Source organism: Stegostoma tigrinum, chromosome 15 (genome assembly GCF_030684315.1).
Source record: "Stegostoma tigrinum isolate sSteTig4 chromosome 15, sSteTig4.hap1, whole genome shotgun sequence".
Taxonomy (NCBI): Eukaryota; Metazoa; Chordata; class Chondrichthyes; order Orectolobiformes; family Stegostomatidae; genus Stegostoma; species Stegostoma tigrinum.
The window spans coordinates 35,838,191-35,910,279 of record NC_081368.1 but is presented as its reverse complement, the minus strand read 5'-3'; the positions used below and the strand labels follow the sequence as shown (position 1 = coordinate 35,910,279).

Sequence of the window (72,089 nt, the reverse complement as noted above, 5' to 3'; positions counted from 1 at the left end):
CGAGGGGACTGCGAAGTACTTGCGGCAGCTGTAGATTTTCTGTGAAAAACCAGAGCTACAAAAGAAGTGTATTGCGTGGTTGCTTGTCAAGTGATTGCATCAATTCCAACAGCGGTGATTTATTTTAATCGTGGTATTTACTGAAGCATTTCTTCTTCAACAAACGTCGTGAAATACACATTAAATATCCACTGAATGAGGAAACCTCCTGCTTAAAATCTATCATTATGTTCGGACGTCGCTGGAATCATGTGATGTAACACATCGTCAACCAATGAAATCGTTCTCAGCTATTTATTAGCTTAAATTAATACATTTTCTGCCGATAATATCCAAATATTTGATTCAATCCTGAAATAGTTTAAAATTTGCACTGTCATTAAATTGACGTGGCACTATTAAAGTGTCGCTCAAGTCACCCTAAACCTGAAGTGGTTCGCTTTATGTAGACGTTATATGGCTCTGGTTGGGCATAATCCTTTCCAGTTGTGGGGTGAAGCTCACTTTAGAGGTCACGTGCTGAGTGCATTATCACTCTTCTCATTCCCTTGGGGAAGGTCTGAGACAAGAGCCAATCGTTACCCTTGCAGGGTATCACCTGATTCAGGTGAGGAAGTCACCAGGCATCTGGTCTGGGTGGTAGCAGAAAGCAGGAGAAGCAGTTCCAAGACAAACTTGGAGGGTGTGGATGCAGCTTCTACCCAGAATGGGAAGGGCTTCTGGCTGGCCATGTGAGTTCAATGTGTGAGATGAGTCAAATAAGATTCACAACCCAATTCAGACTACTCTCACCCCACACAATTTTTATTCAACAGACAACAAAAAAAATTGTGCACTTATGAAAAAAGTCCTCTGTGTTGGAGGCAGAAAATGATGCCAAGTGAGATGATCGTGATACTGACTACTTTTCTGGCAGGTTCTTGTCTTGAACAGAGATTGCACTATGTCAAAGCTAAGTACTGATTTCAATGTGTAAATATGAAACATGTTTCAAGTGTATATTTGATACAATTTCTTGCCCTTATTGGTCCTTCATTTATTCTATTTTGTTTCCTTCCCTAGAAGGTAACATGGCTGGTAGGTGTAAGCATAGAAAGTCAGGAGATAGAACATTCAAGACATCTTATTTTGTGAAACAGTATGTAAATATAAATTGTTTTTGTTATTCTTCTACAAGTGTCCAGTCTAATTCTACGCTAGTATAAGATATGAGATGTTTGAGGACTTTTAAGCAAATGAAAGGCTCATCAAATTACTCCAGAGCTGCAAATTGAATTTCTTTATTCAAACCTCCTCTTAGCTAAGAATACCATGGATAAAAACCAAAAAAAAAAGGATGCTATAAATCAGGAACAAAAACAGAAGTTGCTGGAAAAGTTTAGCAGGTCTGGCAGCATCTGTGAAGAAAAATCAAAGTTAATGTTTTGTGTCCAGTGACCCATCCTCAGAAGATAATGTGTGTAGAAAATGTTGGAAATCATTTGAAAGAATATGAGCTTAGTTAGCTGGGCCAGCATTTACTGCACAAATCCAATTGGCCTTGAAGAGGTAGTGGTGAGCTGCCTTTTTGAACTACTGTAATTCATTGGTTAAGATCCATACATAATGCTACCAGGGAGTAGGTTCCAGGATTTTGCCCCTGTGGCACTGAAGAAACAGCAGTATATATTTTTAGTAAGGATCGTGAATGCCTTGGAGGACAACTTTGGTGTTCCCATGTATCCACCACTTTTGTCCTTCTAGACTGTAAAATAGTTGTCGATTTGGAAGGTGGTGTGATGAAGAACCTGAGTGAATTTCTGCAGTGCGTCTTGAAAGTGGTACACACTGCTCTGTCTGAGTGTCAGTGGTAAAGGGTGTGAATGTTTGTAGATGTGATGGTAATTAAGTGAGCTGCTTTGTCTTGGATTGTGTCAAGCATCTTCAGTGTCATTGGAGCTGCATTCATCCAGGCAATCGGAGACTATTCCATCACATTCCTGAGTTGCACCTTGAAGAGTGTTAGCAGGCTTTTGAGAGTCTGGGGTGAGATATTCACTGCTGGATTCCTATCCTCTTGTAGCCTCAGTATTTATATAGCTAGCTCAGTTCAATTTCTGATCAATGCAACCTTCATGTTGTTGATAGTGGAGGTTTTAATGCCATTGTACGTCAAGGGATAATGATAAATTCTCTCATTGGAGATAGTGATTGCCTAACATTTACTCAATATGTTGGAAAGGGAATAAGGCACCACAAGTCTCCGGCAGGAGCCCTGAGGAACAAAGGAAATATATCCACTTCCCGAAGAAGTGGCAGAGAAGGCCACACCATGAGACACTGGCAGACTGGTCTGAGGCCACCGCCTTGGCCAGTGCAGCCTGTGATCGTCTCTGTTCCACTCACACAAGTGACATATTCTTCTCTCTGTGATGTCGCATTCTATCTCTGCTCCTGCACCTACCTCTAACATTCTCACTATTGCTCACTCTGTGCCTCTCAACCTCTTATGCACCAACCCTCCATAACCTCCACATTGTCTACTCACTCCTCATTCCCATTTCCCTACCACACAAGCATCAACAGCCATGCCACCCATTTTCACTTCAATCAAGTCTCTCTTTCTCTCATTCTAGGAGCGCTGAGTCCACAATTGGGCAGATGGAGGGTTGGCTGACATTTGACCCCTCAGGCTTTAGGAATGAAAAGAGAATTTTGACCCTTGCATACAAAGATCGGGACTGCTCCTGCAGAGATGCTGAAATATCCATGTCTCACCAACTGAATAAGTCCACTCTTCATTCCACTGCAACTCTCACAGTAATTTCATTCATTGCACAGCAATTCTAAACAATGGATGTGATGTTTCTCTCCTGTGTCTTTCTGGTACAACTGGGACATCACGTGGTGAAAGGGCTGAGTCTACCAGAAGCTACATCCTCGATCTCTGAGGGTGCAAGTCCTGAGGTCTCAGAGGAAGTGTCAGCAAGGCTACCTCCTGTAACACGTACCAGCCCAGATATTTACACCTCATTAGCTTTAGAAAGTATAGGAGCACAGTGTGGTGATCACCTAACTGCAACAGCTTTGCAGCTCACAAGGAAAGAAATGTCGCAGGCTGCTAGCATTTAGAGGACTGCAGGAGCCCAGAAACGTGCTCAGCCCCAGGTAGATGAGGACCCAGTAGTATTAACAGTCAGGGACTTGAACTACATACACAGGGACAAACAGGAGTGGCAGGCAGTTATGTGGAATGCAATGGCCCTCATTGCTCTGAACCTGCAGTATATCTTTTTTTATTTTTCTGCGGTTTTGGTCGGGAATGAAATGGCAAGAGAACTGGCTTCAAAACCAATGATTGTGGAAGGATTGCTGTATTTTTTTCAAAGCAAGTTACTTGATAGTCAAGGTAAGTGTATTTAAACAGCTGTAGGTTCAAGCAGTGGGGAATGCCTAATTATAGACCACCTGGAGCCAGGGAACTGTATGAATGGAGCTTTGGCCAACAAAAAGTAGCTGAGTGATCTGTGGAATGGTGTCCTATTATTGATGTCAAAGGCCTCCTGCCTATTAACAACTATGGTTGGCTCCCAGTAGCTGAACAGTTTGGGGTTTGGACGTTCAGGGCAAAACTCATCATCTATCCAGAAGGGAAGCTCCTTATATCTGAAGATAGCTCATTTATTTCCCATCACCAGTTGATGTGAGCATGACTTATAAAGATCTCTGACTTGTTAATTAAAAGTAGGGCAAGTTACCCTGTGCCTCCTGCAAACAAGTGAAATACCTCAAAGGATGTTCAAAACAGCAGCATTCTAGCAACCCTATTGGCAGGAACCACTGAATTGTCTTCCTCATCTTTCCTTCTGGCCATAACCTCATGTTTTTTTGTATCTCAGTATATGCTTATGTGTGAAGAGGGTAAATTTTACAAAGAGGTTAGAGTTTTAATTACCAGAGATTCACAATTACGTACCTTCATCTGGAGTCTATTTATTTGAATACATAATAATTCTTGTAAAGTACAGAGATTTGGTTCTTGCTTTCTGTCAACCTAGGCCTGAAACAAAGGCAAATGGAGAAATTCTGCGTGCCTTTAAAAATCTCTAACTTTTGTGCCTGGCCTGGAAATAGCAGAATTTGTTTTCCAGCATGTCACTACAATAAGACATGACAGAGTGCAGCAACACCTGCAACCTTCTGGCTGCCTCCATTGACTGGTTAGTGGCTACCATGGAGAGCCAGGTTCAGCATCCTTAAGGTCAGTAAGGAAAGCGCACCCACACCATCGCCCAGCCATTAAACTACAGGACAAGGAATCTAGTGCACACTCTAGGTGCCCTTTCCTCACAGAGACAGGGCTGTAGCAGGATGCACCAGTCAGAGGAGGAACCACACACAAGCCCCTCATAGGACACTTAAAAAATGACCAGGCAATCTTCTCTTGCATGTTAAACCTGACAAAGGGTTCACTTGAGATAACCTGACCTGCTGTGTTCATCCAGCTCTACACCTTGTTATCTCAGACACCAGCACCAGCAGTTCCAACTATCTCTGAAGGTTCACTTGCCTCTGGAAAGAAGACACTCAGCATGTCTGGCATGTCCAGACACACATGATCCTTGGTCACCTGGTAAAATCATCTAGGACCAATGGGCTCCATTACCAAGCAGGCTCCCTGAACTCTAACTGCAAGACCATGGATTACACTGAGATATAATGGGAGGGGGAAAATATATCAAAGTCTACTGAAGGAATTTTGATAGCTTAGCTGACATTGCATTGTGTATGAAGTATCATATTTGCATAAATTTGATTGTAGAAGCAAAACATCAGTTTTTTTAAGTGTCTGTGTAGCCTGAATGTAACTGTGCCAGCATGATACCTAACATCACATCCACATGTCTGTGTTGAGGGCCTGCTGATTGTAATAGGCCATCATTCTCAACACCCCTATTCTTTCCATGGCCTCTGTGTCAAAAAGCATTGGTAGGACTGAGGTGGTCAGCAATGTCTGTGCCAAGGAGGTGCTTGCCAAGCAGGGAGTCAATGCATTTGAATTATCAAGGATGAGGAACTCTACTGATTGACCTATGTCCTATATACTGCATGGGCCTGTGGGTAATCTGACAGTCATAATTGTTTACCTCCAGCTAGAATTTATTTATTTATCTGTGAGTCCTGAAGCAATGCCACGTGTATTTGCACATTTTCTTTCCCATTGCCAAATAGTCACTTCTATGTCTGCAGCTGTAAAACAAGTTTTGCAAGTGCATTCACGGGCATACAAACCAATCCAGTGTGAAAAGGATATTATGCCTTAACAGAAACATTTTAAAAGTGAGATAAACTTACAACCAAGTGACTTATCGTTTAGACATTTCTGTGCCTCAAGAAACGGATGAGTGCCATAAATACAAGTTTATAGTTCCCACGTTTATAGCCTTACAAGACTGCCTGGGGGATGAATTTTCAGCAAGAATCCCACAGCCATTTCCACCAAAAGGGTGATAGAAGCTCACAGATGATAGATTAAGGCCTGAGCCATTTTCTATCCAGACAGCTTTTCCTGATCTGTTCCAGCCTGATCACCGGTTCCTAAAGATAGCAGCTGCTGTCAAACTGCAAGTAATTAATCCCAGATCTAGCCTTGCTATCTTCCCAACATTCCCAAAGAACCAAAGTGGACATGTATATGTGGAACCACAAGAGATGGGCAAGGTCCTCAATGAGTACTTCTCCTCTGTTTACCGTGGAAAAGACAGAGACTTGGGAACTTGGGGAAGTCAGTGGTGATATCTTAGGGACAGTCCATATCACAGTACGTGACATGTTGGAAGTATTAGAATGTACAAAGGTGGATAAATCTCCTGGTCCTGACCAGATATATCCAAGAACCCTGCATGAGGCAATGGAAGAAATTGCAGGGGCGCTGACTTATATATTTGCATCATGGTTAACCATGGGTGAAGTCTGAAAGACTTGAGGGTAGCAAAAGTTGTGCCCTTATTCAAGAAGGGTTGCAAAGAAAAACCTGGGAATTATAGACCAGTAAGTTTAACATCTGTAGTAGATAAGTTACTTGAGAATATTCTGAGGGATAAGATACATATCCTTTTGGAAAGACAGGGTTTGATTAGGAGTAGTCAGCATGGCTTTATGTGTGGGAGATTGTGCCTCACAAATTTGTTAGAATTCCTTGTAGAAGTGACCAGGAAAGTTGATGAGGGCAGGGCAGTAGACGTAGTTAATGTGGATTTCAGTGAGGCAACATGGAATACAGGGAGAGGTGGCAAATTGGATACGCAACTAGCTTGATGGTAGGAAGCAGAGAGAATACTGAAAGAATGCTTGTCTAACTGGGGTCCTGTGATTGGTGATGTGCCTCAGGGATCGGTGCTGGGCCCATTGCTGTTTGTTATCTATATCGATGATTTGGATGAAAACGTACAGAGGCAAGAATAGTAAGTTTGTAGATGACACTAAAATAGGCAGTATCGTGGACAGTGAGTCTACCAGAAATAGCAGCAGGATCTTGATCAGCTGGAGAAGAGGGCTGAGAAATGGTAAATGGAGTTTAATATAGATAAATGTGAGGTGTTGCATTTTGGAAAGTCAGATCAAGGTAGGATGGTAGGTCCTTAAGGAGTGCAGTGGAAGAGAGAGACCTTGGATTTCAGGTGCACGGTTCCCTGAAAGTGGAGTCACAGGTAGACGAAGCAGTGAAGAAGGCTTTAGGCACGCTGGCATTCATCAGTCAGGGTCTTCAGCAGAGAAGTTGGAAATTATGTTGAAGTTGTAGCACATTCATTTTTGTTTATTAACATCCTTCCTATAGCAAGGTAAACTGGAAAGTGTGCAGATGACACTAAAATAGGTGGTATCGTGGACAGTGAGACATTTACAAGGATACTGCCAGGACTCAAGGGACAAGATAGGACCTTTTTTCTTTAGAACATAAGAGACTGAGAGGGGATCCTTAGAAGTTGGGAAAACATTGAGGACTAGAGGGGATCAGTTTAAGTTAAGAAGGGAAAGAATACATAGGAACCTGATGGACAAATTTTTTTCCCAGAGGGAGTGGTACACATATGGAATGAGCTGCCAGCAGTAGAGGTTGAGGTGGGGACATTAACAACATTTAAAAGGCATTTGGACAAATACATGAGTAGGAAAAGTTTTGAGAAAGATGAGTCAAGTACAAGGAAATGGGCTTAGCATGGATGGACATTTTGTTTAGCATGGACCAGGTTTTGGATCAAAGGGCCCGGAATAACAAAGTGTGGAGCTGGATGAACACAGCAGGCCAAGCAGCATCTTAGGAGGTCAAAAGCTGATGTTTCGGGCCCAGACCCTTCATCAGAAAAGGGGGAGTGGTGACAGGGTTCTGAAATAAATAGGGAGAGAGGGGGAGGTGGATCAAAGATGGATAGAGGAGAAGATAGGTGGAGAGGAGACAGACAAGTTAAAGGGACAGGGACGGGGGCAGTAGAGGTGAGTGTAGCTGGTGAGGTAGGGAGGGGATAGGTCAGCCCAGGGAGGATGGACAGGTCAAGGTGGCAGATGAGGTTAGTAGGTAGGAAATGGGGGGTGTGGCTTGAGGTGGGAGGAGAGAATAGGTGGGAGGAAGACAAGGTTAGAGAGACGGGGACGAGCAGGGCTGGTTTTGGGATGAGTGGGCGTTGGGGAGATTTTGAAGTTTGTGAAATCCACATTGATACCATTGGGCTGCAAGGTTCCCAAGTGGAATATGAGTTGCTGTTCCTGCAACCTTTGGGTGGCATTGTTGTGGCACTGCAGGAGGCCCAGGATGGATATGTCTCCTAAGGAATAGGAGGGGTAGTTGAAATGATTCGCGACTGGGAGGTGCAGTTGTTTATTGTGAACCGAGTGTAGGTGTTCTGCAAAACGGTCCCCAAGCCTCCGCTTGGTTACCCCAATGTAGAGGAGGCCACAACAGGTACAGCGGATGCAGTATACCACATTGGCAGATGTGCAGGTGGCCATCTGCTTGATGTGGAAAGTCGTCTTGGGGCCTGGGATATGGGTGAGGAAGGAGGTGTGGGGGCAAGTGTAGCACTTCCTGCGTTTGCAGGGGAAAGTCCCACATGTGGTGGGGTTGGAGGGAACTGTGGAGCAGACAAGGGAGCCACAGAGAGAGTGGTCCCTCCGGAAAGCAGACAAGGGTGGGAATGGAAAAATGTCTTGGTATTTTGGGATTGCAAAAAGGTGGAAGTGTTGGAGGATGTTGCAATGGATCCAGTGGTTGGTGGGGTGCTATTGAGGACGAGGGGGATTCTCTTTAGCTGACGTTTTGGGCCTAGACCCTTCATCAGAAAAGGTGGTGATTGCAGGGACAGGGTGTGAGGGATGAGTTGCGGGAATGCAGGAGACATGGTCGAGGGCATTCTCGACCACTGCAGGGGGGATGTTGCAGTCCTCGAAAAAGGAGGACATCTGAGATGTACGGGAGTGGAATGCCTCATCCTGGGAACAGATGTGGCTGAGGCTAAGGAATTGGGGAATAGGGGATGGAATTTTTGCAGGAAGGTGGGTGGGAGAAGGTGTATTCTAGGTAGCTGAGGGAGTTGGTGGGCATGAAATGGATGTCAGTTTCTAGACGGTTGCCTGACATGGAGACAGAGAGGTCCAGGAAGGTTAGGGATGTGTTGGAGATGGTCCAGGTGAACTTGAGGTTGGGGTGGAAGGTGTTGGTGAAGTGGATGAACTGTTCAAGCTCCTCGTGGAAGCACGAGGCAGCACTGATACAATCATCAATGTAACGGAGGAAGAGGTGGGGTTTAGGGCCTGTGTAGATATGGAAGAGTGATTGTTCCATGTAACCTACAAAGAGACAGGCATAGCTTGGGCCACCCCCTTTGTCTGTAGGAAGTGGGAGGAACCGAAAGAGAAATTGTCAAGGGTGAGGACGAGTGGCTCAGCATATGAGTGTTGGCGAATCAAAGGGCCTATTTCCATGCTGTAGGAGTCTATGACATCTGTGGACAGGGGAACAGTGTTAATATTTTAGATGAAAGGAACTTTAACTTTATTTCTCTTGCCAGACTTTGAATACTTTTAAAAATTTTCTTCCTTTATTGCTAATTTTATAGTTACAAAGTAACCAAGGCGAGGAGTGTTTCCTTGAATTAAACATCCAGTAGAAAGTGAGCAATGCTTGTTTTTCAAATAATTTATTTTTCGACTTCTATAGTCATATTAAAAATTGTGGTAGTACTGAAGCGGGAATCACCTCTCTTGAATGTAGTTATCCACTTTTGAGAAGCTGTTCATCAACCTCTCCTCGATTTTAACTTGACAAGTATTAATTTGACATGGGACTGAATCACTTCTGTAGCTGCTAGCACAACACATCAGGGTAGGTACAATGTAATTGATTGTGTATTCCTACAGACAGAGCCAAATATTTTTTCACAGGTAAAACCAGGTTCAAGTTTGAATTGCACTGTTGGCAGTAAGTTTGTCTACTGATGAAGTGGTGTCTGAATGAATTCATTTACTCCCAGGCTCTGTGTATGTTCCCTGTTTTGTCTGCATTATAACATCTGATTTTAAGTTCAGTTGAGAACATACAGAACTGTATCATCAACAATGTGTTATCTTCTTTTGGAGAATACAATTTTTTTGTATTGTTATTGCAGTATTTACCATTTTCAATTGCATTGACATCTGTGCATGATCTTGGAACGCCTGTTAGGTATAGTATTGAATTATTCTTAATAAAATTATAATGGAATAACAAAGAAATCAAAGAATATGTGCATTATGACAGGATTTTTCAATCACAGCATATTACAAAGCACTGTAGAATTGTCTATTTTGTTAGAGTACTGTGATATATGCCTCTTACAATTGAGACTTGGATAAATATGCATTTTTTTTCCCCCAAGGACTATACTCATCTAAAAGGGCTACTGTGATGCTCTGATAAGCCCAGGAAACCCATATTATATGGCTGCATAGAATTATTTTTAATCAAGAAGTACTGAAACTCAATGAGGCATCAAGAAATTGGCATCTATTGAGTTACTCACACTTGCATGATAAATTCACATAGGAAGAGATGAATGATTGATTGTCTACAGCTACCCAGCTCAGAACTAAATTATGACACAGACATTAAGTCAGCAAGGGAGTAGTATGTCAACAGCAGTCTTTGAGCAGCAAAGCTGAGAGAAGGCAATATCGATTAATAAAAGAGGATATCAAAAGCTCATTTCTCCCTCTCTCAATCTCAAAACCAACTTGGAAAACCCACTCACCAAGTTATCTGCATGCTACATCTCCCTCAAGGAAGCAGGAGAACAGCTGAACTGCTGACACTTAGGTTTCATTCTCAACTCAAGAACTCTAAAACTTTTAAACTGCAATTGCTTCTGTATTCGTCTCTATGCAGACATTTCCCTACATCATCTTTTTTATTAAGCTTATTACGTGTATTATATGTTATATTATCTTTTTCCTTGGGTTAAATAGAAAATAAAACTCCACTCTTGTTCACTCAAGGGAACGTTGAAATTCGTTCTTCATTCTTGATCCGAATAACCAAGTTTTATTGAAGTGTGCCAGCTACAAAGTAGAAATATTTGTTGCATCTAATGAAGACAGAGTTGAAAAGAGGAAAGTGAATTGCCCTGTTTAACTAGTCAAAACAACACAACTTGTATGTCATATACTTAAGTATACTGGTTAAAATTGTACCCCATGTAACAACCATAAAAGCGTGATGGATAATGTCAGTTGGATGTGAGCAAAAGTTCTGTACTTTATTTTCAAAAATACACTTTATTCATAAATTATCTATTAGTAAATACAAGAAGTACAAACAGGTCTCTATAGGCTTTTTGGAAAATACAGTGGAATTTTGACATTCCTAAGCAGAATTTCAATCCAGTTCTAACAAAAAGGCATTTCCCTAATCATGAAAGGAAACTACTTACTTCGCATTGAGGCTACAAGGCCTTAAGAGACCCTCAGATCCTCATTATATTTTGATGGAGAGAACTTAAACTGTGGTCTTTTCCACAACACCTAACAGCAGCTGCCCAAAGCCTTAGTGTGTCCCTCAGCACACAGTGCCTGCCTGCAATACTCAGTTGAGGTCAATTCTTTGTTGACCAACAAATTCTCTACAAGTCTCATTTTCCAATACAGTTCTTCCAACTGAAAAAACTGGGAAAGCTTCATCCTGTCTGAAGGTGAGATGAATGATAATGAATGAGGAAAGTCCCTGCCTTTTGGCATTCAGTTCCACTGTTTTCAATTTACTGCTCCTAGTCATTGAACTTTGGATCTTTTTGTTGGTAGAATATCTCGATCAGTCATAAATTTACCTTCTTCTGATTTCAACCTGTCTTGCAGCTAGTTTAATTTGAAAGAATATTAGGCACCCCTTTCCTCTCTTACTTGTGCTCGACAAGTTTTTAGATATTTCTAGTTCTTCTACCTCATTGACCAGTGTTGGATACAGAGGGTGGTTGTAGAAGGTTGCTTTTCGGATTGCAGGCCTGTGACTTGGGGTGTGACACAAGGATCGGTGCAGGATCCACTGCTTTTTGTCATTTATACAAATGATTTGGATGTGAATATGCAAGTTTTAGTTAGTAAGTTTGCAAATGACACCAAAATAGATGGTGTAGTGGACAGTGAAGAAGGTCATCTGAGTACAACAGAATGCTGATCAGATGGGCCAATGGGCCAAGGAATGGCAGATGGACTTTAATTTAGAGACAAATGTGAGGTTTTGCATTTTGGTAAGGCAAACTAGGACAGGATTTACACAGTTAATGGTAGGGCCTAGGGAGTGTCGCCAAACAAAAAGACCAAGGGGTGCAGATGCATAGTTCCTTGAAAGTGGAATCACAGGCACGATGGTGAAGAAGGCATTAGGCATGCTTGCCTTCAGATTAGAATAGAATATCCTTTATTTAAATAAGTACAGTGAAAAGTTTTTACAATGGCTGCCTCTAATGGCACCAAAAACTGAGGTACAAATCTTCGATACAAAGTGGAATAAAAGGAAAAGTAGTAGCATTAGTTAGTTTCCAAAAAATAAGAAAGAAATAAAAGTTATAACATAGTTAAAGGATCGACATTAAGTCCAGTAAAGAATTTCACACAAACATTATGTTTCAGCACCTCAGAGTATGTGGTCTGACTGCCCGCACCCTGACTGCCCCCGCCAGGCCCCAGTCAAATAATTGTTCCACGCTGCTCCAAGCCTTCAGTCCACTCCACACTGGCACTCAGCTGCACCAAGGTACATTGCACTGCTTCAGGACCTGCTTCCTGTCACGCTGATCGAGGACTTCTAAAAAGAGAGAGAAAGAAAGAAAAAGAACAAGTAGAGCAGAGGAGCTATGAGTGGAGCATCCTACTCTGCTGCCATCTTGCCAGAAGTGGGAGAACATCGAGTATCGGAGTTGGGATATCACTGTTAGGGCTATACAGGACATTGGTTAGGCCATTTTTAGAACACTGTACAATTCTGATCACCTTTCAATAGGAAGGATTTTGTTAAACATGAGAGGGTGCAGAAAATATATACAAGGATATTGCAGGGAATGAAGGGTTTGAGCTAAAGGGAGAGGCTGAATAGGCTGGGGCTTATTTATCCCCCTGGAGCATTGCAGGATGTCGGGTGACCTAGAAGTTTATAAAATCATGAGGGGCATGGATAAGCTAAATAGCCAAAGTCTTTTCCTAAGGTTGGGGAGTCCAAAACTAGGGGGCATAGGTTTAGGGGAGAAGGACTGAAGGGCAGCTTTTTCATGCAGAGGGTTGAGTGTATGGAATGAACTGCCAGAGGAAGTGGTGGAGGCAGGGACAATTACAGTATTTAAAAGGCATCGGGATGGGTACCTGAGTAGGAAGGGTCCAGAGGGATATGGGTCAAATGCTGGCAAATTGGACTAGATTTTCTTAAGGTATCTGGTCGGCATGGACGAGTTGGATTAATGGGTCTGTTTCTGTGCTGTACAAGTTAAGTTGAACAAAGAATATCTCTCTGTTTAAAAGTAATTAGAACGTGAATAATCCAACCAGTAATTATTGTAAATATATCTAGCAAAATAGCTGTGAAATGGGACAAATGTATATTAATCTCATTAAGTGGTTATTCTGGATGAACAAACGATCAGGAGTTGGAGCCCACCTGAAAGGCAATGACCTAAACCAGGTTCAAGGTATCACAATGCAGAGACAGTTAGGTAATGACTGATCATTCAGACAGGCAGAAAACAGAGTTGATGTAATGTCATTTTCCAACCAGTAAAATAAAGGTTTGTAATTTCTTTTCATTTCAAAAATATACTTTATTCATAAATGTATCTTTATATACACACAGGCACTAAGTTCTGTACAGACTTAGCATATTGCAAACAAACATTGGAATCTGACTTCCTCGAAAGTTCCAACAACCAAAATTTTTTATATTATTTGTATATATTTGAGGCACTAGGAGGGTCTTCTAACTAAATAGACACCCATTTTTTTTTTGGCAGAAAGCCCTCAGACAGTGGTCTTTTCCAACTGCTTCTTGGCAGCAGCTACCCAAGTTACAGTACGTCCCTCAGCACATAGCTCTGGACTTTGAAATATGCCAGTCTGCAACATCCAGTCAAAGTCAACTCCTTGCTCTGGAAGGCCAAGAAATTTCAGACCAACCAAACAGCATCTTTCACTGAGTTGATGGTCCTTTGGGCGTAGCCAATGTTTGTCTCTGTGTAGTCTGGGGAACAAACTGTAGAGCACAGAGTCCTGCTTTGGAGCTGCTCAGGATGAACCTCGACAAAAACCACTGCATCTTTCTAGAGATTTCTTTTGCAAAGGCACATTCCAGAAAGAGAAGTGTGACAGTCTCTACTCCCTCACAGCTGCTTCAAGGACAGCGTGCAATGGCGCAAAGAGTCCGGGGTACTTGAAGGATCTCACCACCAGCCAAGCGATGTCTTGGTGCTCATGACTTCAACACCAGAATGTTTCATTCTGCCTCAGGAAACAGGATCCACCCTATCCTTTTCCCACAGGGTCTTGAGTACAAAGATTAGTAAGAAAATTTATCATGAAAAAAATGATCGACCTCAATCAATGGACAAGACACTAAGTCAACTGGAGGATAAGGACTGGCCACGTGAATGTGATTGCTGACCTCTGCTCTTTGCTTTACATCACAATTTTTGTGCTCATTTTCAAAAACTTAAAATTTATGAAGGTTATGAAAACAGTGTCAAATCCATGTTGTTTTGCAGCTAATCTGATTTAGAAGACACTTTTCATTAGCTGTCCCAATTCAGCCTGTAATTGTAATTGACCAAAGACTTCCAACTGAATTAAAGCAAGTCCCATATCTTTGCAGTCAATTACAAACCATTCGAACGTAGAAAACAGCAGCCACACAGCAATGATCCACAAAAGCAATGTGATACTCAATGGATAATCTGCTTACAGTAATAGAAATTGCTGGAGAAATTCAGCAGGTCTGGCAGTATTTATGGACAGAAATCAGAGTCAATGTTTTGAGTCTAATGACCCTTCTTCATAACTACTCTGAATCAAAGATGTTTTTTTAAAAATCTGTTTTACAGTGTTGACTGAGGGATAAAGATTTCTCAGAACACCAGGGAGAATTTTCACACTTCACTGAAATTGTGCTACAGAATAATTTGAATTTTGGAATGGTTGCATGATTCAGGCCATTCCACTCATTATGTTCATGCCAACTGTGAAAACAGCTCAGCTAATCACATACCCTTTTTCGCTCACAGGTATTAAGTTTTTTTTTTGTTTTTTTTTCAGGTAACATAGACAAAGACACCCAAGCTGTATGCTCTGTAATTCTCACTCTACATTAAAGCTGTCCTAAAATACTGCTTCTTGAGATGCAGTGATCGTGTCCTTACCTCTGAATCAGACAGCCTGGGTTCAAATATCAGAGGTGTATTATGTTATGTCTGAACAGTTTGATTTAAAAACCCACTACTTTGATAAAGTAGTCACACAGAATGCCTGGATATATTAATGCACTTATCCCACAAATAGCATGCAATGAAATATATAATTGTTCTACGTGTGTGTATGTTTATATATAAAATTCTTCATTTCTATGAAATAAATGAGAATGCACCTTAATTTATAAATGCTTCAAAAGTATTTTAACTGTATGAAAGCTTTACATATGCAACCCAATTAGATAGCACCCATAATAAAAACGCTTCCTCACATACTTACTATTAAAACTCCAGTTTCTCCATTTCATCTGTTCTGATGATATTACATAGCATGCCAATGCTTTTGACGTCTTCTTTTCTCCTCCAATAAAGAATTGCCACTGAGCTGAGCATGGTTAATAAGGTCTTCCACTTCATGTACCTGTTCTCACCTCTTACTCTTCCTCCTAGAACCATAAGGTTCCTGTCCTTACCTTCCACATAACTAACCTTGATATTCATCTTCTGTTATTTTTCCCCATACCCAATGAAATTCATCACCAAATACCTTTCCCACCATTCCCTTTTCCCTATCTCTAGGGATCGTTCTTAGGTGACATGAGAGTGACAGCCCTTGACAGCAAGGTGACATTCAACCGAGTGTGACATAAAGGTACCCCAGCAAAACTGGAATCAGTGGCAATCAGGAGGAAAACTCTCCACTGGTTGGAGTTATATCTAGCACATATCTGGTTGTTGGAGATCTGTCATCTCAGCTCCAAGACATCTCTACAGGAGTTCATCAGGGAAGTGTCCCAGGTCCAACCATCTTCAGCTGTTTCATCAAATGACCTTCCCTCCATCCTAAGGTCAGAGGTGGGAATGTTCACTAATGATCGCACAATGTTCAATACCATTCAGGACTCTTCAGGTACTGAAGCAGTCTAAGTTCAAATGCAACAAGATCTGGACAATATCTAGGCTTGGGATGACAAATGACAAATAACGTGCACACCACACAAAAGCAGGGCAATGGTCATCATCAATAAGACACTATCTAAACACTATCCCTTGATATTCATTGGTGTTACTATCACTGGATTCTCTACTATCAACATTTAGGCCTTATCATTGACCAGAAACTCAACTGGTTGAGTGGCTACAAGAGCAAGTCAGAGTCTAGGAATACTGCAGCCAATAACTCACCTCCTGACTCCCCAAAGCCTGTTCGTCGTCTAAAAGGCATAAGTTGGGAGTGTCATGGAATACTCTCCATTTGCAGGATGGGTGCAGCTCCAAACACACTTGTTTGACACTATCCAGGACAAAATAGCCAGCTTTATTGGCACCACATCCACAAACATCATTCCCTTCACCTCCATCACTCAGTAGTACTAACTGCTGCTATCTACAAGATGCACTGCAAAAATCAGACAGCACTTTCCAAACCCACAACCATTTCTATCTAATAGGACAAGGGCAGCAGATGCACAGGAAAACCACCACCTACAAGTTTTCCTCCAATTCACTGTTCTGACTTGGAAATATTTTAACATCATTCCCTCACTTGCTAGGTCAAAATCCTGGAAATCCGTCCCTAAGGGCATTGTTGGTCAACCCACAGCACATAGATTGTAGTGATTCAAAAAGGCATTATCATAGAGGGCAACTAGGTACAGGCAGTAAATGGTGGCTAGCCAGTGATGCTCATCTCCCATGAGTGAATTTTTAAAAATTCCTTCCACAACACCATCCACCGATCCTCAGTCACCCCTTCCCATGGCACCAATCTGTGCAAATGTCGGTAATGCACCTTTCACCTCCTCCCCTCTCATTAATTTACTTGTACTTCTTTAAATTTAGTACATTATGTTCTCTGCTGATCATGTGGTCACTTCTATACTGAGGAGACCATAACAGAGTGAATTACAAAACGCTTCCATTCTGTCTGCAAGAACAATCCTGAACTTCTAGTTATGTGTCAATTTAATTCTCCACCTTGCTTCCACGCTGGCCCCTCTGTCCAAGGCCTTCAATGATGTTCCAGTCAAACTCACAAGCTGAAAGAACAATGCCTCATCTTTTAACTCAGCACTCTACAGCTTTTTGGATTTAACATTAAGTCCAAGAACTTTAGACCATAACCTCCATCTCCATTTTGTTCTGTTATTCTTTTGTTTTGATGGTTGGGTCCTTGCTTTCTTAAAATAAATTCAAACGGATTTTATGCATCAATTATGTTTTCACAAAACATCTTTTTCTTTACTGTATCCATTACTGCTCTTTTTGGCTGTTGCATCTTTTGTAATTTAACCTCCCCTGGTTTCCATCTTTACGTAAGTCTTTTTCTTTGTTTTTCATGCCCATTCTTGCTTCACTGGGTTAAAAAATCTTTCATATTTCTCTTCAGTTCTAATTAAAGGGCATTGATTAGAAATGTTGAGGAAAAAACAAAAATAACTTATACAGATCTGAATGATGTGAGCTATGGTGAGATTGTAGCAGGATTAGGTGAGAGGACTGGTGAGGGCAATCAGTGTCTTTACTGACCAGCAAAGTACATTTTTTCACTAGGCAGGGGTGAGTTGCCAATTAAGCAGATATATAGCTTGCTAAACACCTTACTAATACAACTTGCTTCATTAATATTCCTACCTTACCAAATGTATTGAACAAGCTAGATAGCAAAAATTCTCAACATGAACGTCAAAGAAGACACCAGGCAACTTCAGTTCAATGCTTGTTCCTAAGGACCTTCATGTTGGACATTAGTGTCCAATGTCTCAGGGCAGCTCCAAGGGCATAGATCACATGTTCATGGATCTTGGCATGCAACATTTGCCATGAAACCGCCACATCTCTTAACCACTGACATGATGCTTCTGCACTTTAATGCTGTATCTCAGCATCTATCATTGTAATATTGCAGCAAGGACACTGTGCTGTCAAGGATACATGCCCAGCTCATGAGCTGAGCTAGGCTGCATCTCCAGCAAGTTATTTTGTGGTAATTGCACTCACTCACTCTAAGACTACTTGGATCATCACAGTATCCCTGCCTTGCCTTGTCTTTTTGCACATTGTTTCCCCCATCCAGAGATATCATGTTCACAAGACTGCTGCATTTCCTTGCTGTTTAGCACAGATATGCAAGAAGTAAGCTTTTCATAATTGACAGCATTCAACTGTCATGTCAAAGGACATAGCCTTCATTCAGGTCCTGGCACAGTAAGTCAAGGATAATGTCTAATACCTGTCCCAGAACTTGGATATGGTCAGTCAGCCACTCCAATTGGTCAGAGAGAGGATCCTCTCCACACAAACCTAAAGACTAACATTCTTCATAACTTTGCGTTGAGTTGTGGGAACGTCATATAGTCAAGAAATCAAAAAAACTCACCAGCCCAGGAAATTAATCCATCAAAAGACTCAATGCAACTTACACTGAGCAAAGATATGTAAAATTCAACCAATTAACTGTTTTTCTCCACAAAAGCTACCTTATCTGTTTTATTTCAGGTATTTTAAAAAGAGTTAAATATCTTTTGCTGTACTTCATTTTTAAATTCTTAGGTACAGTATTGTATTGAAATTGCCACTTTTATATTGAAGTATTACAGGCTATACCCCTGTCCCAGCCAATATTTGTCCATCAATCAACATTATGAAAGCCGTTTAACTGGACTGGGGAGCTTGCCACATCCTAATTAGCTTCTGAATTTCTTCAGTTTACAGCAGTGACTATGTTCAAAAAAGAACTTTGTTGACTGTAAGCAGTTTTCATTTGGTGAAAACCACCAACTGACTGCAAGTGAAAACAGAAAATGTTGGAGAATGTCACCAGGCCTGGCAGTGTCTACAATTAATGTTTTGAATCTAATGTGGCTGTTTCTCTCTTTCTCCAAAGATGCTGCCAGACCTGCAGAGTTTCACCTGTACCTTTTTGCCTTTATTTCAGATTTCGAGCATCCAAAGTATTTTGTGTTTATATGACTCCAAGTCTTGTTATTTCTTGTCTCAGTTAAAGATGTGAATAGGTGGCTGTATAAGACATTAGTTAGGCTACTTTTGGAACATTGTATTCAATTTTGGAATACTGTGTCCAGTTTTGATCTTCCTGCTATAGGAAAGATGTTAAAAGGGTTCAGAAAAGATTAACAAGGATGCTGCTGGGGTTGGAGAGTTTGAGCTGTAGGGAAAGGCTGAATAGACTGGGGCTATTTTCCCTGGAGCATGTGAAGCTGAAAGGTGAACTGACTGAGGTTTATAAAATCATGAGAGGCACGGATAGGGTGAATAGCCAAGGTGTTTTCCCCCAGTGGAGGACAAAACTAAGGTGATAGGGGAAATATTTAAAAGAAACCTGAGGAACAACTTTTTCAAGCAGTGTGTGGTGTGTGTGTGCCAGAGGAATTGTTCGAGGCTGATAGAATTACAACATTTAAAAGGCATCCGGATGGTAAATGAATAAGTAGGGTTTAGAAGGATATGGGCCAAATGCTAACAAATGGAATGAGGTTCATTTAGGGTATTTGATTGGCATGGCAGAGCTTTCTAACAAGCACCAAGACATTGCTTGGCTGGTGTTTAGAGGGGCTCTGCCAGTGAGATCATTTATGCACGCCCAGGCTCTGTGCCACTGCACGCTGCCTTCGAAATGGTTGTGGGGGAGGAACGAGACTGTCAATCACCTCCTTCTGGAGAGCGCCTATGCACAGGCAGCCTTTCCCTACAGCTCAGTGGTTTTTGTCAAGATTTGTTTTGTGCTCCTGAGATGCTGCTTGGCCTGCTGTGTTCATCCAGCCTCACATTTTATTATCCGTACTCTATGGGCTGTTTCCTGGGACGCACACCGCGACCAACCTCAACTGCTCCTGGGGGACCATCAATGTTGTGAAAGACACTCTTTGGTCTGCCCGCAACTTGCTGGTCTTCCAGCTGAAAGAACTAACCCCAACCAAGTGTTGCAGATTGGCGCACTCCAAGGTCCAGGACTACGTGCTGAGGGATGCGCTAAAGCTTGGGGCAGCCGCCACCAAGGCGCGGTGGGGAAAAACCAACGTGAAACCCCTCGGCCGGAATGTAATAGGGACCTTATGGTCTTATGGATCCTATTCGGTAACTGGGCCCAGCTGGCGCCTTCCCCAACTGGTCAGGGGGGCCAACTGGGACTGTGCGGGGAGACAACCGCCGGAGTTTTTCTCTTGTTTTTGCTTTTTTCTTTTAGTTGGTGTATGTACCCCCAGGGCAACCCGGAGTAGCTAGCATGACCGGGTAGGTGTGTAAATATGTTTAATTTTTGTATTTTCTACGAATAAAGTATATTTTTTAAATTTAAAAAAATTGGTTGGCATGGACAAGTCGGACCTAAGGGTCTGTTTCCATGCTGTACATCTCTTTGACTTTAAGGACTTGAAAAGTCAATGTGTGCGTCAGTGGGATGGCGATAGCCGTGACGTGCTTTCTTCACTCGGCGGGAGGGTGCTCAGTGTTCACAGAGAGACAGGACAAGGCGGATTCGAGTCTACTCCGGAGATTGTCCCTGGCTACTTCAACCTAGGAAACCCAGTGAGTTACTTACCGGCCGCCGAAATGCGTATTATTCCATGTTAATTTTTGTCTTGACGCTGGAGTCATGTTAACCAAAGCCATAGTTAGTTAGTTATAATACATTGTTATTTTATCAAACTTGATGAGACGTGGTTTACCGGCTACTTGTAAATAGGTAACACACTACTTAAAACCGGACACCGATTAGAGATCGACCCGGGAGCAGAAACGCGCGGTTTGAACTCTTAAAAATCTGAGGATCTTCCCGTTTTCGGGGATCGCCGTGTATTTGGCGCCGAAATGTACTTTTGTTGTTTCGGTAAACGTGTTTCTACATTGTTCCATCGGTTCGAGGATTCCGGTTTACATTTTTTTAAAAAAATTGGATGACCCGGGAGACTTTAAAAAAAGGTTTCAACTTAAGACGCACTTTCAATCAAATTTAAAAGAAAGTAGGTGGCGAGACCGGAGTGGAATTGAAATTCACACTCTGCGCCGGCTGGCCGTGTAGTACTAACATTTTACACGTAACAGACATATAAAAATCTAATTTGGGTCACATTTACCAACACGAAGAACGACAATTCCCCGGTCCGGAGAAGGGATTGTAAACCGTGTGAGAGGTTTGTTGATGGTGTGTGGCAGGAGAAGGGGGGGGGGGAGGGGCAGAGTCGGCCATCGATGTGAGCGTTGCATCAGCCACCAGCTCAAACTTCGGCCGACTTTCCGCGTTGCCAGGAGCAACCAACCGTCAGTCCATGTGGTCTCGCGCAAACCCCACCGCCCGCCTCCACTCCTCATAATCTCCCGGGGGGGCGGGGAACACCTAATTTAATTCTTCTTTTCCTCCGGCTTCAAACTAAAACCCGAACATGCGTGCCGTGTGTGTTTTACAGTATGTGGGGGAGGGGCAGGACGCGACCGTTCTAGGACATGGGCCACTAGAAGGAAACCAAACCCAAAAAAATCCCTTAACAATAAACAACTGTGGTTGCTGAAAATCAGAAATTGTTGGAAAAACTTCACATCTGTGTGGAAAGAGAAAGAGCAGAGTTCGCGTTTCAATGACACTTCACGTTTAGCTTTCCAATGAAATGATTCTTTAAACCAGGCGGATGCCAAAAATATGACTAGAATGGCAAACGTCGCATAGTTCATTCTGTTTCAACTTCTTTAAAACAAAAAGTAGTCCGGAGGAAAACCGTTCAGAAACAACATGCGGATGATGTCGCTTGTGCAAATTTGGTCCGAGTTTCCTGTTCCGAGCGTGCACTTTTTTTTGAAAATGTTCTCTGCAAACCGCAACAGAAACTTACTGGTTTGTGCGACCGGATAACAGCGTTTATGACAAGTTACGCTTTCAGCAAATGTCACCCTATTAGAATTATTTAGTCTTTGTAAAAACTGGCATAAGTCGAGCAGAATTCAGAGTAAGCAACTAGACCGGTTAGTGTGTATACCAGTGTTTCTTATGTATCAAATTTAAAGTTTAAAGTCTTGCACATTAGGCATGACGTCTTCAAGACAAAAAAAGTTGTGGAAACTTTCCGTATTCCAATATAAAGGTACAAGTGAAAATACATTAAAAGTATCTCGAGTCTCAATGACGAGGTTTTATTTTAAAAGCCCATGACGAAATAAAAATGACTTCTATTCTGCTACATTGTTACCGGAGGATGGAAACAATTTAATGTTTTACAGAATCAATTCAAAGGGCTTAAAGAAATCGGAGTGTGAACAGGCATAACGTGCCTGTATCTTCCGAGATAGTGGGAACTGCCGATGCCGTAGAATCTAAGATTACAAGGTGTGGAGCTGGATGAACACAGCAGGCTAAGCAGCATCAGAAGAGCAGGAAAGCTGACGTTTCGGTCCTGGACCCTTCCACACCTGAAACGTCAGTTTTCCTGCTCTTCTGATGCTGCTTGGCCTGATGTGTTCATCCAGCTCTACACCTTGTAATCTCTTTCCCAGCAGGTTTTGACGTATAAATGCTGTTGCTATGTCATAGGTTTTCAGGAATTTCCAGGCCTCTATTCTCCCTATGTTTATAAAGGTAAAGATAGCAAATGGTTTATGGAGAGTTTTCACAGTTCCGTTGATATGAATGTATGGCTTAGAGTCTGGGGTGTAGCAAACCACAGACAGGAGGAGAGTTAAGAATTTGAGCAGTTTGCTCAATGACGTATTTCACTAGGGTAGCGCATTGAAATAAAGATCGCTGTTAAAATAGCATATGCTATTATACCATGCTTATCTAAACTTTGCTTATTGTGTTGCTTCTCCAACTAAGCTAACAATTTTTTAAACATCTTAATGGATTGTTTAAGGATGAATTTTTTTGAAAGCCATTAAATTTAAATCACTGTTCCCATTAAGTTGCACACATTTCAAGCTGCTGATCTTGGTATTCTCGGATACAATTTATCCCATTAATAAAGCAACAATGTAAGAACAATCTGTTCTGAGCCTTCAAGTGAACAAATTTGTCAAAAGAAAAATAGCATGTACCTTGAGATCTTTTAGATATGTACAGCTTGCTATAATCTAAAAACTTTTAAATTCTGCCTGGAGAATAAGTTTGGTATTTAATTTGGCTTGCTTTTGCACAAAACATTTAAATTAAATCCAACACTAATTTGATTTGAGATAGGTGAGATTATGCATCTGTCATTTGATTCGAGTAAATATTTGATCAGTTTATTGCATGAGTACTATGGGTTACTGTTACGTGTCAGATTAGAAACTCCCTAGAAAATTTCTATGCTTATCACCATTGATAACAATGTTGGACAAAAATCCATATTTTTCTGCCCCTGCCTCATAATGCTGTCAAGACCTTAGATCCATAGTGAAGTTCCAGCTCAAAGAGGCCATTTAGACCATGTCTGAACCAGCTGAATAAACTAGCAACCCACTAATCTCACTTTCCAGGACATGTCCATAGTCTTACAAGTTATAGCCCTTCAGGTGCGAATCCAAATCCCAACTAAACAATTGGAGGCTTTCCACCTCAGCCAACAAACTGTGCCACACATTCTAGTCAGCTGCTACCCTCTGGATAAAAAAAATCCCTTAAATTGTTCTACCCATCACCTCAAATCTGCATCCCGTTGTAATTGTCTGCTGTCCACGAGGGGAAACAAGTCTTCCCTGTCCCCTCCATTCAAGCTCCTCATTATTTCGTACATCTTAATTAAATCACCCCTCTGCCTCCTTTGTTTTAAGGAAAATAACCCATGTCTATCCAATCCGTCCTCATAGCTGCAACTTTCAAGCCCTGACAACATTCATGTAACTTTTCTAACTTTTTCTCAAGCTGTTGCTTTCTTCCTGTAGTTTGCTGACCAAATTTGTTTTGTACACACAACTCTTGTTGACTAACCAATATCTTTATACAGTACTGATATTACCTCTCCTGCTTTTGATTACATCACCCAATAAAGGGAGATATTCCATATTCTGCTTTACCACCTTATATACCTGTCCAGCTGTCTTCAGAGACCTGTGAATATTCACTCAAAAAGGTTGCATTTCCTCAGTTCAAACCCATGATAAATTCCCACACTATCTTGAAATCCATAACCATGCACTTCTCCAAATTTTATTTCATTTTGCATTTTAATACTCTCACAACCAAACCATTGATGCCATCCTGCAGCTGACAACTATCCTCATCACCATTAACTACCCAACTGAATTGTGTTTCATCCAGTTTTCTAATCCAGTTTTCCATATTTAATTTAAATTGTTAATGCACACCACAAACAGCAAGAGACTGATAACGAGCCCCTATAGAACACCACTGGAAATTACTGCAACTAGTCAACCATTATCCTACAATATAGTTAGCATAGTAGAAATACTTACCAGTTGTCACCAATCAGCTTTTCTCCCTCTGCCAACTGCAGGAGGCTAAAAGCAGTATGAGAAGGACCACTTCCTCCTGTTCTTTTTTTGAACGCCCTGATACACACAGACCTCCTACATCACAGTCTTGTGCAACCAGAGCAGCAATCAATGCACAGAAGGTAGCCCCGATGGAAGCCTCTTGTATTTCCAGAAAATAATTGATTGACTATCTATAGCTCCTCTCAGAGCTTGTAATCCCCAAATTAAGACTGCAACACACTTTAACTTATAGTGCTTAATTCATTGCAAATTAGCAGAAAAGCTAGACTTCAAATTTAATGAAATCTTTAAACTGTCACACTCACCATCTTCCAATACCAACAAGACACCTTGAAGGGAGACCTCAACTTACACCTGAAAATGATGAACTCCAGCTTCATAAACCAGGCATTAACCAGCTATAGCTCCTCTGACTTTGTATATCCCTGAATTAAGGCTACAATAAAGCTCAACTTCTCTGAACTTAAAAGGCTACTGTTTAATTAATTGCTAAATTAAAGGAAAAACTAGACTTCTTTTTTTTAAACCACCTAAGACACATAATCAGCTTACAGCCTTTATTACCTCTAGACTTGACTATTGCAATTTAGCCCAGTTGCCTCCCACATTCTAGCCTCTGATGTTGAGTTTGTCAGAAACTCTGTTGCATGTGACTCAGCTCATGGTTGGCCCCATTCACTGATCAGCTTTTGCTTGCTAACCTAGGTTGGCTTTCCCAGTTAAGGAATGTCCTCAATGTCCCTTTGACTGGCTTCTTGAGCAACCCTGATTTGAATTCTTTCCCCACCCCCACATGATAATTTAGTCATAAAGGTCCCAAACTCTGAAATTCACTCCTCTCTGCCTCTTCTTAAGGCACAGTTTAAAAAAATACTTTATTGACCAAATGATTGGTTATCTGCCCTGATGTTGCCTTTGTGACATTCAAGAGTCCTGTGAAGCTTCCTGGGACATTTTACTACACAATGTTGTAGCTGCAGATTTTCTTAAGTTTAATCCAGTAAAATACTTATCACAGTTCTTCAATCTATTTAAGGATTTTTTTTTCTATTAATGCAACTGTTGACCTTGGTGCCACTGGGACAGCAAAAGGAAAATATCAGACATGATTTCTGTTGCTGATGGCTATAGAGTGACTTCCAGTGAAAAGCACACAAACGAGTGCTGACTGAGTAGAGACTCGGATTTGGCTATGACACTTTCTAATCGAATAGATGTCTTAACAGGAAGGAATCTTGTACCTTTTCTGTGATGGGTCTTTATTCAGATGGAAGAAAAGCGGATATGTACCCAATGCTTTTTCATCTTCATCTTATTTAACTCTGTGGTAGGAAAGGTGATGGGCAGTTTTCTTACCACCATTGACACCTATAATGCTCATTTAAGGTCGTCATTGCTGACTCCACTAGAATTAACCAAGCAGTAGGTAGAAGCTCACAATGGCATGTTTAATTGTTGGCTCCCAGGGTGTATCATAATAAAAAGCAATAGAAATTCTCTAGTCATCCACACAACGATGTCATATCTCGGTGACCAGCTGATCTGCAATACCACTCTCAGGCTCTGAGCTGGAAATATTTTAAACCTGAAAGAGGAATAATGATGTGTTGAATACACAAAAACAAATGTATTTGGGAATAAGGATATAGAAACATGAAATATTAGGAAATCTGAAAAAAGTGGACCTTTTTTCAGCATCTGAAAGGGAAAAAACAAATTCTCATTATTTTGGGTGTGAGCACTCAAACTGTTGATATTTGGATTAAGCAAGGAAAGTGCTTTGGTCCAACAAAATTCCTTTTTGGGACTAGCTATCAATTCTATTTTTCCATCCATTTTCTCTCCTTTCGAAGCCTTTTGCCCTGGTAGTGCTGATTCATATTAGAGTTCTCTGATACTTCAGCTTTGTAAGCATTTATTGAATTTCAAGTTTTAAACAGGTTACGACAGTAATGTCAGCATGAAGTTTAACCTGGAGATGTTTTGTTTTTTTCTTGTGTGTGTGGGTTATGCGATTGAGTTCAGCACACCCATAAGTATAAGTTTCCAAAATTTCCTGAAGTGTATAACAGCAAAACCTCTAAATGTGGTTCCTGCTGCCAGGGAGCCTAGTTAATATTTTGGTGGGAAGTGTGCTTTTTTGGGCTGGAACCTCCAAGAACACTTGATGGATTCGGGCAGTTGAAGAGACCTTCAGCAGGACACATGGTGGCCTACTGCCCCAATCACGGGGAAAGGATCAGATGGTGTTTGGAGGTTCTGATTGTCTGGGTAATGTTGAATGATGGTCCTGGTTTTGCCAACAGATAAATTGGATGTGTGAGGCCAAAATGTGAGGTTATTGTTTTATGGTTAGTTGTTTGTGTCCGAAGGAAACATTGCTCCTCTTGGCCCCATGCATTATTATAAAGGCAGTTAACTTCATGGATTCCTCTTTAGACCACCGTATTTCCTGAAATCTGGATATGGTTAAAAATATGATTGTTGAACTGAAAGCTCAAAACTTAATTGTAATGTTTAAATTATCTATTCATCTTCTTCTTGTCCTGCCTTTGTTAAAACCAGAATTAGATGGGTTTAGTTCCCATCCCAGAATTGAGCTTATTTACTAAATTGACCCAAGCAAACCATTTTTGAGATTTAAGCCCATTACCTCAGAAGATGATTTTCATTTGCACTGACTGAACCATGACTTTAATATGGTTCATGCTGATATTGCTGTGGTAATCTTTTTAAAACTTGAAATTCAATAAATGCTTACAAAGCTGATAAAACAACTCAGTGAAGTTACCATAGTAAACAGTGTGACTAACATTTCAATCCTACATAAGACACTGCTTGAGTAAATTTACAAGGAATTAGGCAGCATTCTTGTATTAGGTCAGGTCAGATTTAGACTGAGCATCCATTTGATTTACAGTATATTGCATTATGTGAACTTGCAAATTTAAGTACAACAAAATAACTCCTCAGTCAAAATACTACACTGTTGCATAGACTTTTGGAAGTGTGAATGCCTCTATCCTGAAAAGAATAATTGCACAGAATCTGCTTGTTTTAAGTGCATATAAATTTTAATTTTAAAAAAATCTTTTAACTTGCCGCGTGATACATGAACATGAGAATACAGAAAAAAGGGAGCAGGAGTAGAACGTACTGCCCATCTGACCTGTTCTGCTGTTCTACATGATCATGGTCAATCCTCTGCTTCAAACCCACTCTCCATGTCTCTAATTCCCCGAAAGACTAAAAGTCTATCTGTCTTAAATGTATTCACTGGTGCATCCACAACCCTCTGGGGGAGAGGGATTCCAATGATTCACTGTTCTTTCAGTGAAATAATTTCTCCTAACCTTAGTCTTATAGCATCAAGCCCTCTTGAAACTCTGCCCTGATTTGTGGATTCCCCAATCAACTGAAACAATTTTTATTATTTCTCTGTTGAGCTCTTTCATGATTCAATGAGATCAACACTCATTCCATTAGGCTCCAAAGAATATATCCCAAACTAGCTAATATGATACCTAATCAGCCTCTCATCATAGGATAACTTCCATATCCCAGAAACCAATTTAGTGAACCCTTGCTGGACTGCTTTAATCCACATTGTCCTTTCTTACATACGGAATCCAAATTACACACAATATTCCTATTGTGATCTCACCAAACCCTCCTGTAGCAATACTTCTTAACAGGAGTCACACCAGCTGTACTTCCGGAAGTGAACTGTCAAATTAAAGAAATTTTAATCAATAGATTCTTTTCTAAAACATACCTTTTGACCAACTTTTGTTCTGCAGTATGCTCCTTCAGTGAAAGAAGTCAATCACTGATGAAGTATTTGTTGTACAAATGTCAACACTGGCAGCCACTTTTTGCAGATCTTTATTCAAAATGTTAAATTGCTATTGGCATTATGAAGTTTGACAAACTGCGAAACAGTTGGTGTTGCTCAGTAACTTCCTTAAAGGAAATCTTTCTGCCTTTCATAGAATGTGCCTTAAGTTTGTTATTCCATTATTGACAGATAACTTGGGAATAACCCCTCCTATTCTTTATCCAGTAATTTAACATAGACATTTCCAAGATTACACAATTTTTGTAGGACAAAATGTCTTTTTTTGTCTGCTTTTTCCCCGAGGCGAGAAACAGTGTAAAAGGTTAATACCTTAGCTACTGACTTTTAAGTTTAATGCACCACCTAATACATTAATGAACTGTAAAGACTAGAAGGCCCCAGTCAATGTTAGATGATAATGAAATGTGAGGCTGGATGAACACAGCAGGCCCAGCAGCATCTCAGGAGCACAAAAGCTGACGTTTCGGGCCTAGACCCTTCATCAGAGAGGTGGATGGGGTGAGGGTTCTGGTATAAATAGGGAGAGAGGGGGAGGCAGACCGAAGATGGAGAGAAAAGAAGATAGGTGGAGAGGAGAGTATAGGTGGGGAGGTAGGGAGGGGATAGGTCAGTCCAGGGAAGATGGACAGGTCAAGGAGGTGGGATGAGGTTAGTAGGTAGGAAATGGAGGTGTGGCTTGGGTGGCAGGAAGGGATGGGTGAGAGGAAGAACAGGTTAGGGAGGCAGAGACAGGTTGGACTGGTTTTGCGATGCAGTGGGTGGAGGGGAAGAGCTGGGCTGGTTGTGTGGTGCAGTGGGGGGAGGGGACGAACTGGGCTGGTTTTGGGATGTGGTGGGGGAAGGGGAGATTTTGAAGCTGGTGAAGTCCACATTGATACCATTGGGCTGCAGGGTTCCCAAGCGGAATATGAGTTGCTGTTCCTGCAACCTTCGGGTGGCATCATTGTGGCACTGCAGGAGGCCCATGATGGACATGTCATCTAAAGAATGGGAGGGGGAGTTGTTTATTGCGAACCGAGCGGAGGTGTTCTGCAAAGCGGTCCCCAAGCCAGCTTTAGATGACATGTCCATCATGGGCCTCCTGCAGTGCCACAATGATGCCACCCGAAGGTTGCAGGAACAGCAACTCATATTCCGCTTGGGAACCCTGCAGCCCAATGGTATCAATGTGGACTTCACCAGCTTCAAAATCTCCCCTTCCCCCACCGCATCCCAAAACCAGCCCAGTTCGTCCCCTCCCCCCACTGCATCCCAAAACCAGTCCAACCTGTCTCTGCCTCCCTAACCTGTTCTTCCTCTTTTGTGCTCCTGAGATGCTGCTGGGCCTGCTGTGTTCATCCAGCTCACATTTCATTATCTTGGATTCTCCAGCATCTGCAGTTCCCATTATCACTGATACAATGTTAGATGATCTTTGGTTTCAGAATCTAAATGGAGGTGCCAAAAATAGGAGCCAGTGTTTTTATTCCTGATTGGTTCCCAGTACTTTGTAATGATATTGAAAAAGAATAGAATCATGCCAAATGTTACCTATGGACAATTTATCTACCAGTGGACAAATGAAAAGGACCACCAGAGGAAACTTGTGATGAGAGAGAGAATGTTCTTTCTCTCTCTGGGTTAATAAGGCCTTTGGTATGCTAGGCTTCATTAATTGAGGCGTACAGATCAGAAGCAAGGAAGTTGTGAACTATTATAGTGTCAGTTTAGGGATTGAGAGTCTTTGGAACTCTTTGCCACAGAAAACTAAGGGGCAGAGCCCTTACATATATTTAATGCTGAGATAGATCCTTGATCAATAAGGGAAATGGGTTCTGGAGAGAAGGCAGGAAAGTGGACAAGGGGAATGTCAGATCAGCAGTGATCCTATTGTGTGGCAGAGCAGATGTGAGGAATCAAACAGTCTACTCCTTTCCTATTTTTTATGGTTATATTGAAAACAGTGCTTCTGTTTCACTTGGAACATTGTACTCTATTCTGGGTACACGTTTTAGGAAGGAAGTGGTGGCATTGCAGAAAAGAATCGCAAGATGGCTCTATGCCTAAGAGACTTGTAGATTGTAAACTGAGGCTTTTCTCTGGAGAAAAGAAGGATGAGCAGGTAAATGATAGTAATGTTCAAAATCATCAAGAGTCTGGAGATTGCAGATTGAGAGAGACTTCCCATGAGTGAGTGGTTTGAGAACCAGAAGGTATTGGGGATATATGCAGCAAGTAACTGCAACATGGAATGCATTGGCTGCGAGGATGGTGGAGGCAAACTCAATTGACAATCACATAATTATGTAAGAGAAGAGATTTAAAGGGCTATAGGGAGGAAGCAGAGGAGTGGGCCTAACTGAGAGGCTATCAGAGCTGATAAGGAAATGTCAGGCTGGATGACCTTCTTCTCTGTTGTAACCATTGATATGATAGAATTTTTTTGGCTTTTTTTATACAAAATATTATGGTTCAAGATTGTATTAGCATGACAACAACAACTTATATGATCATATGGATCAGGAGCAGGAATGACCATTCTGCCTCTTGAGCCCACTTTGCCATTTAAGAAGTTCATACCTAATATGATAACATGCTCAATCCACATAACCACCTAGCCCAATAATCTTTCACCCCCTTGCTTAAACCTATCTACATTAAAACGGAAAGAACTGCGGATGCTGTAAAGAAATCTACCTCCGCTTTAAAATTATTCAAGGACTCTGTTTCCTCCACCTTTTTCAAATTGAGAGGTTGAAAGACGCATAACCTGTGAAAGAGTGCCATCACTTCCTTCCTAATCTCTGTTTTAAATGGGCGACCCCTGATTTTTTTTTGTGACCCCTAGTTCTAGGCACTCACACAAGAGAAAACTGTTGTCTCCATGCCTACCCTGCCAAGACCCCTTGGGATCTTGAATGTTCCAATCAAGTTGCTTTCCACTGTTCTAAACACCAGTGGAAGCAAGCCTAGCCTGTCCAATCTTCCATCTTAAAGACAACCCTCTCATTCCATGAATTAGATTAGTAATCCTCTCTGAGCTTATATTTATACAGCACTTTATAAAATGTTAAAACATTCCAGGCATTTCAGAGAAGCATAACACGGATAAAATAACACCAAGCTAAAGGAAGAGACATTAGGGCAAGTAACCAATAGCTGTGTATCCTAGTGACTGTTTGAGTTTTTATTTACAGAACAGCAAATTAGTGTTTGCAGCTAGCAAATTGTTTATTTTCAGTCCCCACTAGGGCGGCCTGGCTTGGAGGTGGCCAGCTGCTGTCACTAGAGCTACTGGCTGGTGCACTGGTTCCCCAGTTCCAGATTGTGCCCTAGCCATTTTTTGCAGAGGGGGAGTAGGTGTGGTGGTGGTGGTGGGGTGTGGAGGTGGTAGTAGGCTACAGACAAAACTACACAGATATACTAGCTGACATGTTTATTAAGAACCAACTGAGGCCAGTCAAAGAAGGCTCATTGAGGTTGCCAAGTCCATCTCCAAGTTCCTGCCAGTCACTGGGACCTGTTTAGGTGCCTGAAAATGGCAAACCAGATTGGCAGGATACGGCACATGAATTATGTTTTGAGGCCCTCCTACCTGGATGTTCTCGCAATTGTGGGCCACTTTGCCAAAGGGTTACCTATCCATCCCACAAGCGTTCTGAGGAAGGGTCACCGGACTCAAACCGTTAACTGATGTTTCCTCCACAGATGCTGCCAGACCTGCTGAGCTTTTCCAGCAACTTTGTTTTTGCATCCCACAACAGTGATGGCCATGCTGCAATTTTTTTTTGGTTTAAGTTGAAAAAGTTTTTTGGAAATAGTCTGGTCATTTAAAGCTGGAAGCCTCTGATCCTCTAGCTTTTGAAAGACTGTCTTGGTATCCTAAACTGAATAGTAAACCTGCCCTCCAGCCATTTGTTGGCTGTCCAGGAAATATCAGAATGTGTGACTGTCATGCACAGTGTGGGTTTTGACCCAGATTTTAACTTGGTTTTTCTTTTTTAATCTTTATTTCCAGTTTTTCTTGGTTCCTTTTTAAGCAATTGTACAATCACAGCCTCCGATATTTCCATGATTTCTTAACCATGTTGCGTATGTCTAAGTAATGTGAAAATCTGGACACCAGCTTTTCCAGTTTTTCCTTTGACGAGATATTTCATTGCAATTTTTTATTATTAATTCTAATAACTGATTAACGTTAACAAAGTTTGAAGTGCCATCTTTATTTTAGTGGTTGCTTTTCAATCTTAAACTTTTGAGAATGGTTACTTGGGCCAAGTAAATTAGTATGTCAGCATGATTCAACATCTCTGGGTGAGAAAAAAAGAAGAAAAGATTAGATGACTAATCTTTCCTGGAATTGAATGAGTTTGTTGTTCAAGTGCAATTCTAATTGAACTCCTCATGACTAAATAACAAAAGTGCTTCCTGTGCTGGAAATCTTTCAGCATCAGTAAATTAGTTCTGCAAATGTAGGAAGGGAACTGATTTCATTCACTGACAAACTTCAAAATATGTCCTTAAGCTGTGCATTGTCCAGGAAATGAATGGCATGCAGACAGAGAGGATGTATGGGAAGTACACCATTTGAAATTGATACTTATAATTCTCTGAGTGTGTTTAGTACCACATTAGTGTTGCATGTAAAAAAGCCTCTGTATTTGTGTTTCAGATTTGGAATTAATCAGTTTTCTTTCCACTTCTTTCCAATTGTAGAATTACTGTATTTGTATTGCAGTCAAATTACTTTATTTGCTTACAAATTACTTATTAAATGACATTCTACAGACTTGTCATGGAATCATAGTAATACAGCATGGAAACAGACCCTGCGTTCCAGCTTGACCATGCCAACCAAATATCCTAAATTCACGTAGTCCCATTTGCCAGCATTTAGCCAGTATCCTTCTTATTCATGTGCCCGTCCAAGTGCCTTTTAAATGTTGTAATTATACCAGCCTCCATCACTTCCTCTGTTCTCTAGTTTTGGACTCACCCACCCCAGGGAACAGACCTTGACTGTTCACCCTATCCATGCTCCTTATGATTTTATAAACTTACAAAAGGACACCCTTCAGCCTCCGATGCTCCAGAGAAAATAGCCCCAGCTTATTCAGCCTCTCCATATAGCTGAAATCCTCCAACCATGGCAACATCCTTGTAAATCTTTTCTGAACCCTTTCAAGTATCACAACATCCTTCCTATAGCATGGAGACAAGAATTGAATGCGGCATTCCAAAGTAGCCTGATCAATGTCCTGTATGCCCTCAACATGACCTCCCGACTCTTGTACTCACTCTACTGACCAATAAAGGCAAGCAGACCAAACACCACCTTCACTATCCAGTCTACCTGCGACTCCACTTTCAAGGAACTATGAACCTGCACTCCAAGGTCTCTGTTCAGCAACACTGTCCAGGACCTTACCATCAAGTGTATAAGTCCTGCCCTGATTTGCCTTACCAAAATGCAGCACTTCATGTTTATCTATATTAAATGTCTTCTGCCACTTGTTGACCCATCTGATCAAGGTCCTGTGTAACTCCCAATGTACTACGCTTTCTTTGCTGTCCACTACACCTTCAATTTCAGTGTCATCTGCAATCCTACTAACGATGAACTGTGTTCATGTCCATATCACTCTATATAAATGACAAAAAGCAGTGGATCCAGCACCGATCCTTGTGCACACTGCTGGTCACAGGCCTTCAAATCTGAGAAGCAACCCTCTACCACCACGGTCTGTCTTCTAGTGTCGAGCCAGGTCTGTTTCCAAATGGCTAGTTCTCCCTATATTGTGATCTAACCTTGTTAACCAGTCTATCATGAGGAATGAATATAAAAACGAAAGCTAATTTTAAGATGGGTCAGAAAATGGGACACACAGTTTTAGATTCATAGGTCAGAATCTTCCAGGCCCATTCAGACCTCCTAGAAGGGTAGCGTAGGAACTTGACTGGATGGGAGACAAAAATTCAATTTCCCATTGTCTGGTTTAGGGTTTATTTTTGAATGCTCAAACTTTTTGGTGAGTGGGTGGGTCAAGGTTCAGGAATACGTTTCGCACTCATTCGCATTCTGACTGCAATCTTGTTAGTCAGTATGAAACATGTGTTCACAAATCAGACTCCATAAATAAAGTGCATACCTACCTGGATACGTATATTTTTCCTTTAAGCTTCAGTGACTATAAACTTCTTCAACTTGTCTCCTTCATAACAAAGCTGTTTCTTTATGCAAATACTCAGAAGTATTATGAGTTAAGCCTCAATGGATCATTCAGCTCATGACAATGTCCTGTCTTGCTTGTGGTTCTTAAATGCTCACAGTGTAAAAGGTAAAGCCTGGCAAAGCGAGGCACCCACCCTATCTGATTCAAGCAAATGTGTCTAAGGCGGACAAAGGAGTACTGAACTGGAAAGGAGGTTTTACTTAGGAGGATCAACAGTAAATATACACAGGAAACGTGGACCGCAATTATAGTGAATACATTTAAAAGATATTGTTATTGGGGACACAGAAGTATTCAAGGGAATGAAATGAGCAAAGCAGGTTATCAATGAACAGGTTCATTAAAAATATTTATCAATGACATGTAGATAGGTGATGGACATTGACTCCAGAAGAATAAACAATTAGCTTAGCTTTCCACTTTCTCGAGGTAAGGATAGCAGTGAATGAGAGACTCCATACTGTTTACATTACTACATATGATCACAAATTGTCTGCATTGATCATCCTCACCTCAAGCTAATCCAGAAGGAAAATTTTCATAGTCAGAAGTCTTAACGGGTTGTACTGTTGTATGAAGTGCTGTATTTGTTTCAGGCCTACTGCTGTACAAAAGTTTAACACCAGTGTGCTGAAAGTGACTTCCGTGCTCTTTAGTCTCAACTTTCCCAGTGCTAATCTCCAGTTATCTCCAATTTTCCAGGAATCCTGCACATTGTTTCTATTTAAATAATGATTATCCTGATAAGGTAATTTCTTTTTCCTGTATTTTTTTTTGTTTGGCACCATAGAAGCTCTGCACCATCAAAGGAGTAACTGTTTTAAGGATTGATTTGATAACCAACAGATCCATAACCTATTTACTGTGGTTGTAATATGCACAGTCTGTAGTAGAGGTTCAATGTTCCCTCTCAGCTATATGAGCATGTAGCAGCTCTGATGTTTCTCGCGTGGCGATCAATGTCAGCACCTCAACTGTGGGTTTGACTTCTGGTTCTAGAAGTCGCAGCCATGCATAGATCCCAGAGGCTGCGCAGCCAGTAAGAAAATTAGAGGGAACACTACGTTACTTCCCAACCTTTTCAGTATCATGACATACTTCAATTAGACACAGTTCTACAGCACGTCCACTCTTTTTAGCCAAATTCATTGCTTATAAATGTTGCATTTTATTTGCATTTACTGTGATTTAGAGAAGTTTGTGACTTTGTGCATACGATAGGCTAAAGATGGATCAAAAGCCTTAAAGCTTCCAATCCACCGACAAAAGTACCATGCTGTTTGTGCCCTTTTCTTGAAAGTCAATCTCATGGAACTCCCATTGCCTTCATCAGGAGAGTAGCATGAAGAAACATTAACGACAGGAACAAAAACAAAGTTTGCTGGGAAAGCTCAGCAGGTTTGGCAGCATCTGTGAAGAAAAAATCAGATTTAACGTTTTGGGTCTGGTGACCCTTCCTTTCAGTTAAGAAACATTTAACATGGCTACATGTGTACTTTTGATGGACACAAATAGAGATGTTAATCCCCAGAACCATGATTAAGATGAATGAGGTACAAGGAATTTAGCAGCTAAAATGGTGGTTGAAAGGTGGCTCTGTTTTGATAAAGAGATTGAGTTGATGCAACAATAAAGCATTATGTAATTTGTGTGCCTGAGATGTTCATCCTAAAAACAGTCTTTTGTGATGTTGTCCTTCGCCCAAACAAGCCTTTGAAGAGCTATCAGGCATGCATGCTCTTCTAGTTGTGAGGAAAGCTACTGCTGCATGAGCTTCTGGGTGTTGTAGCTCCTTTTTATTGATTGCTGCAATGAAGTGACACACGTTTGATTGTATCTGAAAATATTTTTAAAAGCAAATCTGTATAACGTGGATGATTGTAAGTTAAAAGTTCTGAGTATATTGCCGCTTGGATTTCTGTTCTTAACATTATCTATTTGTTAATTTCCCCGAAATCAGCTGTACTGTTCTATGTTCCGTGTTCCATGTTCCACGTTCTAAGGCAGGTACAACAGCAACATTTAAAAAAACACATTTGGATAGGCACATGGATAAAAAGGGTTGAGGGGGATACAGACCAAAAGCAGGTAATTGGAACTAGCTCAGTGAGCACCACGGGCAGCATGGACTAGTTTGGGCCGAAGGGCCTGTTTCTATGCTGTATTACTGTATGAATCTATGAATCATTTGCCAAAGAAATGACCATTGCACAGTTGATGGGGCAGGTGATTATCTCAAGTTAGTTTTCTTCCAGAGTTGCAAAACAGTTGTGTAAACCTCTGATGACTTTTATGACTCATGGATGAATTTTGCTGCAGAAAACCAGAGGAAATCACAGCTTGTTGCAGACACTGTTTTTGATTTGAAACTAATGATCGTGCTCGTAAATCTTGAGGCATTATTTTCCTGTCGGTGATGTTGCATGCTGGAGAGATATTCTATCATACATAGACTGCCATTAGCACAAACAAACCAAACCTTTGTTTTTAAAGCAACGATGCACCCCTAATCCTATTTCAGTGATCCAAAATGATGAACATTTGATGTGACTTAGAAGTTTTCACTTCCACCTCATCGTGCTTTTGCTACCCGGTCTATGTATCTGAATCCATGTTGCAATGAGCTAATTTGAGACAGCTCTCTAGTAGCTTTAGCAATGTACAGTTGTCCAATCAGAAGAGCACCTGCAGTCACTTTGAATCTGTTTCACAAACCATCTCGCTTTCTCACTCAGAACAATTTAGATTTTTACCACTTGCACTCGGTTTTTCATCCTCTACTTCCTCGCACTTCATTCTCTATTTTAAAGCTCTTTCGTTTTTATGTTTTATTTTGCCTCATTTGAACTTTAAATGTTATTTCAGATTTATAATTTTGATTTAACTTTGTACAATGCAGCTATATAACACAGCAAGGCACGCAGTGAATATTAATTATATGAGGAAGATACAGTAGCACTGAGTGACCCCACATTTCTGCAGTTTAAGAAGGCAGCTCACCACCCTCTCTGGGACAATTAATAGGCAATAAGTGCTGACCTAGCCTGTGATTTCGATATCTCATCAACAAATAAAATAAATGGTGCAATAACTCCTTTAATTTCAGGATGTGATGCATCAGAAGTTGGTTGTAGTTCTTATTCTTCCATTCAAAATAGTTAAATAATTTGTATAATAAATAACTGGAAGGTTCGCATACACAAGTTACCCACCAGTTATATACTGATATTTAAAGTCTACAGCTTCCAGTTTTTCTAACTCTTCTTCATATAACTTGCAGTGATCTGATTCTTGACTGTTCAGATGAGCTTTTGCTGGCAAATAAAAACCTGCTTCTGCAGCACAAACTTTCACACTGCATTTTTGTTTGGTTGGAGTTCTTGAATACATTCTCTGGTTGCCATCACAACATTATGATAACTGTCTTTCGCAAAGCCGTAAATACATTCATTTAGAATAACTTATGATTTCAGTAAAAATAATCGATTTTAAGAAGCCTTGCAATTATATTTGACATCTAACCAACACACAGTAACCAGATTATCTTTTCCTTCCAATCCCATTGAGACAAATTTGTCACTGACAGACAACATCCCTGACTTCCGAGCCTCTGCAACCCAGTCTCACCAAAGGAGCAGTCATTTACTATTTGTTGAAGACTGTTCAGTCACAGGGCAAAAACACTTTACCAGCAAGATCTCTGTGGAGATTTATGAATTGTATTTGTTTACTAATGTGTTGCCTGACCATGGCAGATGTCAAGAAATCACACTGCCCATGCTATACTATTGTTGATTTTTCTAATGTGTGTTGTAAGCTGGCAATCAAGGAAGGCATCCTGTGCTATGGAAAGCATTAGTTAGTATTGTTGTTGATGGAAAAAAAATTAATAATTTGGCTGATTCCTGTTGGGATAAAGATAGAAACAATAGCCTCGTTCCTTCCCAAAATAAATCCTTCCAGTATTAATGGCATGCTGGTTCAGGTCAGTTTTAATAAGTGAATAAATCTTGTCTAGCATAGCAGGTTTCGTTACAGTGATGAGTTTAACTCAAAATGGAACTGTTTCTCTTTCTGTCTTGTCATGTGTTTACAATATTTTTTTAAAGTGAAAGTGTCAACCTTGTAGAAAAGACCAATAGCCGAAGCAGTTTCTGTGTAATTGGATCTAACCAATTATTAGTACGCTGTTAGAGGATTATGAAATCTGTGGAAGATTTTTGAATGAATTCATTGTTCTTTTGCATATTTAGGCCAGTATTGTAGAAGGATTTGAATGAGTCAGTACTTCCTTCTCTGTGTAAGTATAAACGGATGGCTGGTGTTACACATTACAGTTAATTTGGAATGTGAAGGTAAGAACAAGGACAGCAGTACTTAGCCCGTATTTCATATTGCTTTCTGTGAGATGATAGAGAAGTAAATGTAATAATTATTTGAATACTAAAGTGATGGTCTTATTTGTATAGGGAAACAGCAACTGGTCTGTACAGGGCTATAGTAATAGGCTCCTCATTTTGAATTTAAACTTGATGGGGAGGTACTGCACATTTCCTGTGGATCAAATTGACAGTTGAAGATTTTTGTTCAAATTGTGAACAGAATTAAGAGACTGAGAATGTCAGCAGTCAAGATCATATTTTTAAATGCATGAGAGACAACTTAAAACTAGCAAAGACCAGCGGAAGGTGTTGTCAGTGGCAGCTTTTCACCTAGTGAAAGATCATTGGTGGACTGAAAGAAGTGGTATGAAAAAGCTGAAAATTCTTAGAGAAATACATCTGAAATAGCTAACTGTCAGTTTCATGTGCTACAATGTAATTTTCCTCACAGGAACTACTGGACTACTGTTTACAGTGCATATGGGGGTTGTTTTTATCGAATGGATTTCCGCCTCCACCCCACCCCCCCCCCCCCTCCCCCTAGTCAAGTAGTGAGAGCTGAGTTGTGCAAAATTATTATTGGTATGATTGCAAACTGATTTTCTTTTTTGCTTCTTAAAAGATGTTTGGAGTTAGGCAGGATTCAAAAAGCTGTGATCAAAAAGTTTTGAATGGCAGAAGATTTGTTATTATAGTACCTTTGGCTTTATCAATTCTAATAAAGAAACCACAAGGTTACTATTTCTCTGCTTTTCACTGTCTTGTTATGGTATCCTCCTTCTGCCCTTTTATTAATGATTAATCAGAAGTTCTGCAGTCTGTCAATTGTTCTGTAATTTGAGGATTTTTAATTTTGCTGTTTGTAGTTAAACACTTGCTTTGCTTTTGTGTGCTAAAATAAACAGATTGACCGTAGCGTTAAAAGTACAGACTAGAAAATCATTGAATGTTAATTAAAGTGGTGAAGAATGTCATGTAGGCAGGCTGTCTCATTGCTGAAACTATATACCATACTGTATTGCTCATCTTTCACCTCTTCGCAATGAGACCTTTTAGAAACCAACATTGGTGACGAGTGCTGTGAACTTCGATTGCTGTGAACTCTCAATTTTAAACAAATGACTTTTTATTCAATGTGATTTAACCACTACCCATGTCTTGACATCACAAGTAGCATTACCAGACCCTTCCCATGCAAGTTTTCCTGTAAATGATGATTAGCTAATTCCAGCCCTGCCTTTCTGCTAAGCAATTGGTTTGAGTTTCGCTTTTTGCTTTTCTGAGTGTAATAGATACCTTCTCATTCATGTCTTTGCTCTAAAATCACTTTAGTTTAACTTCATTTTCTTTGCAGTTTCCTCATAGCCAGGCTTACACACAAATATAACCTGCCTCCAGCTTTCCAAAGCACAGACTGCCCTATTTTATGACTAATTTCCTTTTTCCTTAAAACTTGAAATGCCTGCCTGTCCCTTTTTCACATCCCGTAAAAAGAGTCCTTCATTTAGAAATATGCCCATGATGTCATAGTAACATTATTGCTACAAATTTCTTCAACACTTCCTTCTCAGCTCTTGCCCTCTATTGCTCTGAGTAAGAACTACTGTGCTTCTTTGAATTTGTCACTAATCATCATGACTAACATGTTTTCGAATTTTCTTTACCTGGTTTTTTTGCTTTTTTGATTATTTTCATCTACCTCTGAAGGTTTACTTTCAGAAACTTCTGAAAACAACCTTAATGACCATTCTCCAGTAACATCACCTGACATCTCTCTAATCCTGCTTGCTGTTCAACTAGTTCCATTATTCTTTATTCATTCACGGGATGAGGGCATCACTGGGTGAGGCAGCACATATTGCCCATCCCCAATTGCCCAGAGGGCAGTCAAGAGTCAACCACATTGCTGTGGGTTCAGGAGTCACATGTAGGTCAGACCAGGTAAAGATGGCAGTTTTCTTCCTGTAAGGGCATTCATGAACCAGATGGGGTTTTCCTGACAATCAATAATGGATTTGTCTTCATCATTAGATTCTTAATTCCAGATATTGATTGAATTCAAATTCCACCATCTGCAGTGGCAGGATTCGAACCTGGGTCCCCAGAACATTATCTGGGTCTCTGGACTAACAGTCCAGCAATAATACCACTAGGCCATTGCCTCTCTATGATGCACTTTGAAAATGTTACAATGTGTTCTGGATGCAGCGTAAGTTTTAAACATTTTACAATGATTTTATTTTTCTTTTAAAATACAGCACTTCCATCAAATGCCAAGTAAGATAATGGAAAGCTTTGGAAAGAAGTTGATTCGTAGACGAAATGTTGACTGCAATACAGATGAAACCCGGTTTGTCAGATGCCTGACAACAATAGATCTAATTGCACTGGGGGTCGGCAGTACTCTTGGGGCAGGTGTGTACGTTTTAGCAGGTGAAGTAGCCAGGGACAAGGCAGGTCCTGCTATTGTCCTTTGTTTCTTGATCTCTGCTCTTGCCTCAGTACTTGCTGGCCTGTGCTATGCTGAGTTTGGTGCCAGAGTTCCCAAGACTGGATCTGCTTACCTCTACAGCTACGTGACTGTGGGTGAAATATGGGCTTTTATAACTGGCTGGAATTTAATCTTATCGTATGTGTTGGGTAAGTTTGAGTTTAAATTTATCTTGCTTTTCAAGTTTGTGAAAGGGTTAAAAAGTAGTTTTTGTGTTTCTTTTTGATTAAATTTCACTGCGCTTTTGTTATTTGCTACTAGAAATAGTTTGAAGAAGTAACACTAAACTACACAGAGCTTTTTTCCCCAGTCTACTGTATCTTCAGGAACTACGTAAATAGTAGGTTATGCTAGTTAGTCAGAGGTCCTGCCACAAATACAATTTAATGATCAGGAGAATCCCTGGAAAATTCTGCAGAGGTACTCATATTGGACACGTCATGTTTGATTTATTAAAATTCTAGAGTACAAATGAAAGAAGAGCAGCAAGCTGTCCCAATATCCTCATCAATATTTATCATTTAATGAACACCACTAAAATGAAATAAACTAATCATGTTGGATTTGTTGCACAGAAATTAGCAGCTTCTTAAAAAAAATTAATGAAGTATTGTACTTAATTGATAATGAGACATATTGGACATCTTCATGATTTGAAGTGCATTTTAGAGAAAACAAGCATTTATAATCAAATGAGTGGAAATGTATAGCTGGGGAAGTTGACCATTAAGACTCCAGGTGTATGATCAATTTGTACTTACATTTGGAGTACTGTCTATAATTTGGATCACTCCTGCAGTGGAGATATCCTTGCTGTGTAGAAGAAAGCAACTATCCTAATGTCAATATTTGAACTACAGCGAAACTGTAGAAAATGGCAATATTCATACTGTAGAAGTACTGCATTTTTGGAGAATGGAGTACATTTTTTGTAGTTCTGAGGGTTTATGATAAATTGTTTGACATTACACGCACTTTGTAACTGAGGGTTATATTATACCCTCCTGCATTGACAGGTTAAAAGATGGGAAAGACTTGTAAAATTCAACAGGTGGCCTATTCACCATCCAAAACACTTGCCCTTGCCTCCATCCTAATCTTATAAGTGGTAGAGTTATCATTAGGCAGTGAGATGCTTAAGGTGTTAATTGATATTAAATTAGGAGATCCTTCTGTTGACGGACTTAATGAGCAGAAGAATAGGCTTATGGCAAGCAAGCAGAAAATTGTAGAGAAACATGTAGGGAAACTAGCCCTAAATACTTACTAAGTTCTGATCCAGTGCTGAATGGCTGTGTACAATAACGGCGGTGATCATGACTACCGCTAATGACTAGACAGCTGCAGACCTCTAGCTGGTAGCTGAAACAGAATGTCTTGTTCTTTAGGGGCGGAATTTTGGTCAACTGGTTGTTTACTTATTGTGGGGCAGCTGTCCCAAGTGTTGGTGTATCTGTACTCTTACCCACCCAAACTTCATAGTTAGGGTAGGAAGGAACAGGGTTTACAGTGCCTAGTAAGGTCAAGTCTTAAGGGTTAGCTACTCAAGAAGGGAGTAGGTGTACAGATGGTTTAGGTTTAACTACATTGTACAGAGAACATGCATTTGTGACCAATTGCCCAAGAAAATCATGGAGGCAAATCATTTGAATATGCTAAACCTGGCTGGGTAGTTTGCGAAAGAAATGATCGAGACGTACCAGGTTCAGAATTTTTGACCCAGGTCATCTATTTCTATTGGTATGTTTGTGATACTAAAGATTCTACACACAAAGTACTGTAGATGTTTAGAACTCACTTCCATAAATGGAAGCAGGTGATGGATTATTTGTTAATTTCAAATCTGAGATAGGTAAATTTTTGCTAAGCAAAGGTATTATGCAATATGGGCCAAAGGCAGGTATTTTGAGTTAGGCTACAGATCAGCCATGATCTCATTTAATGGTGGAATAGGCAGAAGAGATTGAATGACCCACACCTGTTCCTTTGTTTCTATGTTTAATATAATACCTCAAGGAAATGGGATGTAATATTACAAAGCAACATTTTTTTACACCTCCAGGTCAAATTTTGTAAAATATGAGGAGTGTGGGTTAAAAGATAATATTTACGTTGTTCACCCAGAAAGAAGAGTATGACTACTGGCAAATGGAACTCTACTTTTCTTTTCATTTCGTCTATCCATGTCCACATCAAGTGGTTCCAGGTTTATTTAGGCATTAATAAGAAAGAAACAAATAAAGTGTGGTCTCTTCTCTCCCAGCTGAAATCTTTTTGAATTAATATTTGCATTTATTCCTCAGGTACAGCAAGTGTTGCTCGAGCTTGGAGTTCTACATTTGACAATCTCATTGGTCGGAAATTTTCAATTTTTTTTGAAAGCCACTTGAATATGAATTGCCCTGGTGTGCTTGCAACATATCCAGACATATTTGCAGTCATCTTAATCTTGCTTCTTACAGGTCAGCAACAAACATAAATACTAGTTATGAAAATTAACTGAAGAATCAGTGGAACATGAGTTTTAAGATCATTTTGCCCATTTTAAGGGCATAACATGAAAGTTAAATCAACAGTTTAGCAGTGCAAAGGCCCATGTCCAAACCACAAAACTGTTTGGAGCACTTATAAATTGGTCTGATCCTCTTTTAGGCAGCAGCTCAGACCTCATTTCAATCTTGAAATAAAATCTATGCTAATTTCAGGTGCAGACTTAGAAGTTCATTCTTGTCTGAGCTGGCTGAACGTTTTGTTTTATTCTTACAAGTGGGTGGCACTGGCTAGGCCCAGCATTTATCAGTTATCCCAGAGAGAAGTTTAGAGTCAGCCACATTGTCGATCAGTATGGATCTGGGGTCTCACATAAGGCAGATTTCCTTACCTATGCATTAGCATTCTTCTATAAGTATCATGACCTGTACTGTAAACTGTACTTCAGATGTGATCTCATCAATGCCCTTATAACTGAAGCATAATGTCCCTATCTTGTATTCAATTCCCCTTATAATAGCCAATACCATTCTATTAGATTTCCTAATTACTTGCTGTTCCTGCATACTAAATTTATGCCATAGGAAACCCAGATCTCTCTGTTTTATCCCAAAGCTCTGTAACCTTTCACCATTTAGATAATAATGGCGAGAAGTTGCCTCTGAAACTCCTAGGAAAGGAAAGATAATTAAGGAAAAATAAATAAAAACCAGTGACTCTGGGAATTTATTTTTCTCTCTGATTCCATGAGGCAACCAAGCAAACTCCCAAATAGTGGTCACTTGATGTATCATTAGAAGTTGGTAGGGCAGCATATGCAGATTATCTGTCATAATCATCCGTCATAAATTTGTCAAGCCCATCTAAAACAAAATTATATGTAGCAAAATTAATAATGCAATTCACTTATAAGATGCCTCTGTTTAATTGATTTGTGCTTATCTTCATAGGTCTTTTGGCATTTGGAGTGAGTGAGTCAGCACTGATAAACAAAATCTTTACTGCCATAAACCTAATGGTTCTGTGCTTCGTTATTATAACGGGCTTTGTGAAAGGTGACATCAAAAACTGGCAGCTAACGGAATCTGACTATAACGAGACCTATATCAACAGGTTAGTACATAGTTCTTTACTCCTTTCAAATTGTCTTGGAGTTTTTCATTTTGCATCATCAGTGGGGGTTTTTTCTCCAACCTTGTTTCCCATCGTTCGAAAGTGCTAGTTCATTTTGGAGAACAATAAACTTGAGAAGCTGTTAGTCATCTGATGCACATTTTCCAGTTGATGCTTTTCTAACTCTGGCATTAACCTTTTTAGTCAAAATGGATGAAAGCCAATGTTAAAATAATACCAAATAGGATATTCAGTCATGTGATGTCATGTGAGCTGAGTAGATCATGCCCTGTGTTAGCGTCAATTCATGCGCTATTTCCAGCAGGAGTTATTGTACAGGAATCAGAACATGCCCCTGTTCCTTTTCACCTGTACTGAGGGTTGCTAAATCTGCCAATACCAGATATGCATTTGGTGTGCATAGATGTGAAAGGACTAAACTTAAAACAGAATATGGTATTAAGGTATGAGATATGAGCACTTGGGTTGGTGCTCTTTAACTGAAGTAAAACTCTATCAGAAGTATCCAATACATATTTCAGAAAAACATTATGGATTGGATTTGATCTCAGCTGAGTTGGAGTTTGGAGATGATCATGAGTTATGTGAAGAGATAGGCTTTGGGAAATACTTAGCCTCTTGGTTCTCCGGCATTACTTTAAAAGTGTTTGACTTATGCACCTGACCCTGTTCAGTTCATTTTCCCTGCCAGTAACCCAACCCCAATGATCCTTGGCCTGTGCTAGTTTACAAATAAATATATTAGTGTGAGGCATGTAGACTCCTTAAACAATTTTGGTGATTAGCATTTTTCCTGAAAATGGAATGGTTGAGTGCTTCTGTTAAGTTCTGGAAGTGGACGGATTTGGAATTTTTAACATTTTGGTCTTGGGCGTTTAAATTATTTCCATTGTTTGAAGAGATGACCATACATCTCTGAATTTTCTATTTATTTGGCTGTACAGTACATGTTAACTAATCATTTATGTGGATTGTGTTTGTTTCTGTCTCAGTACTGAGTCAAAAGCAGGAATGTTTGGTTCTGGTGGATTCACTCCTTTTGGATTTTTTGGAGTTCTAACAGGAGCTGCAACTTGCTTCTATGCCTTTGTAGGGTTTGATTGTATTGCAACTACAGGTAAGAACACAGCCTTTTTGAAACAAAATTTTAATTTTCTGCTTTATTTTGAAGGTGCTTTTTCATCTTTATAGTTCTAATGGAGTATGTCGGTCTCTGGACCCTCAGTCAAGCGCCATTTATTTTTCCTTTACTTTACGGGAATAGATAAGTGAAAGGCTGGAGAACATTCTGGTTGATCACCTTGAACTTGTGCAGCTTTAGTCTTCATGCACTCCTACAGTGATTAAAGGGAGTCTTAGCATATTGACCTAATGGTAATGGAGGAACAATGGCTTGTATCCCCAGGCCAGACAGTGTGTGCTGTGGTGAAAAATTTTAAGGTGGTGATGTTTTTGGAACACTGTCAATTTTGTCTGCCTTAGAAGTAGAGGTTACAGGGTATAGAGGTTCTTTACACAGAGAGTGGTGGGCACGTGGAATGCGTTGCTGGCAATTTGGTAGTGGAGTCAGATAATTTAGAGCCTTCTAAGCGACCCTTGGTTAGGCAAATAGAGGATGGTAAAATGTAGAGTATGCAGGGTAGATTGAGCTAAGCAGGATAATAGGTCAGCACAACATCATGGGCCGAAGTGCCTGTACTGTTTTACATTCTGAAGGAGCAACTTTAACCACATGTGACCTACGTGTTCGTGACTAGTTGTGTTGAGGCTGCAGACATTATTCTGATCTGCTAACTGTTAAAGCACTTAGCTTATTTTGGTATTTAACATGTAGGTGCATCTGTGTCATAATTTTTGATACATTTGCATCATTCTGTAGTATCTACTGCTACTGCTGCTTCAGTATGCCAATCAGTCCTCTGCTTTAAAGCAGGATTTATTTGCTGATCTCATAGTGATCAAGCTGTATGACATATGCAAGGTTGTGAAATAAGATTTTTGCTGTATACAATTCTGTTACTGCTAGCCCATAGTGCCATACCAAAGCCTGGTTTTGGGCTACTAAATCTGTCATTAGTCTTCCACACATCTCTCAGTGATAGTATCACCATGCACAATGGGGGTGGGAGGGAGTCCTCAGTGAAAATGAGAATTTTTTTAGTACAGTGCAATGATCATTTAAATCTGTATTATCTCGAATAAGTATGAGATCAACTAACTCAGCTCAGATCAGACATTGACCTAGTTAATCTACATGATGAATTAAGCCTTGAGCTAAAATTGCACCGTGTCTCATAACATCTAATAACATCCATTTTTTAAAAACATTTCTCTTGCCATTTTCTCACTGCCATATTTTATTATAAATTTGTTTGATTTGTTCTGTTCCTAGAATGTGTACAATCGAGAGTAGATTAGGGAACATTACTTTGATAGCAAATGGTGGAAAGGTAATGGCAAGCATTCAAACAGTGCAGGAGTAATTTGTTCATTTCTGTCTGGTGCACAACAGGAAACCTGACCACACCATGGCTTACAGAAGAAATTAGAGATAGTGTTAGATCCAAGGAAGACACATTTGAATTAGCCAGAAGAAAACAAAAAAATCTGAGGAGTGGGAGCAGTTTAGAATTTAACAAAGGACAAAGGGTTTGATTAAGAAAGGGAAAATAGAATCCAAGAGTTAGCATACAGGGAACATAAAAACAGATTGTAAAAGTTTCTATGGCTATACGAAAAGAAAAAGATTGTTGAAGACAAATGTAGGTTCTTTACAGTCAGAAATGGGAATCTATAATGTGAAGCAAAGAAATGGTTAATTGATTAAATATACATATTGATTCTGTGCTCACAAAGGAGGACATAAATAACATACCAGAAATGTTGGAGAACAGAGCTTCGTGAAAGGAACTGAAGGAATTCAGTATCCGTGTTGATAAAATAAACGTGTTTGAAGGCTGATAAATCTCAGGGCCTGATGACCTATATCCCAGAGTATTTAAAGAAATGACCCTGGAAATAGTGGATGCATTGATGGTCATTCTCCAAGATTGTATACACTCTTGATCAATTCCTATAGATTGGAGATTAGCTAATGTAACTCCTATTTTTAAAAAGGAAAATAAAGTGAAAAATGGGAATTTTAGACCATTCAATCTGACAGCAGCAGTGGAGAAAATGATAGAGTCCGTTTTGAAAGATTTAATTGCAGAGCCTTTGGAAAGCAATGGCAGGATTGAATAGTCAGCAACAATTTATGAAAAGGAAATCGTACTTGACAAATTTGCTGGAATTCTTGGAGAATGTAACTAGTGGAGTTGGGGCGGGGGGCACTGGATGTAGTTTATTTGGATTTCGGAAGGCTTTTGACAAAGACCCAATAAGAGATTAGCATGCAAAATTAAAGCCGTGTGATTGGAAATAGTGTATGAAATGGATGGAAAACTGGTTGGTAGACTGGAATCAGTAGGAATAAATGGATCTTTTTCTGAATGGCAGGAACTGACTAGTGGGGTACTGTAGGGATCAGTGCTAGGACCCCAGCTATTCACTGTTTATCAATAAATTAGATGAGGGAACTAAATGTAATATCTTCAAATTTGCACATGATACAAGACAGCAGTTTTGCAGATGACACAAGGTGGGAGGGTGAGCTGTAAAGAGGATGCAAAGATGTTTCAGTATGATTTGGACAAGCTGAGTGAGTGAGCAAATGCATGGTAGTATAACTTGGATAAATGCGAGGTTATCGACTTTGAGAGCAGAAAAAGGAAGGTGGATTATTATCTCAATGGCCATAAATTGAGAGAGGGCAATGTGCAATGAAACCTCGGTGTTATTATATACCAGTTAATCAAGTTAAGCATGGAGGTGTAGCAGACAGTCAAGAAACAATTGGTATATTGTCCTCCGTAGCAAAACGATTTGAATACAGTAGCAGGGAAATCTGGTTACAATTAAACAGAACCTTGGTGCAACCACACCTGGAATATTCTGTGGAGTTTTGGTATCCTTATCAGAGGAAGACTATTGTTGCTATAGAGGGAGTGCAGGAAAGGTTTACCAGACTGATTTCTGAAATGGCAAGACTGATATGAGGAGAGCTTCATGGATCATTAGCTGCAATCATATGAATGGCAGAACAGGCTTGAAATTCTAATGGGTGTGCTGTTGCCTATATTTTCTAAGTTTCTTTGTATCTGAAAGAGCAAAAGATAATATTTCTGAACAGAACCTAAAAGATTGATCTGTCTTTTCAAATGTTGGCAGTCTATGTATTTTCATCACTTCTTGTTTTTTAGTTTCTGATTTTTATTTTCTGATTTACTACATTTTTGTCTTATTTTATTTATGTTTCTGTTTTCTATTGGTTTCAGGAGAGGAAGCAAAAAATCCTCAGAAGTCCATTCCTATTGGGATTGTGGTTTCCCTGCTGATCTGTTTTGTGGCCTACTTTGGTGTATCTGCTGCTCTCACACTTATGATGCCTTACTACACACTGAACAAGAAAAGCCCACTACCCGAGGCCTTTAAATATGTTGGCTGGGAACCTGCTCACTACCTTGTGGCTTTTGGCTCTCTGTGTGCTCTCTCTACCAGGTATTTTGAGTTTTGGTTCAAAAGAATTTTTCTTTGGAAAAAGAATTTAACTAAGTCTGATGAAAATTTTTCAGTAAAGAGTTGAACTGTACAGACCATAAAGGTCACATAATCAAACTTTCTTAAGCTGATGATATTCAGCTGAATTGTAGGATGCAAACAACTACTCGGGACTAAGGCTGAGAAGAAATCTGGCAGAGTTTCACTTCCTGATTTCATGTGTACACCTCTCGTGTCCATTGCTGAAATGTGAATATGTTGGTATTGTACAAATAGGTTTCAGTTAGACTGATGTCACCTTTTGAGTTGAGTTCACCATTACTTATCGAGTAGGTTTGTATGTGAATGATGTTCATTTGAATGATTATTTGAAAACTGTTAGCATCTCTTTGTACTCCAGTGAATCATCAGCACCTTTACAGGGGATGGAGAAATTGTTACAAAACTAAACAATACAATCAGAAAATTTTACAGACAAGAACTGCTAAGGAACCATGAACAATAGATTGGTGTTTTTCAAATGATAATGAGTGCACTGATTTCAGTCAGAATATCTAGTGTTAGTAATGCTGTTAGTAGATGTGGAACATAGCAAAAGATGCATAAAGTCATTTTGAAGCCAGCGAGATTCATAACTCACTCTGCACAAAAAAAAAATGCTTGAGTGACCAAAAAGCTCCCAGTGGTTCCTAACCAATTGTCCTTTTCCCTTGTATCCAGCCTGCTGGGCTCCATGTTCCCTATGCCTCGTGTCATATATGCAATGGCTGAAGATGGATTGCTTTTCCGGTTCCTGGGGAACACGCACAAAAAAACCAAGACCCCAGTGCATGCGACCATCGTTTCTGGCATTGTTGCTGGTGAGTACCATTTGTGACCAGGTTGCAAGTCTTTATTTTATTGAGATCTGCTGCTGGTCTGACAATTTGCCTCTTTGAATTCAGAGTATTAGAAACTTTCAGCTTGAAGGTGATTTACTCACCATCCTGAGCCAGCCCAAAAGAGCTATCCAACAAATCTGTCCTTCCAGCTCTTGGTACATACCTTTGTAAGATAATGGCTCTTAAAGTGCATATCCAACTACTTTTTAAATGTGATGATTGTTTCTACTTCTGTCTCTTCTTGGTAGTGAATTTCAGATCCTAAACATCCCAGAAGTGATTTTTAAAAAACTCTCCTCCAGTGCTTCTAACAATCAATGTGATTTTTCACCTCTTTGCTAAGGGGAACATGTCTTTCCTATTTACTGTTGCCAAGCCCCTCATAAGTTTACCAAACCAAATTAAATCTAGACCTAGACCTAGTATCACTGGATTATTAATGCTCAAATAATGTTCTGAGGACCTGGATTTGAATCCTACCACAGCAGTAATAAAAATCTGGAAATAAGAATCTAATGATGACCATAATTCTGATGTCGATTGTCAGGTAGTTATTGAGGAAGCAGGGAAGCTGCAGAAGGGCTTGGACAGGTTAGGAAAATGGACAAAGAAGTGGTGGGAAATTGTGAGGTTGTTTACTTTGATAGGAATAATAGAGGCATGAACTATTTTCCCAAACAGCGAAAGGCTTTGGAAATCTAAAGCGCAAAGGGACTTAGGAGTCCAAGTTCAGGATTCTCTTGAAGTTAACACGCAGGTTCAGTTGGCAGTTGGGAAAGCAAATGCAACGTTAGCATTCATTTTAAGATGGCTAAAATACAAGCAGAGATGTACTGCTGCGGCTGTATCTGGCTCTGGTCAGAACACGTTTGGAATATTGCAAGCAATTTTGGGTCCTGAGATGGATATGCTGGCCTAAGAGGTCATCCACAGGAGGTTTACACGAATAATTGCAGGGATGAAAGACTTGTATGAACAGCATTTGAGGACTCTGGTGGAGTTTAGAAGGATGAGGAGGATGTTTGGAATTTACAGAATCCTGAGAAGCCTGGATAGAGTGGACGTGGAGAACATGTTTCCACTAGTAGGAGAGACTAGGGCTCAAGGACACAGCCTCTGATGACCCTTTAGAAGTGAGATGAGGAGGAATCTGTACAGCCAGAGAGTAGTGCGTCTGAAGAACTCATTGCCACAGAACACTGTGGAGGCCAAGCCATTAACTGTAAGTAGGACAGAGATAGATAGGTTCTTGATTGGTAAATAGATGAAGTGTTTCTGGGAGAAGGCAGGAGATTGGGGTTACAAAACATAACAACCTTGATTGAATGGATGGGGCAAATAGCTTAATTCTGCTCCTATATCTTGTATAAGGCTGATCTATCACCCTCTACAACATTCACTTTTTCTGTAATGTCTGAACAAAACTTGCACAGTACACTAGCTGCATCATTTTAGCATCCTCTGTAGTGGAAATTATCCCATATGTCTTATTTGCCTTACCTACCTGTCTGCTATCTTCAAGGATTTATGAATAGGCAATGTGAGGTCCCCCTACTTCTTGCAGTACATATTTTTTCTCTTACACAAATCACTGTCACAAAGAGGTGAGGATACTGAAGAAGAAATGCTTCTAATGAATCTAACCCCTCTGGAGCAAAGGAGAAATTAACTGAGTTGGATATTTCATTTTGTCCCAAAGAGATTTTGAAAATGCTCTTTAGTTTCAAATGAAGGACGAAAAGAGTGACATAAATAAACTGAACTGCAGAACTGGTTTTACTGTGGACTGACCTCAAGTTTCAGGAATATAATAGAAAGTCGAATTGATGTGTGAAGTACTTTGTTTGTATTCACATATTTTTGTTTTTGATTCAGCTATCATGGCACTACTGTTTGACCTGGATGTTCTGGTTGACCTCATGTCTATTGGTACACTACTTGCCTATACCCTGGTGGCAGCTTGTGTTCTCATCCTCCGGTGAGTGAAGTTTCTTGATGTCCTACGATTATTATTGTTGACCTTTTTCGGCCAACATCACAGAAAAGTGACTTATTGCCGTAGCAGTGTGAAAGCTGATGTATGGTGAATTCGGGGCTCACTGGAACAGCCTAGTTGGTAGGATGAAATTGTCCCTTTCCTGCTCCACCCATTCTTTGTAAAGTCAGTGTACTAATGTACCACAATGCTAAATGACATCCTCGATATGAATTCCTTCCCACCCAGTAGTTTTACATTGCGTAGAGAACTGAATTGATTTATCATCCCATCTCTGCCTTCCATGTTCCTGACCTGAATTCAACACATTGCACAAAACTTTAATCTTACCTTATTCTGTCTGCAGGTACCAGCCTTCTGCAGACAAATGTGATTCGTATGAAATGACTGAATTTGGGGAAAAGAAAAGCAGCCTGGCAAGCCAAATGAACAGTGAGGATTATCAGGCTGAAGAAAATACCTCAGTGAGCTTAAAACTGCTGTTCAAACCACAACAACATACCCCAACTAAATGTTCTGGATTAATTATTTATATCAGTGTTGGAATCCTCTGTAAGTGTCTTGGATCTAATAATATTAGAACACAACTTCTGTGGTGTGTGCAAAAGATGCTAGACTCTGTTAATGCTTATCTTGTCAGTAGTGAAGGTTGTACTTTTTTTAATATGATAACTGCCAGAGAAATTAAATTAATTCCTTCCTTGATATACATGATTTGTCCTACTTTAAATTATTAACTGGTCAGATGTTTTTTGCGTGATACCCAACACTCAGAGCAGTAATAATAAGGAAACAACTTATGAGGAATTTAAGTGAAATACACAAAGGAAACAGTTGCGGAGTAAAGGGGCAGATTTTGTTTTTACCAAGTCACTGTTCACCACCTGACATAGTTGTGTTGTACAAAGATATTGCAATGTCCTGATTGGCAGGTGTTCTATTATATGAGGGTACCTTAATAGTAAATAATGGCTATGCACATACAGGAATGGATACTTATGAGCCAAAAGGAGGCAGTTGTACAGTAGCTTTTGGGGCCTGATGAAAACCGAGTTATGATTGCACCATTTCACGCTGGGCTTTTACAGCTGCCACAGTCTTGTACTGCTTATGGTTTGAAGTTTGAATCTGAAACCATGCGATCAGTTACAATGAAAGTAAGCTATACCTAGTGCAGCGGAAGAGTACCTGTGTAAAGTAAGAGGAGAAATTGGAGCTTAATTGAGGAAACATATCTCTGTGTCTCAGTAGTGCCTTACAAGAAAGTAGGGGACTTTAATCTGTTTGTTTTGAAATTAGATCAAACTAATGCCCGTACCTGTTTTTCACTTAAATCAAATACAATTCATCTTAATTTTAGTTAATTTTATTTTCCAATTTTATTCTAGCAATTGTTTTGACTTGTATTTGCATTGTACTGGCAAAATGTCTCGAGGAGTTATTCAATGGACATGTCATTTGGATGACGGTACTTGTGATGCTATGCATCGGTGCTGCTATCATTACTTTCATTATATGGAAACAACCACAGAATAAAACGTCACTTAGTTTTAAGGTAAATCTTTTGTTTCTAATTTATTCTGAAATCGAGAGAAAATTTCCAATTCCCTTTCAATAAAAGAAACTAAATCCTGCAAGAGTACAATTCTATCTCTATTGGCTAAGATTTACTACCTCAAGCATACCATATCACACCCCCTTTTATTTGGGCCTGTTTAGCATGTAATTAGCACATTATTCTACAACGTTCCTTCACTTTGCTGAATTCTTTGTATTTTTCAAAAAATTATTTGAGGTTTGGGGGATATTTGCATGAGTAACCAGCAGGCACCAACAACCAAGTTGTTGTTAGGTTCTTCCCTGCAGCCACCCTGTCCAAATATAGAATGCCATTGCATTGTCCCACAGGCTGTTCAGATTTTGGATTCTCGGCATGAGAATTCAGACACTTAAAAATAGTGATGAATTTTACATTGTTATTTACCTGTCCATGCTTTATCATACATCCTACAAAGTTACTAGATCCAGTCCCTCCTTTGATCTCTGCAGGAGCAGCTGAGATCAGTTGACCTTGCTAGGTTAAAGTTGACCAGGTTAGGGAGAGGAAAATAGTTTCAGTCTTGATCATCCTTCACCAGCTCCTAATGGAGTCTGCAAATGTCATGTGAAGTTTGGACCTGTGTCACCTATGATGGTGGACAGTCAGCTGGTCACAGTCAACAAAGCATGGTAGTTGAAGGACTGTTTCATGCTTCGAAACTGTCTCATGGAAAATTGTGACGCCCTCAGGAAAATTGAAGAAATTGAAGAATGATATTCATGGATGATCAATAGAACAAAAACATCAAATGTGTTTGCAGTTAGATATGCACCAAGTGCACAATATACTGACAGATCTCTTTTTTTTGTCTTTTCAGGTACCACTCCTTCCTTTCCTACCTATTGTCAGTATGTTTATAAATATTTACCTGATGGTGATGTTGGATTTGGGCACCTGGATCCGGTTTGGAATTTGGATGCTCATAGGTAAATGTACATCTACAATTTTGTGCCTGCCCTAAAATAAAACTGGTAATTGTACACTTAACACCTCAATTAAAATAGTAGTTAAATATAAAAAGCAGAGAATACAAGTCTCCCTGCTGCCACTCAGCGCAATCAAGTCAGTCTTGAATCATGTGCCTTATTATACCTCTTGATAAAACTTGTGTTCAAATCTCCAGGTTTATCAAGCAGAACTCCATAATGCTTTTCCATACGTGCACCTCTCTTCTTCATTGTTGAGATCTAACCCACTTCTTACTAGCAATTCACCCAGAACAAAATATAAATCATTATGGACTATTTGATCACCCCTGAAGGTCAAGGATAAAATTCAGCTTCAGTCTTTTCCAATTCAACTCTACTAATTTGATTTCAAAGACTGGGAATTCTTCAATTAACTGATATCATTTTAGTTAAAATTGGATTTATTTCTCAATAGTTGTCCATGCATAGTTGAATAACTTGGTCAAGTGGCCTCAGGTCACATACCATTTTTCAACTAGCTATTTGGATTGATTGGATGCTTTCAGTGATGGTCAGCAATCATACCCAGATTTTTGCTTCTATGATCATGATTACATAATGAATTTATAACATTTCACTTTAATTTATATATTGCCACTGAAACAGCAAATTAAGTGGTGCTGGGGAATGTGTAAATTCAGATTGGGGACAGGATGCCAGAAGTACTGATACACTTCAGTGATTCCAAACAAAAGTTATACTTTCAATCTCCTCTGGACTCCATTGACTTCCACCATCACTGTGGCATCAGCATTGGTGCCATGAACATCAAATGTAACGCAGTCACCTACTTCCTAAAGATGGGTAACATTTCTGTGCATGCTCTTAATTATGATGATGAGGGATAGAAATTCACCATAGCTCCTACCTTGAACCTGTTATTCCTATGGGGAATGGGAAAATATTATTTACTCCTTGTTCTTCAGTGTATCTTCCCGTTGCTGTAAAGTATTGTGGAATGTTTTATCGGAATATCAGGAGTGCAATATAAATACAAGATGTTTGTGACATTGCGGTTCTTGTAAGATGATTTATTTTGCTGGTATGTTTTTTTTTAAACTAAAAATCAACCAGATTTGCATGAAGCACATGTCCTTTAAAATATATTTTCATGCTTTATAATTGATATTTCTCAATTAAAATTCTGTATTTTGACATCTCCATCTGAGATCTAGTCAGTAAAAAATGTAATTTTCCCTAGGTTTTGTCATCTACTTTGCTTATGGAGTGTGGAACAGCTCTGAGAACCAGCCATCGTCTTTCACTCCTGTAGACTCGGATAGTCAAGAAAAAATGGATAAATTGCTTGACTGCAACATTTTACTCCCTGTAGAAAAAATGAAGGAAGTATCCACAGCATAAAAGAGAAAATATTGAAAGGAGTGATCCCTATTCACATCGACAGTTATATATCCTTGCTAATTGCATTTATTACTTTTTTTGGTAATAGAATGTTACAAGTTGAGATGACATATTTTGCCTTTTTTATATTCCATTGTTACCCATTTAAAGTAACACACTTGGAGTTATGCAATCCACCCAAGGTGAGGGATCACAGGAAGTTTTATTCCCACTGACAATTCATTAGTACAAATTATATACTTCTGTTGATACTGCTTGACATCATGACTACCAGTCTATTGTGACCAAGCTCTCATTTTGTCTACACAAATTGAATTTTAAAATGTCAAACTATCAATAAACATTCTCACTGTTTTGAGAAAGTTCAAGACCCATGTGAGCAAGTTAACATTGCTATTTATGTTCATTAGATCTGGTAACGTTGCATCAACTTTAGAATAAAATATGGGAGAATGGGTTTCGCAATTTCAATGGATTGTTAAGTAGAACAGTATCATGTCAATCCACTTAAATGTTTATTTCCTTGTATTATAAGTTAAAACCTTTCTCTGTTTGCATAGAAAAGGATTCATTTATTTATTGGCTCTGTATTTTATTATGTAATTAAACAGGCATTGATGTATTTCAGTTAAATCATTAATGTAGAGAAATCAGTTATTTTACAGTAATGTAAAATGTGTCTCTTTGTGAAACAAAGTTGCTGATTGATAAAATATTCACTGCCAGGCTTATATGTTGATATTCTCTGCTTTACTGTAGTAATAGTACAAAGCATGAAGAATGGTGATGAAAATGTCTTCTCAGTTTGTAGTTGTAATGCTGATCTAGGCCTACTTCACATAGCTATTTCTAATTTTCCAGTTTTTTTTTTGTTTGGAGTGCAGAGACACCAGCTTGGTTGTATATATTTTGATGTAAATATTCTGATATTTTATAAAAACTGTCTTTCATTATACAGCTAAAAACGTGGTTGGGGTGGAGGGCAGTTAGTTTTCTTTAAGAAAGCACTTGACCTTGCTACCAGAATGTGAAACTGCCTTTGCAAATTAGCTGTTTGTAATAGCAAGTGCCTAATTTTCCTTTCCACTTGTTGTTGAAACTGAGAATTAGGAGTTTTCTTAATAAGCAGCTAATCTCTAATATCAGTTTGAGACCTGGATAGCGCAAACTGAAAATTTAACCCAGTGTGTCCATGAAACTCTGGAAGATTAACAGCTGTAACTGGTGTTACAGAAAACAAAATTATGCACCAAATAAGTAAGTAAAATAACTTTTATTTTAGCTGCATTAACATAGTATTAGGCCTATAGTGAAAGGGACTGTGTTCATTCAGTGTTCACGTTGGACAACATTTCACAACAATGTGAAATCTTGTCCCGCAATCTTCATTTTAAAATTGTTCTTTGCCTGTCTCAGTCCAATTGATTTCATTCATCTACTGTTTTTTTGGGGGTAATTATACTTGCTTGGCATTGCTTTGAATGTGGATCATTATTTGAACATTTTAATGCATTTTCTTTAAAATGACAGAACACAAACTGATTTGAAAAGTTAACATCGCTAACTCTGAAAGTCAAATGGTAATAACTTTCCCTTAATGCACCCTTCACTGAAGTGGATGTAAATAGGAAGGTGTATCTTATAGTATTTGTGAAACTGCATCGTGACCAATGAAAGAAAAACATTGTAAAATGACAATTTTATTCCTTTGGAGTATTTACATATCAAGTCGTGTCTTCCATAATGAAATTTTCAGTTATTTTCTCATAAAATTTAAATGATAGTAAACTGATTGTTTTTATTAGTTTGAGGGAATAATAGTCACCATTCAGATTTTTCTTCGAATAGTGCTAATAAAAATGAAAGAAAATTCCTGTAAATATTTCATGCTGTGCTATGTGTCTGTGTATAAAACTATTATTTGTCAATCAACATTTACCCTGTACATATGTATTTTGAGTAAATTGTTTTGAATCAATAAAAATATTAATAATTGATTTTTTTAATCAATGAATTTCTTTCTTAAATGACCCATTTATGCATTCTGCTTAATTTTTGTCCATCCCCAGCTTATTTGAAAGAACACATTGGCTAAGTGCACAACATTCTACTTCAAAAAAATAGCTTAATACCCTAACTCCAAGGAAATGATAGCAACCCAAGGAGCAAAAAAAGCCACTTTTACAACGAAAAGCATTAAACAGAATTTTCCCAGTCTGAGTGATGTGGGCATTGAAGCAAAAATTGAGAAAGTAGGGTGGGATCAGCAGTGATGATATTCTTGACATCGAGAGCAGAATATTCCATTCTGCAACAAAGGGCAGCATTCTGCTAGGCTTTGAACAATGTAGGCTATGGTGAGATGAGCAGTAGCATTTGGTGAGATGGCCATTTCAACATCAAAATCATCTTGCTACAACTTGCCTACTTTGGTCAAGCAACATGAGGATATTCTTGCTAGGGAGCAGCAAGTTCCCAATTGACTTGTTCTTGGTCATTCAGCAATTTGCTAATGGTCAAACATGCTACATATTGTGATCTTACCAAACCTACTATGGGAACATTCAACATGGAAATCAGAACAGGTTCTTGGTGCGTTCAACTTGCTGCTTGTTCCAAAAACCAATCCCCCCATATTGGATACAAGGCACCTCCATTTCAGGGCATGTTCCACTGGCACCAGCCACATAAGAACTAGGAGTAGGCCATTCGGCCCTTCAAGCCTGCTCCGCCATTCAGTTAGATCATGGCTGATCTTTTCGTGGGCTCAGATCGACTTACCCGTGTTCTCACCGTATCCCTTAATTCCTTTATTGTTAAAAAAAGTTTACCTTAGCTTTAAATACATTTACTGAAGTAGCGTCAACTACTTCACTGGACAAGGAATTCCATAGATTAACAACTCGGAAGAAGTTCCTTCTCAATTCAGTCCTAAATCTGCTCCCTCTAATCGAGGCTATGCCCTCTTGTTCTAGCTTCACCTGCCTCCACTTCTTTCTTATCTACTCCCTTCATTATTTTATATGTTTCTATTAGATTCCCCCCTCGCCCGCCCCCCCAATCTTCTGAATTCCAATGACTATAATCCCAATCTACTCAGTCTCTCCTCATAAACTAACCTGCTCAACTCCGGAATCAACCTAGGTGAACCTCCTCTGCACCCCCTCCAGTGCCAGTACATCCTTTCTCAAGGAGCCCAAAACTGCGTGCAGTACTCCATGTGTGGCCTCAGCAGCACCTTGTACAGCTTCAACATAACCTCTCTGCTTTTAAACTCAATTCCTTTAGCAATGAAGGACAAAATTCCATTGCCTTCCTAATTACTTGTTATACCTGCAGACCAACCTTCTGTGATTCATGGACAAGGGCACCCAGGTCCCTCTGCATAGCAGTATGCTGCAACTTTTTAACCATTCAAGTAAGAATCCCTTTTACTATTACTCCTAACAAAATATATGGCTTCACATTTATTTACATTGTATTCCATCTGCCAGACCTTTGCCCACTCAATGTATCTATGTTCCTGTGCAAAGTTTCACAGTCCTCTACACACTTTGCTCTGCCATTCACCTTAATGTCATCTGCAAACTTTGACACCCTACACGTGGTCCCCATCTCCAAACCATCTATGTAAATTGTAAATAATTACAGTCCCAACACTGTTCACTGAATGTCAGCCAGAATAGTACTCATTCATCCCCACTCTTTGCTTCCTGTTCATCAACCAATCCTCTATCCATGCTAATACGTTACCCCTAATTCCATACATCCTTATCTTGTGTAGCAGCCTCTTGTGCGGCACCTTGTTGAAGGCCTTTTGGAAATCTAAGTATACCAGATCCACTGGGTCCCCATTGTCCACCTTGCTCATAATGTCTTCATAGAATTCCCAAAGATCTGTCAAGCATGACCTGCTCTTCATGAACACATGCTGCATCTACCCAATGGGACAATTTCTATCGAAATGCCTTGCTCTTTCTTCCTTGATAATAGGCTCAAGCATCTTCTTACAGAGGAAGCGACAGGAGGTTAAGCTACCTGGTCTATAATTCCCCATCTTTTGTCTACACACCATTTTAAACAATGTTTAAAATCTGCTGGGACTCCCCCAGAGTCCAGCAAATTTTAGAAAATTACCACCTGTGCAGCTGCTACTTCTCCCATCATCTCTTTTAGTATCCTGGGATGTATTCCTAGATGCTCACAATATCCGTGCCTTTTTGTGCTTTGCCTCCTCAGCCTGAATAGTTGGCTCATATAGCATGGCAAGACTGTAGTAATTTCACACTGCCACAAATCCACAAAGTTTGCCACAGCAGGCAACAGGCCTTAGTCCAGCTGTGGGAGATAATCTCTCACGGGTTCCAGGCACAGTAAATCAAACGATACCAGTCCAGACCCTGCTCAGGGCAGTTAGATTCAGGATCCTCTTCTCATAAGGGCTAAGGAGGTGATTAATGTGAATCACACTACTTGATTTGACTCTTTCTGCCCTAGTGTGGGCTGTTTTGCTTCTGGAATGAAACCCTCTAGGCCCAAAACATCAGCCTTCCTGCTCCTCTGATGCTGCTTGGCCTGCTGTGTTCATCCAGCTCTACACTTTGTTATATTAGCTAATGTCATCTCATTTATATGCACTTTTATGTTCTCCCACCCACTAGATAGAAACCAGTTGGTGACAATTACCCACATGAAAGTCAAGAGTGGTTATCTGGTGATTCCAGCTCATACCTGTTCCTCCAACCATCCATCTTGGACATCCGTCACCAACATCTCTTGGCATGCCCCTTGAGCAGCAGCCATTCACACATTTGAATTGATACACATCACCCTTCCAATACCCTTGTGGGACATCTCTGATGTACTTGGAAGATGGCTCTGCATTTAAAGTTTGCACCTTAAAATGTAAATCTTCAGAACATTGCTGCCACTATACTTTATGTACAGTGACAGACAGATTAAAGAACAGCTTCTTCCCCAATGTTATCAGACTTATGTATGAACCTCATTAAAACTGACCTTTCTCAGCACCTTCTCTGTAGCTGTAACAATATATTCTACATTCTGTTCCAATACACTGATGTAATTATGTAAGGTATGATTTGACTAGTTAGCAGAAAGTACAATACTTTTCATTGTCTCTACATATGACAATAATAAGTCAAATCAAATCTCTCCCTATTTATTCCAGAACCCTCTCCCCATCCCCCTTTTCTGATGAAGGGTCCAGGCCCGAAACATCAGCTTTTGTGCTCCGGAGATGCTACTTGGCCTGCTGTGTTCATCCAGCTTCACACTTTGTTATCTTGCATCTTAAGACTCCTTACTTCACACTCACTTTATGTCAACTTCAATACTAACAGCAACACAGCCTCACCTTTTTGTGCTTTGCCCTCTCTGCTGGAGCTTAAAGTCTCTCACCATGTTTCTGTCTAGTAATCAAATAACACTTACAACTTCCTCCTGTATTTGCACAAACGGGTTTGTGCTACATTCATTAGAATAAAGCTCCCCATGTCAAATATCCATGCAGAATCATTAAATGACCCTCCTTTCAGAGTCTTCCATATCCCACTGCATGGAAGACTATGCTAAACCTTCACATTACTAAGGACCCATTTTTCTTCTATAGTCCTGATACAGATTCATAACAGTGGCCTAATGATCCAGTCACAATCTCTCATGCTACACTGCAACAAAGGCACAGAGACTGAGGAACAGCAGATGCAAGAGCAAGCTCAAGACCAGTAGCAACCTCAACCAGCTGTTGGATAGCTTACTAATAAAGAAGTCACCACTGAATCTTCTAGCAAGGAAATGTTCAACTGACATGGAAATACCACCGATATTCAACTAGATATAAGAAAATATCTGGAAAGATTATTTGTAATTCAGACACTTATGTAACAGTTGTTCAAACTGAAAAATTCTTATTCAAATTTGACAATGTACGAAATTATAAAGTTTGTTCTCCATGAAACAAAATCAACATATTGAGTACAAAGTTATTAATCTGCTGTTTCAGTGAGAATTGCTAGTGCTGATGGAAGGTAAAAAATGAATTTCTACAATGATTCATCAAATTAATATACAACTTAGTCCTGAACGACATAGACAAGATCCATATTCCTGTTCGCTAGTAAAAGTATACCTGTAACAATTGAATTGTCACAATTAATTGCAGTTCTCTTGTGTTGGGTGCTAGAGCTTAGATACAGAGCCTGCTTTTGATCACTATTAGTGACCCATGCTAGACTGTAACCATTTGTGGATGCTAGGTGAGGACAGACCATCTAAACACTCTCCAGAGTCCTTCAAGGACAGAAAATCAAGAGAAGGCCTAGAGGGTGGCTGGTACCCCAGGAGCGAAGCAGAAGGCAGAAAACTTGAGAAAAAAATAACATTACATTTGTTTTTATTTGAAAGAGCAAACCTTCACAGAACCAAAACAATCTTTGCTCTCAAATAACACAAGTTTATCAGCAAGTTGTGAATATTATTTATACACCACAAGTTGATAAGGTACTTCATATTTTAGTTGTACCATAAAAGTAATTGAAGACTTCGGTGGAACAGAGCCTAAAAAGATAATTCTACTTTCACTAGGAAGGTAAACCCATAGTACAGCTTCTATCGTCGAGTTTTATGCCTGTTTCTCCGTTGGTGTTTATCTTCCTCTGTATATCGACCTTCATCTCTTTGTCGTTTATGATCTCTTTCCCTACTTCTGTATCGCACTCTATCTCCATCACGCTTTTGTCCTTCCTCACCTCTCTGCTCTCTTTCCCTTCGCCTTTCCCAGTCTCGACTTCTCTCCCACTGCCGGCTATCTCTCGACAGTTCTCTGGAACTTGACCTATCCAGTTTGTCAGCTTGACCCTCTGTGTATAGTTCTGCCTTCAATGCTGGGAGACTGATAGGTTTCCTAAATGGACGATCTCGTCCACCAAACCGTAGCTGGCCAGATTCTTTTTTACCACCTAATCCCCCTCCCAGTCTCCGTGGGACCCATCCTTTCAAAGTGCGTTCTAATTCAAAATCCACAAATATTTCATTCTGGTCTACCACTAATTTATTGCTGTCACGATGTGCCTTTAATAATGAACGTTCATCCTTATATTCAATGAAAGCATAGCATTTGGAAAAGCCAGTGACAATATCACGCACAAGTCTCAGTCTACGGACATCCCCAAATCGGGAGAAAGTGTCTTTTAACTTCTCCTCAGAAGTTTGGGGATTTAACCTGGCGACAAAGAGTGTCAGGTGAGGGTCTCCTAAAACTCCTTTGTTTGGTCTGTACTTGGCTGCAATTGCCCTTGACACAGCTCGGTCGTGGGGTTCCTCATCAGTGCCATCAATGCTTCCAGCTTTCAATGGGTTGTAATGCTTTGCAATAGGAGTCCAAACTTCATTCATTGTTCTGAAACACAATCAGTTGTGAATTATACCATGAGAAGGCAGAATTTCTTTCATGTGCTTCCTTCATCTCAAGTTAATGCAGTTAACAGTGCCACCCTCTATCATAGCGTTGTACTTATGATCCAGGTCTGAGAAATCTTGTCCAAATAGAACGACCAAACAGCATCATGCTGATACATTAACTGCCTAGTGTATTAACCAGTTCACATATCTGAACCTTGATTCAAGTGCACTTTAAATGTCACAGCTGAGGCCAATATTTTTCTCATGAGACCAACATACTGTCCAGCCAGGACAGTCACTGCAATAAACAATGAGCAGGAATATTGGCAATTTTTTTTGCTTCTCCAACTCAAAGGCAATGGTCAGTTGCAGCATCCATTGAAACTGGACCAAAGTTCGAAACTGAGACAGAGACATTCTTGTTATCAGCAACTCATTTTTTTGAAGGCATTGAGGATCAGTTTGAAACTACTGTTTTCCATTGATTGCCAAGCTTGGAGGGGCTGCTTTTATGAATTGTTTTCAATTCACAATATGTTGCTGCATATATCATTTGCTAAAATAATTGAATGTGTGTCGAGATAGCACAACCTACAGACCTATCTATGGATATAGAACTGTACAGGGAAATAATGTGATAAACTTCAATAAGGCTCTGTGTGGTCAACTAATTAGTAAAGTTCAGTCACATGGGATTCAGGGCGAGCTTGCCAATTGGATACATAATTTGCTTATTAGCAGGAGACAGAGGGTGATAGCGGAGGGCTGCTTTTGAGACTGAAGGCCTGTCACCAGTGCTGTTCTACAAGGATTGGTTCTGGGTCCTCTTTTATGTCATTTATGCATTTGGATGAGGATATAGAAGGCATTGTTAGTAAATTTGCAGATGACACCAAAATTAATGGCACAGTAGAAAGTGAAGAAGGTTTTCTAAGATTATAAAAGGTTCTTGATCAAATGGGTCAATAAGCTGAAAAATGGAGTTCAATCTGGATAAATGCGAGGTATTGCGTGTTGGTGCAACAAACAAAGGTTAGGGTTTATACAATTCAAGGTAGTGCCTTGGGTGGTGTTGTAGAACGGAGGGATCTAGGGGTTCAGGTACATAATTCTTTGAAGTTTGCATCACATATAGACACGGTGGTTAAAAAGGCACTTGGCAGGCATGCCTTCAGTGCTCAGGCCTTTGAATAGAGGAGTTGGGAAGTCGTTTTGAGGTTGTACAGGACACTGGTGAGACCTCTTCTGGAATACTGTGTCCAGTTCTGGTCACCCAATTATAGGAAGGACATTATTCAAGCTGAAGATGGTTCAAAGAACAAAGAAAATTACAGTACAGGAACAGGCCCTTTGGTCCTCCAAACCTGCACCAACATGCTGCCCATCATAACTAAAGCCCCCTACCCTTCCAGGGACCACATCCCTCTATTCCCGTCTTGCTCATGTATTTGTCAAGAAGAACTTTAAAAGTCACTATAGTCTCTGCTTCCACTAACTCCACCGGCAGCGAGTTCCAAGCATCCACCACTCTCTTGTGTAAAAAATACTTGCCTCGTACATCATCTTTAAACCTTGCCCCTCGCACCTTAAGCCCATGGTCTCTGGTAACTGACTCTTCCACCCTGGGGGAAAAAAAAGCTTCTGACTGTCCACTCTGTCCATGTCCTTCATAATCTTGTAGATCCCTATCAGGTCACCCCTCAACCTTTTTCGTTCCAGTGAGAACAACTTAAGTTTCTCCAACCTCTGCTCATAGCTAATGCCCTCCATATTAGGCAACATCCCGATCAATCTTTTCTGTACCCGCTCCAAAGCCACTACATCCTTCTGGAAGTGTGGCAACCAGAAGTGAACACAATATTCCAAAATCAGAAGTTCAGAAGAAATTTACCAGGACGTTGTCGGGTATGGAAGGTTTGAGTTATAAAAAAAAGGCTGGGACTTTTTCGACTGGAGTGTTAAGAGGTGACCTGATTAGAAGTTTATAAGATAATAAGGAGTATAGATCAAGTTAATGGTAGTTGTCTTCTCCCTAGGATGGGGGATTTTCAAGACTAGGCACATTTTTGAGGAGTGACATTTAAAAAAGGCATGGAGGCAATTTTTTTTAAATACAGAGGATGATTTGCACATGGAATGAACTACCTGAGGAAACAGTGGATGTGGATACAAATGACAACAATTAAGACATTTGGACAAGTAGATGAATCGAAAACGTTTGGAGGGATATGGGCCAGGTGGGACTAGCTTAGTTTGGGAACATGGTTGGTGTGGACTTGTTAGACCGAAGTGTCTGTTTCTGTGCTGTACGACTATGACTGAAAAAATTAGGTCAGATTTTTAATTCTTTTTGTGCCCAGATTCATAGCTAATTTATGATTATCTTCATTATAGTATTTGTTATTGTAAACGTATTGATACTGGCATTAGATGGCACTGCAGCTCAAATGACAGCTACATTCACACACTCATCCAGTTCCAAAACATTATGAATTCAAAACCCAATGGATAAAACTCTCACAGTTGTCTCCATTTTTCAACGCTACAAGCAATTAGTTTAAAAAAAATTCCTGTAGGAATTTAAGACTCAGTAGCATCACATTAAGGATCGAGTGTTTTGCAACGCAATATTATTTCATCTTTACAAGGGTTTTTCTTGGTAACTCCTGTTTTCTCCACTTTCTACACCATTAGCTTGAAGGCGCAGACAATTGCAGGAGTCTATATCCACAGGCATAAAACATCATTTAATGGACATCTGAGATTATTAGACTTCCTCGACTTGGAGTGTTAGCACACAGTAAGCATCATAACTAAGCTTGATAAACAGAATTGCAACTTCCAGCTGCAACCAATTGAAGTGATTGATAATCCTGAATAACTTCCCACTTCCTAAATTCCTCCGTTAAGACCAACTGTAATGTCACCGTTCAGATCAGCAAACTCCGCTTAAATAATAAAATGTGAGGCTGGATGAACACAGCAGGCCAAGCAGCATCTCAGGAGCACAAAAGCTGACGTTTCGGGCCTAGACCCTTCATCAGAGAGGGGGATGGGGTGAGGGTTCTGGAATAAATAGGGAGAGAGGGGGAGGCGGACCGAAGATGGAGAGAAAAGAAGATAGGTGGAGAGAGTATAGGTGGGGAGGTAGGGAGGGGATAGGTCAATCCAGGGAAGACAGACAGGTCAAGGAGGTGGGATGAGGTTAGTAGGTAGATGGGGGTGTGGCTTGGGGTGGGAGGAAGGGATGGGTGAGAGGAAGAACAGGTTGGGGAGGCAGAGACAGGTTGGACTGGTTTTGGGATGCAGTGGGTGGAGGGGAAGAGCTGGGCTGGTTGTGTGGTGCAGTGGGGGGAGGGGACGAACTCGGCTGGTTTAGGGATGCGGTGGGGGAAGGGGGAATTTTGAAACTGGTGAAGTCCACATTGATACCATTAGGCTGCACGGTTCCCAGGCAGAATATGAGTTGCCGTTCCTGCAACCTTCAGGTGGTATCATTGTGGCACTGCAGGAGGCCCATGATGGACATGTCATCTAAAGAATGGGAGGGGGAGTGGAAATGGTTTGCGACTGGGAGGTGCAGTTGTTTGTTGCGAACTGAGCGGAGGTGTTCTGCAAAGCGGTCCCCAAGCCTCCGCTTGGTTTCCCCAATGTAGAGGAAGCCACACCGGGTGCAGTATACCACATTGGCAGATGTGCAGGTGAACCTCTGCTTAATGTGGAATGTCATCTTGGGGCCTGGGATAGGGGTGAGGGAGGAGGTGTGGGGGCAAGTGTAGCATTTCCCGCAGTTGCAGGGGAAGGTGCCGGGTATGGTGGGGTTGGAGGGCAGTGTGGAGCGAACAAGGGAGTCACGGAGAGAGTGGTCTCTCCGGAAAGCAGACAGGGGTGGGGATGGAAAAATGTCTTGGGTGGTGGGGTCGGATTGTAGATGGCGGAAGTGTCGGAGGATGATGCGTTGTATCCGGAGGTTGGTGGGGTGGTGTGAGAGAACGAGGGGGATCCTCTTGGGGCAGTTGTGGCGGGGGCGGGGTGTGAAGGATGTGTTGCGAGAAATGCGGGAGACGCGGTCAAGGGCGTTCTCGATCACTGTGGGGGGAAACCTCTTCCTCCGGTACATTGATGACTGTATCGGCGCCGCCTCTTGCTCGCCAGAGGAGCTCGAACAGTTCATCCACTTCACCAACACGTTCCACCCCAACCTTCAGTTCACCTGGGCCATCTCCAGCACATCCCTCACCTTCCTGGACCTCTCAGTCTCCATCTCAGGCAACCAGCTTGTAACTGATGTCCATTTCAAGCCCACTGACTCCCACAGCTACCTAGAATACACCTCCTCCCACCCACCCTCCTGCAAAAATTCCATCCCCTATTCCCAATTCGTCCGCCTCCGCCGCATCTGCTCCCACGATAAGACATTCCACTCCCGCACATCCCAGATGTCCAAGTTCTTCAAGGACCGCACCTTTCCCCACACAGTGATCGAGAACGCCCTTGACCGCGTCTCCTGCATTTCCCACAACACATCCCTCATACCCCGCCCCTACCACAACCGCCCCAAGAGGATCCCCCTCGTTCTCACACACCACCCCACCAACCTCCGGATACAACGCATCATCCTCCAACACTTCCGCCATCTACAATCCGACCCCACCACCCAAGACATTTTTCCATCCCCACCCCTGTCTGCTTTCCGGAGAGACCACTCTCTCCGTGACTCCCTTGTTCGCTCCACACTGCCCTTCAACCCCACCATACCTGGCACCTTCCCCTGCAACCGCAGGAAATGCTACACTTGTCCCCACACCTCCTCCCTCACCCCTATCCCAGGCCCCAAGATGACATTCCACATGAAGCAGAGGTTCACCTACACATCTGCCAATGTGGTATACTGCATCCACTGCACCCGGTGTGGCTTCCTCTACATTGGGGAAACCAAGCGGAGGCTTGGGGACCGCTTTGCAGAACACCTCCACTCAGTTCGCAACAAACAACTGCACCTCCCAGTCGCAAACCATTTCCACTCCCACTCCCATTCTTTAGATGACATGTCCATCATGGGCCTCCTGCAGTGCCACAATGATGCCACCCGAAGGTTGCAGGAACAGCAACTCATATTCCGCCTGGGAACCCTGCAGCCTAATGGTATCAATGTGGACTTCACCAGTTTCAAAATCTCCCCTTCCCCCACCGCATCCCTAAACCAGCATGGTTCGTCCCCTCCCCCCACTGCACCACACAACCAGCCCAGCTCTTCCCCTCCACCCACTGCATCCCAAAACCAGTCCAACCTGTCTCTGCCTCCCCAACCTGTTCTTCCTCTCACCCATCCCTTCCTCGCACCCTCATCTACCTACTAACCTCATCCCACCTCCCTGACTTGTCCGTCTTCCCTGGACTGACCTATCCCCTCCCTACCTCCCCACCTATACTCTCCTCTCCACCTATCTTCTTTTCTCTCCATCTTTGGTCCGCCTCCCCCTCTCTCCCTATTTATTCCAGAACCCTCACCCCATCCCCCTCTCTGATGAAGGGTCTAGGCCCGAAACGTCAGCTTTTGTGCTCCTGAGATGCTGCTTGGCCTGCTGTGTTCATCCAGCCTCACATTTTATTATCTTGGAATTCTCCAGCATCTGCAGTTCCCACAAACTCCGCTTAAAGAATGATTCGGTATTATAAGAAATGTACAATACTGCGTGTGCTTGAAATCTTTAATTAAAAACAAAGTGCTGGAAAAAAAACTCAACAAGTCTGGTGATAGAAAGAGAGTTAACGCTTCGGGTCGAGCATCACTTCAAGAAGTAACTGTAATAGCTGCTTCTCTTCACTGTCTTGGGAGCGAGTGATCCCACCAGACTGAACAGTGGAGGAAATACAGCGGAATCGAGGTACGATTCCTGCTCCAGTCACCGGGCCGGGGCAGAACCTAAACGTTTCGAGGAAAGGGACACGCTGTGGGTGAATCCGTTCCCATTGAGGCAACGGGGAGGAAATTCTGCACTAAAATCCCAGCCCCCTCACAACAAATTCAATAAATCAAACTGAGAAACCGACCTGCCGTTCTCCAACACATTAACGAATCAATACTTTATCTCTCCACGGCAGAATGTATCCCACTCCCCAACCCCGTTGTTTCCGGTCCGTCCAGTTTAGTGCTCCGGCTTGTTCAAGTTCCGGGTGGCTGCAAATGGAAGTTCCGACATTATTTAAAACTCTCTTTACCTTTGCCTGGGCTTCATTGTACCCACAGGGAGAGTGTCTGATTCTGTCACTGCGAACTCGATTTTTTGAATTAAAAACAAAAACAGAAATTGCTGGAAAAGTTCAGCAGGTTTGCTAGCACCACGCACACCAGAGATAACAGAGTGTAGAGAGAGATAATGGGAACTGCAGATGCTGGAGAATTCCAAGATAATAAAATGTGAGGCTGGATGAACACATCAGGCCAAGCAGCATCTCAGGAGCACAAAAGCTGACGTTTCGGACCTAGACCCTTCATCAGAAAATGTCTATGTCCAAAACGTCAGCCTTCCTGCTCCTTTGATGCTGCTTAGCCTGATGTGTTCATCCAGCTCCCCACCTTGTAATCTCAGATTCTCCAGCATCTGCAGTTCCTATTACCTGTGATCACACACACCAGGCCTTGTTATCACATAATCAGGAAATTACACACAACCTTTTGTTAGCCACATTACAATCTCCATTGGTAGCTATTTCACCCTCCTACCTAGATTGTTATCTTCTCCTTTGTCTGTCCATCTGTTCTTCTTTATCTTTCAGTTCTATCCCCATGGTATCATTTTTTTACCCCCTCCCTGACCCTATCATCTGTGACATTTTTCTAGCTATCATCAGTTCTGAAGAAGGATCACTTAGATCCAAAACTTTAATTCTGATTTCTCTCCATAGATGCTGCCAGACTTGCTGAGCTTTCCCAGCAATATCTGTTTTTAATCCACATTATTTCCCTGGCCTCTATGCCTAAAAGTGTTGTTGTGATTGAGTTGGTCAGCAATTCCTTGGTCAGGGAGGTAGCATAGCAAAACAGAGGGCCAGTGCATTTGATTAACTGGGGATTAGGAATCCTGCAGGCCTGGGTCCTGTATGATGCATCACTGTGAGCCATGTTATCTCCCTTTAAGATCGTAAAACACACTGCATCTTGCTTTCCCTCCCGCCCCAAAAGCAGAAACACTTCGCAGCCACTTTCTTCCCTGTTGCACTCTCTCAATTTTCAGCACAGTGAAAAGTGACAGTGGGCATGGCCAGTGGCTTCCAGGTCAATGTGATGGTATGCCCAAATCTGTTAGACCACTCCAGTGAACCCTACAGGCTTCACATCTTCCCATGTTCCTTTCCAACCTACTTACAGGAGCTGGTGCCTGCCCATCTTTCTCCCTCCTCAGCCATGGGCATATGAAGTAACCATGGTGATACACTTTCCTGCCATTGAAGTCAAAGTACTCCTGACAGTGGAACAAAGCACCCTACTACATGATCCCCTTCCCATTCATGCTTTACATTAACCCCCCTTCACAATTGTTATCTGCCTGCAGTCCCCACTCTTGAAGAATAACTTGCTGTCTCCTCCAGTCACTCTACTTTCTCTTAGTTTCTGTGGATGGATCTGAAGGACTGACCATGGCCCACCCACTTCAGCAACCAAAGAGGACAGTCCCAGTCGAGAATTGCCTGGATGCTTGAGTGATGACTGCATATTAGCCCAACTGCCCAGACTGATCACTGTACAGCCACAGGCCTGATTGTGACTCACTCCCCAGACTCTCAGTCTTTCATGAGACAGAGGACCCCTGACAGCAAACAACCCAATTGGACAACTGATTGTGACCAATCCCCTGGACTTGTGTCAGAGCCTGTCCTTAATCTCGCATGCTGGGACCACCCGACTTATGATGCTTCTATGGACTTCAGTGGGGACCACTTCCCTAAGACCTTGAAACAAGGCTTCCTGCACCTGTAGTGTGTTTGCCATCTCAGCTGCTGGCACATAGAGCAGCATGAGATTGACATCACAGACTGCCATACAGCAAAGACGTATGCCCCCATGATTGAGGATTGCTGACCAGCAAGGCAAGTTGTATGATTGTGTGACTGCACTAATTGGCACAGCAAAGTATGGAAATCATAGGCAGTGCAAACATACTGATGGGTGCTAACTGATGAGGTCTGAGAGAGTAATTGAGAAACCATGAGATGCAACTTTGTCCAATCTATGAGCTGAGTCCCTGTCCATGCTCACAAATTGTCCCTGCAGCAGGCTTTTAATGCTAGTTACTGGTACAC

General features: G+C 40.8%; 2 protein-coding genes across 2 annotated transcripts; one reads left to right on the top strand and one right to left on the bottom strand.

The window, feature by feature from the left end:
* Positions 1-20,264: 20,264 nt before the first annotated feature.
* LOC125458735 (high affinity cationic amino acid transporter 1-like) lies at positions 20,265-58,358 on the top strand. The gene is made up of 12 exons (XM_048544274.2): positions 20,265-20,495; positions 41,101-41,482; positions 43,637-43,795; positions 44,774-44,936; positions 45,950-46,074; positions 49,334-49,556; positions 50,277-50,416; positions 52,313-52,415; positions 52,780-52,985; positions 53,822-53,988; positions 54,851-54,959; positions 56,203-58,358. Exons 1-12 carry the CDS (start codon positions 20,280-20,282, stop codon positions 56,361-56,363), a joined length of 2,154 nt encoding a protein of 717 aa, XP_048400231.2. The 5' UTR covers positions 20,265-20,279; the 3' UTR covers positions 56,364-58,358.
* Positions 58,359-62,761: 4,403 nt separating this feature from the next.
* On the bottom strand, positions 62,762-69,958 carry snrnp35 (small nuclear ribonucleoprotein 35 (U11/U12)). Its single transcript, XM_048544623.2, has 2 exons — positions 69,840-69,958; positions 62,762-63,783 (listed from the first exon to the last, which is right to left on the bottom strand). Exon 2 carries the CDS (start codon positions 63,777-63,779, stop codon positions 62,994-62,996), a length of 786 nt encoding a protein of 261 aa, XP_048400580.1. The 5' UTR covers positions 63,780-63,783; positions 69,840-69,958; the 3' UTR covers positions 62,762-62,993.
* Positions 69,959-72,089: the final 2,131 nt, after the last annotated feature.

Bases quoted from the DNA above. Each gene is read 5' to 3' on its own strand.
- LOC125458735 (XM_048544274.2), top strand. From the start codon at position 20,280: ATGGACAAGTCGGACCTAAGGGTCTGTTTCCATGCTGTACATCTCTTT. The intron at 46,075-49,333 runs GTAAGAACACAG...TATTGGTTTCAG, and splicing joins TGATTGTATTGCAACTACAG to GAGAGGAAGCAAAAAATCCT. The intron at 52,416-52,779 runs GTGAGTGAAGTT...TTCTGTCTGCAG, and splicing joins GCTTGTGTTCTCATCCTCCG to GTACCAGCCTTCTGCAGACA.
- snrnp35 (XM_048544623.2), bottom strand. From the start codon at position 63,779: ATGAATGAAGTTTGGACTCCTATTGCAAAGCATTACAACCCATTGAAA.